This window comes from Mus musculus, chromosome 8 (genome assembly GCF_000001635.26).
Source record: "Mus musculus strain C57BL/6J chromosome 8, GRCm38.p6 C57BL/6J".
Classification (NCBI taxonomy): domain Eukaryota; kingdom Metazoa; phylum Chordata; class Mammalia; order Rodentia; family Muridae; genus Mus; species Mus musculus.
In genome coordinates this window covers 112258937-112331025 of record NC_000074.6, presented here as the reverse complement: position 1 = coordinate 112331025, position 72089 = coordinate 112258937, and the positions used below count along the sequence as shown (strand labels likewise).

General features: G+C 42.1%; 1 long non-coding RNA gene across 2 annotated transcripts; it reads left to right on the top strand.

Annotated features, from left to right (window-relative positions):
- The first annotated feature begins 33761 nt into the window (after positions 1-33761).
- Gm39253 lies at positions 33762-37178 on the top strand. Of its 2 annotated transcripts, none has more exons than XR_879202.2 (3): positions 33762-33929; positions 34399-34518; positions 36513-37178. It is a non-coding gene; the product is annotated as a predicted gene, 39253 (long non-coding RNA). The 2 variants fall into 2 exon arrangements; XR_879203.2 differs by having other exon boundaries at positions 33762-33986.
- Positions 37179-72089: the final 34911 nt, after the last annotated feature.

The following is a 72089-nucleotide window of genomic DNA, read 5'->3' as shown; positions in this document are numbered from 1 at the left end:
ATCCATGCATCTACCAAGAGACATCCAGCTGAGTTGTTTCTACATCTTGGTTATGCTGAATACTGCTGTAATGGACATGGCAGGGATACAACTCTTTTAAAAAGATTCATCTCCACTACTAAATTACATGTATCTTTGTATCTGTGCACATGCATGCATCTACTCATGGAGGCCTGAAGGGGGCATCAGATCCCCTGCCTGGAATTGTAAGCAGTCATGAATAGGTGCTGGGAAATAGAGTAATCTAATAGCAGAACCATCTCTCCGGCCCCTCCCTGCAAGGTCTTGATTTTGGACCACTTGGAACTTAGCGGATCATAATGCACTTCCAATGTTAACTTTACCGAAGAGAGAGCAAAAATGAACAAAAGTATTTCATTATAGAGAACGGAGGCTTTCAAAGTTAGCTAAAATGTGGGTGCTCATAAGCGCATAAATGTGAGGTGCACACACCACAGGTAATCACGTGATGCGAAACAGAAAGGGAACAACTGAGAGAATAAATATAAAAATGCCGAAGAGAACACCATGAGAGACTGACAGACGCCACGGGAAGACTGCTTTTGTTTTTCTTAATGGATAAAGAAGATTAAAAACCATCCCTCTGTAATGATATCCTGTAATTAAAAGTCACTTCCTGTCAAATGACATTAGGCAAAGAGGACTTGTGCAGTGTTGGTAGTGAATATATCTCATTTTCTGTTCTTATTGGACTGTCCACAAAGCAAGGAAGCATAATTTAGGAAACAATTTTTTAAATCTATCTGAACAAAATTGACAAGTGTTTTGGAAGAAAAAAAAAACCTACAAAATTTAGAAAACCAAGAAATCTTTTTCTGTATATTTTTTTCACCCACAGCCAACTTCCAAACTGTCCCAAACAAAACATGTTGGACTTCATCACTAAACCTCTTCAATCGTCAAAGAAAACAACCTCATATAAATCGCAGATGCCATCAGGTACAGGAGACAGACAAAGGATGTAAGTGTGGGGAAAAAAGAACCTGACCTGACTTTTTTTTTTTTACTGAATCTTTCTTCTTCAGGCTTTAAAAAATAAAAATTTGCAAAACAATGACAGCAAAGGCTACCTCTCGGAACTGTTCTGTAATGCCAAATCTGCCTGTCACCAGGAGACAAAGGAGAGGTGGACACAAAGGCTCTGCCAAGCAGTGACAGGACATGAATTAAAGCAGAGTCTACAAGGAGGGACTCTGAAGACTGGGCTGGCAATTTTGAAGAAACAATGCTTCAATTGTTCCTATGTTCTCAACTAAACTTATTGAAGGTAAGTTTCCTTGTGTCCGACAGCTATTCACAAAAAAAAAAAAAAAAAAAAAAAGAAACATTTTCTCTTCAAGAACATCCAAAACAAGATGCCGAAGTTTAGGCGAGGGTTTCAAACGTGACTATAATAGGCCTCAAAGAGAAAGATTCTATTACATAGTTTTCTCTCATTCAAACTCTTTATTATCCCAAATATGTCTTGAAGTCTGGCAAACCTTTTCAGCAATAACTGAACTTCTATATGACCAAGTAAACTTGAGCAGTCTTATGAAACCCAAGAAGAAAGGAATGAAGTTGATGCCTATATTCTTGTTCCTGGGACCATGTTTTTAATTATAATGACCAGTCTGGCAAGACATGTTCACTGATCCAGCAATGGTGTGAATGTCACAGAAGTAATTAACCACTTTGTAATTGGATGTAAGGCCTATTCTACAAGTTGCAACCCGTTACTGGTGCCATTATCGTGGCTTGAATCTGGGATAGACAGAACATAGCCCTAAGAGGAAATCAACTATCACTAGGTAGCATTAAAACAACTCATAGAGACTTATCATTAAACCCACAGATCAGTATAGCCCCATCCTCTTGCTGCTTCATGTATTAATATCACAACTGTTATTAAAAATAATGGCTGTGGGGCCTGGAGGGAGTGGGGCTGGGGCAAGTGGGGGAGTGGGTGCTGGAGCGAGCGGGGGGCCCAAAGGGAGAACGGGAAGGGGGAAAAAAGAATTTATTTAAAAATAAATAAGTAAATAATAATAATTGCTGTCATTGTGTTCTTCCTTTTTGTTTTTTTTTCCCTTAAAAGTATATTCATGAAATAGGAAAATAAATTGAAACCAACAAAATGAACTAAAAGTACAAACACCAAAATTGATTCAGTCTGTTTGTTTAATTTGTACATATAATCATTAAGTATTTTTAAAACTGTGATGGTATGTTAAGTTAGTGGGACATTCTTACTGCAATCATGGGCCTGGCTCCTTAAGATCCCAGTTACTCTAAGAGACCAGACCAGATGCCATAGCTTGATAAATGAGATCATGACCCTCTCCAGCTCACTCTCTCTGGAACAGAGAGTTAAGAACCTGAATGGTTCTTTGCAGCCCCTAATGTATAGCCTCATCTAATACCTGACACCCTGTGCTCCTTGTCACATGGGCTATCACAGACTAAATCACGTAGTGTGGAACTCCCAGGATTTAAAAGTCAAATGTTTTCCTTAGTTCAAAAGATTTCTCTTAGAAGCTGGGCCTGTGGGCTTTCCCCTGCTAACCAGTCCAGTTAGATCCTCTCTTTTAATTTAAACATTCCTTCTTACCAAACTCCTCTAGTAGCCTCTCCCTCCCTTTAAGGTCCTATCCTGTTGTCTCTGATAGGATAGACCACACCCTTTGTAATGCTCTCCCACCAAGGCCAGATGAGAGCTGTCATGGTTGGGAATGAACTCTCTCATAAAGCTCACTTCTGGAGGGTTATTTAACATCAGTTCCTTCCTAGAACTCTTCTATTCTTAACACTTGCTTTAATCGGATAAAACGGCTCTGACCACATTATGTCAGAAAAAATAGAAACGGCTCCACTTGGGGACCCCAAAATAAATTTTGCTCCTCAAGTCTGGATTCTGAGCTTACTTTCCGAAAACGTAATGAAATAACAAAGACCTTGAAGGACACAGAATTCCCTCTCCGGCCAACCTCTTTCTGGAGAACACATCTATTTCACTAAGTTATTTAAACTTGCTAGAAAGTATTCTGAATAATGACCATGTTACTAAGCAGTTTCGTAACCCCTTGTTACATGTATCATTGTTCACTTTTTAATCCTCTTTAACAATGCAATAGTTTCCTTGCTACCTGAACCAATCACCACACTTAGCAGCACAAAACAACATAAACTTATTGTCTTCAGTTCTAAGGTTCAAAGTTTGAAAAACAATGGTCTTAGCCTGTGTTCTGCCGCCATAATATTATGAATGCCTGAGTAGGGTAATGGATAAGCAACAGAAATGTACTTTCCCATAGTTCTGAAGGCAGAGGAGTTTTCAAACCAGTTGCCCTCATACTTCCAAGATGGGTAGCTTAAACCTGCATCCTTCCAAGAGAGGCCACATTGACTCACGTGGCCAAGGGGATGAAAGATAAAGGGGTACTCAAAGTCTTTCCACCAAACTCTCTTATAATACTGTTAGCCTCCCCAAAGGCCCTGCCTCCCAATACTGTTGCCGTGGAAATTAAATGGCTTCCAAAATCAGACCTAGATGCTCTCCCTGACTGGGCTGAAATCAAGGTGTTCACGGGTCTGTATTTCTGTCTGGAAATCTGCATGTCTTCCTGAGTGGGAATATCAAAATAAATATACAAGAACCAAGTGGAGCTGAGGGATAGAAATGAATGAAACCCTTACTGCTAGCAATGGAGGGGTGTGAAGGGGAGGAAAGCTGGAAGAAACTATAAGACTACAAAGAGGACTTTAACCCAAAGCACCAATTTGCAAGGACAACAAGCAGAAAGAACTCTTATGTCATCAGTAACTATGCAGGGCTAAGGGTAGAGACCAGGTTTTACATTTCCGGTTGACTTGGCTTTTGCTTCATCCTGAAGGAAGATCCGGGCATGCTGCTTCCGGTCCTACTCTTCTCCCTCCTATGACAACTCTTCTCTGTCAAGCATTTGCTATCCTACGCACACCTCCCGCCCAGGATTTTCAGGCTCGTACCGAGAGCATGGCCTGAAGCTTCAAGTCATGATTCTCAGCGTCATGGAGCTTGGAAAGCACAAGTATCCCAGCCCCACAGAGTGTTGGTGGAAATCTGAGAGAAGCCCCATCTGGCACGTCATAGGTTACTTGGTTTTCTAGCTTGTTTTGCTGTGACTTAGGAAAGGAACAAGTTTACTTTCAGTTTCCACTTCCAGGTAACAGTCCGTCGATCAAGGGAAGTCTGGACAGAAACTTAAGCAGCAACTGAAGCAGAAAGCATGGGAGAACACTGCTTACTGGCTCACTCTCCAGCTCCTGCTCATAAGCTTTCTTATACAACTGGAAGGCTCTCTGGCACCTATGGGGCCACCCTTGGTGAGCAAGCTCCTCCCACATCACACATCAATCAAGATAATCTCTCGTATACATAGCCCCAAGCTAATTTCATAGAAACCATTCTTTAATAAAGGTTCCCTCTTCCCAAGTGACCCTAGGTTATGTCAAGTTGACAAAAATACTAACCAGCTCACCGGGGAGATTCAGATGACATCTCGGGGTTCTTAGTCTCATTAGTAAAAGAATTTAAGAACGGACACCGAAGGAAGCTTGAGTACAAATTTAACTTAGGCTTAAGAAAAACACAACTGGGCAGGCATCTAGAGGAGGAAACTAGAGAAAAGAAAGTCATGTCGTTTGTGTTACTGGTCTAGATCTATCATCAAATGCCCATGAACACTCTTGTACATGTCTCTTAAAGAATAGAGACATTAAGGTCTCTATGGCGGGCTATGGCAACAACCCTGATGACCTGGATTCCGTTTCTGGAATATACACAGGAGAAAGTAGAAGGAGAAAACCAACTCCTGTAAATTGTTCCCTGACCTACACACACACACACACACACACACACACACATACACACACACACACACACATACATACACACACGCACGCACGCACGCACACACGCACGCACGCACGCACACACGCATGTGCACACACACACTATGGTATGCATACTCCACATGCGCAAAAATAAATGCTATATAAGAAAGACATTGATTTCCATTGAGTGTACATCCAGAAATGAAAATTCTGGTCTACAGTGAGTATATGCTTTGCTTAATAGATAATATCAATCAGGTTTTCAAAGCGGTTAAATCCTTTTACATAACAAGAAATAATATGAACATTTCATTTTTTTCTTATCTGTCAATACTTGAAACCTATAACCTTTTATTTACTAATTAAAATTAAATGTATTCAACTAATAGCATAGAAACTGTACGTTAATGAGGGATACATCTTTTGGTTCTTTAGTGCATGAATATATCATACCAAGACTAAAATCAGGCAAACTAGATCTTGGATTGTGGAAGTTGGGCTTTGTTTCTAGTTCCATTGACCATGAGTAAAATGGGAATTATCTACACCATTCTATTCCAAATTCTGAAAAAATAAAATGTATCTAGAATATTTTTGCCATAAAGAAACAATACAAGGTTGGCCTTGAAAACTACAGGGATTTTTTTAAAGCAGGGTGAAGAGACTAAGGTGGGCGAATTAAGAGTTCAAGGCCAAGGCTAATGAGAACACTTCAAAAAACAAACAACAAAATAATGTGAATGTTGTAAGTATCTGTAAAACTAAATCTCCTCCTGATTCAATTTTCTTTCTTTGGGTTATATCAGGCACCTTTTCCTGTGCCCATCAACAGTTGGAGCCTGCTTGCTTTCCTTTTGATTTATTAACAAATTTGTAGTTGGTAAAACCTCATCACCTGGTTTTGCATTCTTTTGATTTTCATATGTCTGAAAATATTTCTATTCATTCATTCCTGAAATCTGTTTTCCACTGGACCTAGAATTCTGTGTTGACAGGTTGTTTTTCCTCTGTCTTTCAATACCACAAAGGTGAGACTTTTCTCTTTGGTATTATTTCTGATGAGAAATCTGTCATTATATTTTATCTTTGTTAGATCTGGAGACATGGTTCAACAGTTTAGAGCACAGGCTGTTCTTACAGAGAACCCAGGTTCAAGTCCCAGCACCACACGGCAGCTCACAGCCATCAGTAATGCCAGGCCCAGAGAACCTGGCACTTCTGGCTTCAGCAGGCACTGTACACTTGTGGTGCCCAAACATCCATGAAGGATGAATACCCATACACATTTTAAAAATAAAATAAAGTATGTTTATTTTTGTCCCTTTGTGTCTTTTGATTTATACTAATGCTAATATATCTTCCTAAGTAGATACTGGCTCAGTAGTTAAGCCAATTGCTGCTTTCCCCAGGACCCAAGTTACATTCCCAGAACCACATTTTGTGCCTCACAACTGCCTTTAACACCAAATTCAGAGGATTCAACACCATCTTCTATCTTTCAAAAGCATAGATAGATAGATAGATAGATAGATAGATAGATAGATAGATAGATAGATATTCTCACACAGAGAGAGACATGTGCACACACACATAGACACAGACACATGTGCATATATACACACTTAACTTTCTAAAATTAATGTCTTTTAAACAGTCTCCTAATCTTGATTTTGAGAAATTCTATTGCATCTCAGTGTAGTTCTCTGAACTTCTTAGATATAAAGTCTTGTCATTTTCATTAGGTTTGAACCTAAATAACCTTTTCTTTATAAATATCCAGTGGGGGCTGAAGAGATGGCTCAGCTGTTAAAGGGTAGACTCACAACCAAAAATAGATTTCCAACCACTGTTATTTCATCACAGCAACAAAAAGGACAGATTAATAACTTTCTTATTGTCCTTAGAAATATGCAGGCATAAAAGTTATACATCAGTCCATTTACAGTAGCTAACATGAATAATAAGATGTAATGGTTATAATAATAAACTTGCATTGTCTTAATTATGATCAATATGCAGAATTATCAACTTATTGTGAAACCTTTGAGCTTTTATTAAAAATCCTAGGCAATGAAAGACTATTTATCTGATTCAAATGACTTTGCTGTATTAAGAAATTGAACCTTTATTCCACCCTCAAAGAAATCACACAAGAAATCTCAAAATCAATCTTTGGGGAAAAAAAAAAACCAATCCAGTCATTCTTATGCATTGATTTGAATTCCTGGTAGGCTTGTAGAAACACAAGGTGAGACCCACCTTTAGATGTTTGTGTCTGGTGTCTGGGGTGGGACTCAAAACTTGCCTTCCTATTTCCCAGGTGACCTGTTTCTGCTTCCCAAAACCACACTGAAAAATGCTGCATTAAATGGATGAATAGACCCACCTGCGGGTCAACCCATTTCCAGTATCCAAGTGATTATTTCTCCCTCTCTGAATCTCTAAATCAGGTCAATGCAGGTGATGGATTTCCACATGAAAAGCTCGCAAACAACTAATCGAATATTTTCTGTAAAATGTTTCTTAGTACCGATCCAGTATCCAGAAATCCACATTCTCCTTTATGTCTGCTTGGGGATCTGCTGTGCTTAAATACAATAGTGGCCCACAATCCTCCTTCAGAGTTCTAGAGAGTCCCAGAAGGTGAATTTTATTGTAGCATTCAGCCTTTCAGAGTTGCTCGCATCGTTGCCTTTTATACCAGCCCCTATTCCCAAGAACACCGAGTCTCATTAAGGCAGCAAAACATTGCAATTGAAACAAAGAAACCAAGGATATCCACAAGATGCTAATAGTTGTCTTCTCCTTTCTCCCGCCACCCCCACGATGTTTAGTTGTGTCAAACTTCCAACGGGGAATGGATACAAACAAAAATCTTATTAAGGTCAACAATAAGTGGGAAAGAAAATTGAGTGGGACATAAGACACGGTATCTTGACTTAGGTTGGCGTTCTGAGCAGCAGAAAGAAACGGGTCCCTCCTGAGATGCATCTGATTCGACATGTGCTATGCAAGAAAATGTACCAGACCATATCAGAAGTCAGTGGGAAGCATCAATAGTGTGGCTTTCAGACCTCTAGAGCGTTGCGAAGATAAATCAGGGCCAACTAAATAAAGGTCTAGAGATTCGCCATGTAATACCATGCCTAAAATCAACAATATTGTATTACACACTTAACTATTTCTCACTAGAAAGATAGCTCTATCTAAAGAGCTTGCTATGGAAGGAAGCATTAGGACCTGTGTTTGATTCTCCAGATCCACTTTAAAAGCTGGGTATGGCGGGGCACGCTTTAGTCCCAGCACTGAGAAGGCAGAGACAGGTATTTCCCTGGGCTGGTTAGCCAGTCAACCTAATCCGTTCAGAGAGTCCCCGGTCCCACTGAAGAAAACAGAACAAAACAAGGTAGGTAGTTCCTGAGGAACAACATTGGAGGTGAACCTCTGCCCTCTATAGGATAACACACACACACACAAAGTACAGATCTCTAGTTCAACGGTCTGGCCAGGATAGAATAAAACTTTAAAAATGCCAGTGGGAAAAAGACATTACAGTGCCTGCTTCCAAGCTGGCTCTCAGCAGGCTGAGCACTCTTTTCCCACGGTCGCAAGACAACCAAGGCGGGTGAGGAAGAAAGCCCTGGAGCTATGTGCATTGAGAGGAGCCCGTAGGGTAGACATGTGTGCTAAATGTTCATGTTTTATGTGGCTCCTCTCAGCCTTACAAAACATCACTCTTATAGCCAAGTTGCCTGCTACTCAACACATTCTAGATGCTTAAATATTGTCGATTGCCTCAGTTCCCCCAAATTCACGGAAGCTTTTCTTTTTCCGGACAATTGGTCACGTTCAACAACCTTGCACATGATTTATTAAGATGACAGTGACAGTGTTCTTGTATATGGACTTTCTGCGGCCTCTTGAACTAAACTGCATGCATCTATATATCCAATATTCAAATTAGGCGTTGGAAAAAAATGTTCTTAAATAAATAGGTATGTCAGAAACATCTAAATTGCCATTACAGCTTATTTAGATGAAGGAGGTTAAATAAATTATGTAGAGAAGTTCTTGTTTTTTTCCAGAGTCTGAGGATGTGACTCTGCTGAACAAGCATGAAGAACTCAGTTTGGATCTCTGGTACCCACATAAAAAGCTAGGCACACTCACACACATGCACACACACACACACACACACACACACACACACACGCGCGCGCGCGCACACACACACAAAGAAGTTACTATTTTTCCATTAAGAGGCTCACAACTTATTTGTAAATGGACGGCAATTTCTTTAAACATTTTTCAAGTCTAGACATTATTTGTACTGTACTCGAACAACACCTAAAATGTTACTATCAGCTCAAAAAGAACGCTCAGATTTGATCTGATGATGCGCTAGCTCTTGCGTAGTCACAAAATATAACTCTGTCACTATCCATTGGTTCCTCGCGGGACGCATATGTAGTCTTCCCAATGATGCACATTTCAAATGTAGCCAGAGCACACATTAATCGGTCCTATGCTCATCAACAGATCGCCACTGCTCAGTATTGTATTAACCTATGTCTTTTAGTGAGAAAACTCTACACAGAACAGCATCTCAACCATAAACACTTGGTCTTCTGTGTGTCCTCTGAGAAGACACCAATTCTTTCAAAGTCAAATAACCGATTCTTTCAAAGTCAATAATTTCCTAATAACATGAAAATATTTTACATACATTTATTTGAATCTGGATTCCCCCCCCCAAAGTCCACATAATGCATTAAGTCTCTTTTATCTTTGTAACTAATTTTGTTCCTAATTTATTTACTCCACTAATATATACAAATAAGCACCTTACTTTTGAAAGACCCACAACGTGAGGACTCCCCCACGTTCTGACTCAGGAGAGGTGACACCCCAAAATCACCCACGAGAAACAGTCTTGCTGCAAACTGCAAGAGAATTTTTATTCAAGAGCACTCTCGGGCCCACGGTCATACACCACGCAGGGGTAGAGGACCGTGGCGCCTGGAGTAGCTGGATAAGGGAGTATTTAAAGGAAGAAACCACAACTCAAGGAGGTGGGAAGGGCATTGTTGGAAAATACCAAAAATGCCAGGTAAGAGTCACAAGGAAGTGCAAAGTCACAAAAGTCACGAGGAATACTTGGTAATTGTGAGGGTTATTTCTCAAGACAGTTTCTAAGAGCCCCTAACAATAGCACCTTTGCATAGCAGGTTCCAGCAATGGTCAGGGTGGGTCAGGGTGACTTTCTTTGAAGAACACTCCTTGAACCCAGGAAGCGGGTGGGTGGAGGAATGTCGCTATCTGTTTTATGATTAGCATACCTTGGAGCACTGAGTTTACTACTCTTTCACTTTCTGTATTTGATTAATTATTTCTATAGGTTTATGTTAATTTCCCATTATCCCATGCATGTCCTATAAACTGGTAGGTTTTGAGGACTTTACATAACTAGGTCTCAGATTGTTTTAAATTTTCTTATATAGTGTATGTACACATGCATGTGTGTGAGATATAGATGTATATAGGGCATGCATGTGCCATGGTGCACATGTGGAGGCTGGAGAGCAACTTTGTGGAGTTGGTTTCTCCATCCTTATATGGGTTCCAGGGATCGAACTAAGGTGGTCAAGGTTTCACACAAGCACTTTTACCTGATGAGCCATCTTGCTGACCCAGGCTCAGACACTTTATAAATAAACTTCCTACACAGTCTTCTTCACTCCCAACTACTAAGCATCATCAAGAGCCAGCATCGTATCACCTCACATTTAATGATGTCGAGTCACCAGCAGTGGGTTCAGCCTGCTCCTCGCTGTAAAATTGCTCCTCACTGTTTCCTTTGCTTAAGGAGTCAGTGGTAACAGTTACCTAGAACCTTTATTTCCCTTGGAGCTGCCAATGTGTTTAAGAATTCTGTCTTCTTATCCAACAGACTTACTCATTAACCCTCAAGAAAAATGTCCCTTCCTGGTTCTTCCAACTAGCTATTGTGTTCCATGTTGAGATCTTTTCCAGTCTTCTAATGAGAGATATTTTCCTACCTATAGGAGTCTAAAATATGGCTCGGGTCTGTGTTTATATGTATAGCCACAGTCTAGGTAAGGGCCTGGGGAATGTTAAATAATGCTCATAATGAGCCTGATTGTCCCAATGCATAAATTATCCTCAGGCTCACATCCCCTGCTGTAGAAGCCTCATTAATTGTCTTAGCCACATTAACTTTTATAAGCCATTGGGGTTCCATTAAGTTACAGTTATCCTATGTTCCCATCTGAGTTGCTTGTCCCCAGGGAGCAGTTTGTGAGCTGAGAGAAGTTGGGTGACAACGGGGGAAAATGCATCACTTTTAGTTACAAGCTAACTTAGAACTCAGAAGTAAGTTTGACAAGAATCACATGAAAAATATTATTCCAAAAGTTCATTAAGTTTGATTGATGGAGAGAGGGGGAGAGGGAGAGAGAGAGAGAGAGATCACCTATGATGTAGAGGTGCCTGCCTGCAGGTATGTGGACACATCTGTAAACACGGATATGAAAGCCAGATGCCTATGACCAGCCTCAGCTAGGAGAGGGGATCTGAGGAAGGGGTGTGCAAAAGCTTCAAAAAGAATGACTTGAAGCCAAATCGCGAGTACAAGCTAACAGCCTGTGGTCTGCTCCAGGCAGCTTTCTGAAGATCACCAGGAAACTCAGCTCTCGAAGACCAAAGCCCAGGCTTTTATTTGCCTACCAATTCAATCATCCACCCCAGGTTCCCTTTCAATGATCCGACCAATCAGTAAGTTTTGACCTTAGCCCCTTGACTATTAAAAAAAGACTGCAAGCACATTTTTTCTTAACATTGCAAATGAATTCAGAGATCTGCCTACCTTTGTTATCTGCCTGCCTTTAGACCTTTTTGACAAGATGACTCATAGTGCAGATGCCTCTGTTCTTTTAGGTCCACGAAGCCCTTCCTATAATTGATATTGCATCCTTATATTTTACATAGTTAAGAAGTCTTATTTGTATATTTTTGAACTCATGATTTTAGAGTTCATTCCCACAGCCTTAAGGGTTGCCCTAAAGGTCACAGAGTTCGTCATTTTTGATAAGGACACAGGTACACTCCCGCCTCTCAGACTTATGCAGTCTCTGATTATCATGGAATCAATAACCTTGACAGAGAGGACATTCCCCAATAACCTTGGCAGGGAGAATATTTCCCAAAGGAAACACACACACACACACACACACACACACACACACACGCTTCATGCCCAACAACTATCAACACTTGTGGAGGCCAACACCCTGCTGGCTCTGTTCCAGGGGCAGGAACCATGTCACATCATCCGTTCCATGACCTTGCAGGACTCAGCAGCCAGAGGCCAAAGTTCCTCAGGAGCTGGCCATCTTGCCTTTTGAGACAAGGTCTCTCATTGGCCTGGGTTCACTAACTCAGCTGATTGTTTCCACCTCCCCATCGCTGAGATTACAAGCATGAGCTACATAAATTATGAGGTTCTGATTGGGGGTCTCATGGTTACACGGCAAGACCTTACCAACTGATCTATCTCCCAGGCCCATTAATACACTTTTAATAGGCTAACTGCAGCCTTTTTAATAGCATCTTTTTTTCAATCTAAGGAAGCCCAATGCTCATGGGCCTAGGCTCGTTGCCAGCAGAGAGACTAACTAGTTGGTATTGTGAAGACAACCAAAAACAAATTGGGAGCTCACCTTGATTCTTGTGGCTGCCTTAAGGGAGTCAAAAAGACACAATGGACAAAAGAGAGCATCTCCAGCAAATGGTGCTGGTCAAACTGGATGTCTGTCTATAGAAGAACATAAATAGATCAATGCTTATCACTCTACACAAAACTTAAGACTAAGTAGATCAAAGACGTCAACATAAAACCAGACACACTGAACCTGATAGAAGAGAAAGTGGAAAGCAGCCTTGAACACATTGGCACAGGAGACAAATTCCTGAAGAGAACGTTGATTGCAGAGACGCCAACATCAACAGCTAATAAAAGGGGCCTCATGACCCAGAAATGCTTCTGTAAGGCAATGCATACCGTCAATCAGACAGAGACAGCCTATGGGAGAGGAAAAGATTCTTACCAACCCCACATCCAATAGAGGTCTAATATCCAAAATATATAAAGAACTCAAGAAACCAAACACCAAAATATCAAATAATTGAAAAACGATCCAATTTAAAAATTAGGTTCCGATCTAAGCAGAGAATTTGCAATAGAAGAATCTCAAGTGGCTGCGAAACACTTAAGGAACTGCTCAACATCCTGAGCCACCAGGGAAGTGCAAATTAAAAGGACTTTGAGATCCCATCTTGAATACCTGTCAGAATGGCTAAGATCAATAACACAAGTGACTGCTCAGGTCGGCAAGGATGTGGAGCAAGGGGAATAGTCCTTCATTGCTGGTGGAAGTTCAAACTTACACAGCCACTATGGAAATCAATATGGCCATTCTTCATAAAATTGGGAATCAATCTACCTCAAGACTCAGTTGTTATATCACTCTTGGGCATATACCCAAAGAACACTCCGTGCTACCACAAGGACACTCGCTCAACTGTGTTCATCCACAATAGCCAGAAACTGAGGGCAACCTAGATGTCCCTCAACTAAAAAAATAAAGAAAATGTAGTGCATTTGCACAATGGAATATTATTCAGCCGTTAAAAAATAACATCATGAAATTTGTAGCAAAATGGTTGGAACTAGAAAAAAAATCATCCTGCACGAGGTAATAGAGACCCAGAAAGACAAATATAGCATATTCAGTTATAAGTGGATATTAGCTTTTAAGTAAATAATAATCAAGCCACAATCCATAGACCCAGAGATATTAGCTAAAGAGGAGGGCTATAGGGGGAACCATGGATCTCCCTGGGAAATAGAAATAAAACAGATTCTCTGGGTAAACTGCTATTGGGAAACCCTGCTACTTAAGTTCTCAGTCTACCAAGTCCAGATACCTCCTTTGATCTCAGTGCAAAATGGAGGACTCCCTTTTTCCAGCAGGGCTTTCCCTTCTCTGACCTTGTCTGGGGAGCCCAACACCCGCCTCCCACACACACCCAACCATCTACCTCAGGAAGGCTACATAGCCCTTGGCAAACCTTCAAGCTCAACTTCCTCCCTGGACCCCCATAAGAACCTGCCCAGCAAGTACCTGAGATTCCTGGAATGCCTCTCCATTCAAATGAGGCATCCTTGGTACTTTAAACACTAGCCATTGATTTTACATTCACCCTGAAAAGTCCTTCCCACTCTCCCAGGTTCATCTATAGACTTCTTTAGCCCAATAAAGTATATGCACTCTAGCTGTAACACTAAAATCCACAGAGATGAACCCCACTCTGACACCCAGCCTGACCTGGATCCTGCAGACCTTACCTGCTCAGGACTTGGCTTCACCCTTCCAGCTCAGTATGCAATGGCATCTGGATACCCTGAGAGGGAGGAAATGGAGGAGGAGGCACCACAGCTTGAGAATCCATCATGCATGCATAGGACAGACTGGGTATGGTAGGAGACCAGAATGGGAGCGATAAGTTGGGAGAGGGATGGAGGAAGTGCAAGGAAAGGCAGCTGAATTTGGGAACACTTGGAGAGCAGTGTGGAAGCCTAGTGTATACCATTAAACTTGACACACAGGGAACGATAGTGTACATTTCTAGTAAAATAACTGCTTGAGATAGATGTGACTTTCAGAGAAGAGGAATGCACGTATTTGAACACTGATAGCAGCAAAGATTTAATGCATGAGAGTAAGCAAAAGCCATGTACTGGAGCGGGACATGCCATTAGCACCCATGACACTTTACCTATGGCAGATTCATGATATTTCTTCAAAATGTGTCTCTAGACACTGTGCCTCTCTTTAAAGGGTACACCTTCCAAATTCACAGAATTCTTTTGGCATCATACCACCTCAAAAGGCAAATTCTGCCTCCCTTTTGTCATTTGTTAACCAGGCTTCTCAAAAGAATAATCTGGGGGTCTGCTTTGAAATGGCAAAGAGAAAAGGAGAAGAGAGGAGACAAAGAAAGATAAAAAAAAAAAAATCAAAGAGCACGTGCCTGGGTCTTAGAGGGATGAACTTAGCAAAGCAGAGAATCAGAAATAGAAGGAAAAAAAATTTTTTTAAGGCACAAAGAAGTCACGAGAGCAGAACAGGAACAGGGGAGATTCAGGGGGGCCTGCAAAGCATCATGGGAAGACTGCAGTTGGCTTTGAGGCCCCTGGGTGGTTGTGAAGAAGGAAATCCCAAGTAGGAAAGAGATGCTGCTTGAAATCTATGCCCAAGAGTAACTGTACCTCCTAGACAGACTCTCCTACGCAGCATAAGCCAAGGCTTCCTTCCTCCCCACTCCATGAAAATCTGAGATAGATAATATTCTCTGAAGAAAGGGAAGCTATGAGATCCCCTGGAATATTGTAGATCTTTCTAACATGGACTACAGCTATCCTCTGTAGAGTCTCTGTCTCTGTCTGCCTCTCTCTCTGTCTGTCTCTCTCTGTCTCTGTCTCTCTGTCTCTCTGTCTCTCTGTCTCTGTCTCTGTCTCTCTCTCTCTCTCTCTCTCTCTCTCTCTCTCTCTCTCTCTCTCTCTCTTTCTCGTACCCTTTAGGAGGCAGAGGAAGTGGGTCATTAGGGGCGGGGTTTGAAGTTGGACAGCCCATTTCTACTTCCTGTCCGCTCCGTCTCCAACATAACCAGACACTTCCCACTCCCGCTACCCTGTCTTCCCTGCCAGGGTGAACTGCAACCCCGTAAGTCATGAATTAAAATAGCCACTGTGTCCCTGAAGCTGCTTCTGGTCAGATATTTGGTCGCAGCAATAAAAGCACAAAACTGATACAGTAGTGGATATGTCCTAACACCTTGGAAGATGAGAAAAAGTGATCGACATGAAATAAGTGAAAGTTAGCTGTACCTATTTGAAGACCACCTAACAACTTGGTTGCCTCTGTGCCCTTCTAAGATTTAAATTGGCTTGGGGATATAAAAACAAAATAGAATTCTGTCACAGGATTTTGAGTACCAAATCAGAAGCAAAATTTTTCATGCACTGTCTTACTTGTTTTTTGCTATTGTTAATTCTTCTACTTCAAAGAGCTTTTTCCCTCCAGATGGACATAAAGGTTTTTTGTATCAAAGGATATCGATAAAAATTAACTGGAAAAACCTATGTAGCAGTAATCTGTATCTACTACTCAGTAGCTACCATATGTCAGGGTTCTTACTTTGGGACAGAAAGGATGGTCTTTTGTCTTGTCACTAGAAATTCCAAAGGTGGAACACTGAGGCAGACAGACACACAGACAGCATGGGTCCTCACGATTCCTGCAGACTCCCATTTCAGGAGCTGTATGCAAACATGTTTCCCCACTGGCATGCAGTCAAAAGTCCATCTTCAGTTTATAGTATGCAAATAAATGTTAGAGAGTGAGCTTAAGTCCCGCACAGACACTGAGCACTGCCAATAATAAAGTTAACTATTAAACCAATATTTGAAAAATGTCACTGCTAGTCAAAAACCCTGGACACTCCAGCTCAAATATGAATTAGAAGAATACAGCATTTGCCCAAAGCTTATCTTCTATTAACAACAGTCTGGCTTCCATTATGGGCTTGAGCAAGTCTGGCTTCGGGATACGATCACTGGAAACCTAGGAATCGCTATCTACCCCCCAAGTCCTAGTCTAAGCTCAGGAGACGGAGCTATGTGTTAGGAACAGTAATTCCTCCTCTCTGGAAAGCTGGTGCCTTTTAATGATCTGTGGGCTTAGATCTGACTGGTGAGCTGGACCTTGCTACTGTGTCTTGGAAGAAACAAAGTAGCTGACACGGCACAAAACTGTTGGTAATTAAAATGCTCACGATCGCCTTCCCAGAAGGACAGATAATGTTTGGTACAGATGCCACCCTGTGCTTGAGTGCTCGGTTTACATTTATCTGGTTATTCTCGCTCTTAAAGAAGGAAGGGGGAAATAACAAGAAATAAAAGAACTTCTTATTTCTCTACATGTTTGTTTCCAAAACTGAAGGATTTTTTTTTTGAAGTTGTATTTATTTTTATTTCATGCCTATGTCTATTTGCCTGCATGTATGTCTAGGCATCACATGCGTGCACAACCCGAGCAGGACAGAAGAGGGCGTTGGATCCCTGCCACTGGAGCTGCAAATGCTTGTGAGTCGCCACGTGGGTACTGGGAATTAAACCTGAGTCAAATGGAAAAGCAATCGGTATCCGTAACCACTGAGCCATCTCTCCAGCCTCTTCAAACCTGAAGTTTTAATATGACACGGGATATTGTAGTTCTAGAGACTGTTCCAAATATAACATTCTAAACCCACCCACTTCCCCAGTTCCCCCAACAGTCTCACCTATCCACCTTGAACAACAGGACCTGACCCGAGCTTCCAAACAAGGACCCTCATTACACATGCCACGTCCAACCCCGAATTGCCTGTGCTCTGAAGCTTCCCAAACTGCCTTGGCCTCCAACGGAGTGGGTGTTTATGGGTGAATATATTCTTTTCCCACTGAGAACCTAAATTGCATCTGAATAATTCTAGGTTATTGTCACCTTGTCTTCCTATCTTCCCTGACTGTGAACAACCCCCTCTATCTATATGGTTACCTTGAATATATTTATAGAGTGAGACCACTTCCCCTGAGCCTCCTTCTTTGTAGCCGATGATTGCCTTGCTGGAGGGAGGTGAATAGGGAGGAATCGTACATTCTTCCCCCTTTAAAGCAACTCAGATTTAAGGTGTCACACTGTTTTATTGGGAAGTATAAAAAGAACTGTTTTACGGTGTCATTACAATAGCACAGAGAAAGGGCTGGCTCTAAAGAATACTCCTGTCTTGGGAGACCAAATAACTTAAGACAGGCGCTATCAAGCAATCTTATACTAAACTGTTTACCCGTCAATAGAGAATACAATTGTTTTCTCTAAAGGAAGGTCTGCTTCTGCCTTTACTGAATATTGAAATCACCACTGTGGAAATTAGTAATGAAGGAAAGAAATGCATCTGATACTCCAGTCGAGGACACAAGTCCCAGATTGAAGGGATTTTAATCTCAACAGTCTGATAAAGACCAAAAAAAGAAAAAACCGTTCCTGGGAAGGTGTTATCTCTATCCTGGGGCTTAGCTGTATAAAATTAATAAAATATGTTTTGTTTATGTCTGTTTCCTTAATGAATACTGTCTTGGACTAAGCACCCCACATGTAAACAGATGAAACTTCATTCTCAATAACTGTTTATCTAGAGAAAAGACTGGTTTGTTTTTTTTTCATTTAACACTTATAGCATGGCTTGGTTTTTTTGTTATTATAAGATAATAGGTTACACTCTGAAAATCAGTTTAGCAATTCCTCAGAAAATTGGACATAGTGGTACCAAAAGATCCAGGAATACCTCTCCTGGGCATATACCCAGAAGATGGTCCAACTTGTAATAAGGACACATGCCCCACTATGTTCATAGCAGCCTTATTTATAATAGCCAGAAGTTGGAAAGAACCCAGATGTCCCTCAACAGAGGAATGGATACAGAAAATGTGGTACATTTACACAATGGAGTACTAGTCAGCTATTAAAAACACTGAATTTATGAAATTCTTAGGCAAATGGATGGCTCTAGAGGATATTATCCTGAGTGAGGTAACCCAATCACAAAAGAACACACATGATATGCACTCACTGATAAGTGGATATTAGCCCAGAAACTCAGAATACCCAAGATACAATTTGCAAAACACATGAAATTCAAGAAGAAGGAAGACCAAAGTGTGGATTCTTCGGTCCTTCTTAGAAGGTAGAACAAAATACCCATGGAAGGAGTTACAGAGACAAAGTTTGGAGCAGAGACTAAAGGAATGAACATCCAGAGACTGTCTTACCTGGGGATCCATCCCATAAACAACCACCAAACCCAGACACTATTGCAGATGCCAACAAGATTCTGCTCACAGGAGCCTGATATAGCTGTCTCCTGAGAGGCTCTACCAGTGCCTGGCAAATACAGAAGTGGATGTACACAGTCATCCATTGGACAGAGCACAGGGTCCCCAATGAAGGAGCTAGAGAAAGTACCCAAGGAGCTGAAGGGTTTTGCAGTCCTCTAGGAGGACCAACAATATGAACTAACCAGTACCCAAAAGAACTCCCTGGGACTAAACAACCAATCAAAGAGAACACATGGTGGAACTCATGTCTCTAGCTGCATATGTAGCAGAGGATGGCCTAGTCAGCCATCAATGGGAGGAGAGGCCCTTGGTCTTGTGAAGGTTCTATGCCCCAGTATAGGGGAATGCCAGGGTCAGGAAGTGGGAGTGGGTGGGTTGGGGAGCAGGGGGAGAGGATAGGGGATTTTCAGAGAGGAAACTAGGAAAGGGGACAACATTTGAAATGTAAATAAAGAAAATATATAATTAAAAAAGAAAGGAAAAAAGATAATAGATTATAGGAGCTTCATACATGTGTAAAATGTATTTTGAAGCCAGATATGGTGGCGCACTCCTTTAATACCAGTACTTAGGATGCAGAGGCAGAATCTCTGTGAGTTTGAGGCTATCCTGGTCTACTGTTCCAGGCCAGACAAGATTACGTAATGATCCTGTCTCAAAAAGAAAGAAAGACAAGGACCTCCATCATACTTAAACCCCACTACCTTTCCTTTTATCTCTCCCAGTACCTCCCAAATAGAAGATAATTTTAGCAATGTGCATAATTAAGATGTCTTCTTTCCCCCTTCCTATATTTCATGGGCAAAAATAAAAAATGTGATCCAAATTAGATCACTGTTCATAACTCTTCCATGATTGCTACTGCACTTAGAATAAAGTTCATGGGCAGTAGAGATGGCTCAAAGTCAATAGCTCTTTGCTGCTATTCAAGAGGGCCCAAACTTGTCACCAGCTCTAGAGAGGGTGGGACCTGGGAAATTGGAGCAGATAAATGGGCAGACTAGGGTCTCATACAATAGCCAACTTTAGCCAGAGCTCAGACAATTTATACTATGAGGGTTAAAAAAGGCCACATGAGTAAAGTTCTCATGAGTTCAAACTGTTTATTAATAGGTTTTCTAGGTTTTCTCTGCTGACAAAATAAGCAAATCCAAGTCAAATTAAAAGTAAAACAGGGCAGGTTTGTGTGGGGTAGCTTTTGGGAATGTTTACCAGTCCCTAGGTGTTGGAACTCGGGCATGGGGCAATAAAGGGAGTGAGAGAAAACCGGCATCCCGCCAGAGTTCTGGTGCTCTGGGCAAAAGGACTACCACAGGCTTTCCATGTGGCCCCTGGTGAGTGTCTGGCTGTAGGAAGCTAGGGACCCAACCAGCTGGGGTGTTCAAGGGGCAGTCCGAGGTCTCTGGGCTTCACGGAGGCCAGAGATAACAGGTTCCAAACAAAATGGGGGCCCCGGGTGGCACTTCAGCCAGCCTCAGAACTGAAGAGGAGAGAGGGCAAGCGGGGGGGGGGGGGGGGGGGTTCTGGGTGGTTCCCAAGCCGGCAAGAGTCCTTGTTCCAGTGGCTGGAGCACAAGAAGGCCACCTTCCGCGGGAGGTTAGATGTGACTCTTTAAGGGAAAGCCTATCCCATCATTCAAGCACAGTGGGCCTTGATGAGCAGAGGCAGTCTATGGTTTCAGAGCTTTATTGTAGAAAGACAGGGGGAAGAGAGAAGGTAAAAGAAAGAGAGAGGCCTGCCATGGCCACATGGAGAGAAGGGAGGAAGGGAGGGGGGAAGGAGGGCTAGAGATGAGAGTAAGAAAGATGAGAGCTTAGAGAGAGAGAGGAGGGGCCAAGCAGCCCCTTTTATAGTGGGCTGGGCTACCTTACTGTTGCCAAGTACCTGTGGGGAGGAGCATACCTGGCTAGTGTCAGGTAACTGTGGGGGTGGAGCCTAGTCAGAATGTCAAGAGCTTGGGACATTGTCTACATGATTTATAGTCACAGGATTATGTAGTTGTGGGTACTGTGGTGTCAGGCACCTGTCTCTGGGAGTGTGGCTCACTGTTCCTTCCCTTGTAGAGTTTTCTACTCGGTCTCTGGAGCAAGTCTCGCTCAACCAAAACAGGCTGCCTTTCTTGGCCCAACACCAAGGAACAGAGCCAGGGAAGCCGTCATGTAGACAGGGATACTAGTGGGGGGGGGGGAGAGAGAGAGAGAGAGAGAGAGAGAGAGAGAGAGAGAGAGAGAGAGAGAGAGAGAGAGAGAGAGAGAGAGAGCATGTGCACACAGGGAAAGAGAAATGAGACAGAGACAGAGAGAGACAGAGAGACAAACCGAGAGAACCAAAATGTCTGGATTGTATAGGGATGAACCTCTTGGAGAAGGGAAGGCCACTGGGCTAGAAAGCTCAAGGATGACCCAGCCATAGGTGGCAAAGAAAAGAAACAAAACACAAATGAACAAACAAAGATATGCTTTTCCATAGAAGAGTATGAAGGATGATTAAAACATTTAACTGGGAAACACCAGCAAGCGATATTGAGTAGTCTGAAGTTAACTTACTCCTGTCTGCTACATCTCACAAGAGCAGGAAGACACATTCCAAGAACAATTCTGTGTTAGAGGAAACGGAGATCACAAGACTCTTGTCTTCTTGGAGTGTTCTTCCAAGCACTCAGAATTCTCTTCACATGGCTCCACTCCGGGACCATGTTCCAACACAAGTTCTATTCGCAACACCCCACACTGGGAAGCTCAAAACTGCCCATAACTGCTCCATCTCCAGGAGACCCAACCCCCTCTACTGGCCTCCCTGGGCATCTGCACACAGGTAGTATACACACAGACACCCATAAATAAAAAGTAAAACAAAGCCTAGATTGAAATTGCTCTTTGCCTCTTTGAACGTCGTGGACCCATATCAGGTTCCCGCCCACTCTCCCTAGGGCATTTGCACACTACTGTTCCCAGTGTCTGTAAGGCTCCTCTCCCCTACTCTTCTCTGAGATTGGCATTTTTCTTTCTCTGAAGTCTCTATCCAAAGTCTGATGAATTTATTCATAGCTTTTAAACTTCACACTCATTTTATGTTACATTTACTTTCTATGTCAGTCTATGACCCAGAATTTAAGAGGCATTCAACATGCCCCCTCATTTCTGCATGACTTGGGACAATGCCTGTTCTTAAGATATGCCGGAGGAATAAAAGAGTGAATGAGATCTCGGGAGACCTTTTAAAGGCATGCCTTATTCTTCTCCTTAGTGTGCAAAGTCTGTGCAGGTAGGTAAGAGTCTGTGTTCAGATTAACAGTCAGTCCCTGTCTGCAGGAATCAAAGACCAAGTATTAATTTCCACAAAATGAAAACGCAAGTCCACTCCTCCAGTCCTTCTCCCCTGCTTCCTCCTCTTTCCCTTTGAGCATCATGAAAATCCTAACCCCATGCAGGGAAAGGACTTCTGCATGATTGGTGCATCCACATATGCACTTCTTTCCAGAGATAAGCCTTTTTCCTAGACCATCCCATAATAAGAGGTTGTGTCTAATGCTCAGTATCTGCATCTCGATTCGACAAAGGGAACCAGATAAGAGTGGCAGGGGACTGAGCGAATCAATCTTCGGTGTGAGCACTACAAAGGAGGGTGTTTCCTTATTGATTGGACAGAGAGCCAAGAATTATCCTAAAGCTTGTCAGACTCGTAATTAGAAAATTTATCAAGAAATCAACCCTCCAGTCTCTTTAACTTCAAGTGGCACTGTACCTCAGCAAGCCGCCTCACAAAGGGAGCTTTTACATCCCTCAAAGGGGGGGGGCACCCTACCTCACCTCCCCAGCTCTGAACTAGACACTTCAGTAGGATTTACTTGAAGAATAAATGTTTGATGCCACTGCCGATTTTTAAATAAATTGTGCAATATTTAAATAAAGAAAAAACAATGATATATGGGAGGGCCTTGAATATATTTACCATAAAGAAATAAGAGTTCAAGGTGACAGATGGGCTAATTACCAGAGTCAGTCATTTTGCCTTATAAATACATGCAAATACTATCTGCCAATCAAGAAAACACAATGTTTAAAAAGACATGAAAATAGGAGGGTGACTTATTTAGAAGAAAACATTCATTGAGAAAGAAAGAAGGGTAAGAGAGTTTGGGGGTGTGAATATGGTCAGAGTACTTTATGTGCATGTGAGTGTATATGTAGTTGTGAAAGAACCGTTGTTTTAAAAGCAAATAAATCAGTTGAGTTCTTTCCCATCAACTTGTACTCCCAGACCCTGCCTAGAGAGCCATGGTTGACCAGGATGTCCTTCTCAGACACCCTGAGGCATTTATAAATGCACATGACTTTCTATGCTAATATTTTTTATTTTAATGTAATACTCTCTATTTCAGCTTGCTCTTGGCATATCATAGCATGCCTTGCAAATTACTCTGTGACAGGGCATCATATCTGTAATTCTTCCAAAAATGACATAAAATTGGTCCTTACTTTCTCATTCTCCACTGCTGATCACAGAGGTTGGCACCTTAAGGAAGGATGGCAAAAATCATAAAGCACACATAACGAAAGCTTACTGCATGCCACCAAATTCCCCTCCACAGTGCCAGTGGCTGAATATCCCCCACTAGAACTCAAAGTGCATAGCTGTTGCCCACACTTACAAATGACAAGCTCTGTAAATAACCGTTCTGTTCCACAAAAAAGCACTCAATGAAAAAGCCTGCCAATGAGTTCTTAGGATAGAAATACATGTGAAGGTTCAATGGGGCCATAGGGTGCCCAATTAGCTGGTTAAACATTATCTCAGGATGTCTGTAAGAGTGTTTCTAGACAAGATTTGGATCTGAAATCTTAGATGGTGCAATGGCCAATCTTGGTTGCCAGTCCAGCCACATCTGGAATCAACTGACTGAAGCCCACGCAGCTGTGCACACCTGTGAAGTCTTGATTGGATCATTTGAGCTGGAAAGACCCACCCTAAATCTGAGTCACGACTTCTGGTGGCAGACCCCATGAAAGGTCATGGAAAAAGGAGGCTTTGCTTCGTGCCTGCCCGTTCTCACTCTCGTTGGCAAGTTCATCTACCCTGCTGTTGAAGCATTCATTCCTTTGCCAGTATTGAAAGCTACTTCTTTAAAATTCCAGCATAGATTAAAGACCAGCAGCTCTCTAGGAGACATCTGGGACTAGAGTATCAGATGAGGGCTGTTGAACTCAGTCTCATAAGCTGAGCAACTACCAGATTCTTGGCCTGTACATTGGAAGATAGTCATTGTTGGAGTAGCCAAACCTGTAAGCCACTATAATAAATCCCATATGTATGTATGCATATATATGTATATATACACACATATAATATATACATACATGTGTATATGTATATATATATATATATACATATACACACACATACACACACACACACAAACACACACACACACATTTTATATGTTCTGTTTCTTTAAGAGTCCTGAAGTAAAGCAGATTGCCCTCTCCCTCTCACTGTCTGAGCTGTGTGACCTTGGTCTTCTCTTGGGCAGGCACTGAGACTTACACTGTTTGTGACTGTGGTTCAGGCCTTCAACTCAAATTAAAATGGGTAGCAACAGCTTTTCTGCATCCAGCTTGCATACAACAGACTACTCTCAGCCTCAACAGCATGTGAGTTGATTGCTTATAATGAATCATATACAGATATACACATATGCATATAGGCACATAGAGAGACACGCACACATATACGTAGAAAGAGGGAAGGAGATGAACAGAACCAATAGGAGGTGTGGATTGAATACAGTTGGCCCAGGGAGTTGCACTGTTTGGAAATGTAGCTTTGTTGGAGGAAGTGTGTCACTGTGGGGCTGGGCTTTAAGACCCTTTTCCTAGCTGCCTCTGTTTACATTCAGAACAAGATGCTGAATTCTCAGCTCCTCCTGCACCATGCCTGCCTGGATGCTGCCCTGCTCCTGCCTTGATGATAATGGACTGATCCTTTGAACCTGTAAGCCAGTCTCAATTAAATGTTGTCCTTATAAGAGTTGCCTTGGTCATGATATCTGTTCACAGCAGTAAAACCCTAAGACCAGAGGGGTGTGTGTGTGTGTGTGTGTGTGTGTGTGTGTGTGTGTGTGTGTGTGTGTGTGTGAGAGAGAGAGAGAGAGAGAGAGAGAGAGAGAGAGAGAGAGAGAGAGAGAGAATTTTCAATTGGTTCTGTTTCTTTAGAGAACCCTGGCTAACACAATATGCAATTGATGCTGGTATATATATTTATTGAACATCAATGTTTCATTTTTGTATGAATTGTCATTTCTGACCCTTTCTCTGTTTTGGAGGAGTTATTAATATTCTTAAATATTTCAAATGTTTCTCTTTGAAAGTCCTAGGTATTGCTTCTTTGCCTGGAACACAGTAAGAAATATTTTTCCTGTGTTATCACTTATATTTAACTCTGTTGGACTGCGTTCCACATATTGTTTATCTTAATGGAATCAAATTTACCAGTGGTTCTTCTCCTGAAGAACCAGCATGGCAGGTGCTGCCTGAAATCCATTAGATTCTTTATTGGAACCACACCAAATTTATACATGAACTCAGAGATGGAATATATATTTAAAATATTGAGTTTTCCATCCAGGCAAATGGCATCTATTTTGTTTTCTTAGACTGTTCTTATGTCCTCAAAAAAAAAATTTAATCACAAAAAATATTTATGTGACTTTGTGAAATGCACAAAAATTAAATGTAATATATCAAAATGGCTAAGTATGGGTTGGACACATCTGTTTTCTTCAAGAGGCTGTGGTTCTCATTTGCATCAGAAATAAACCAGACCCTCACAGATAGAAAACCAGCAGCTTAGGCGTTAGATTCACAACGCTATCCCAAATGACCCATAGTTGTACTTTTCTTTAACCTTCTGTACAGTCCACAAGGCAAGCAAAGCAAAGCCCCAGCCTCCTGCTAATAATGAGAATCTTCTGCTTACAGGGTTTTCTACACGTGGGTTATACGTTTTTAGAAATTTAAAATGACAAAAAATATATAGTGCTATAAAAATATCTAGGTAAAGTTTATGTCTATAAAATTTTTTAGTCAATTAAGACCTGAAAAATCGAGGCAGTAGCTTCAGACTAAGTAGTGTTGTATGTGCTACGTTAAGTGGAATATTTGAATGGCAGTTATCCTATTGAACATCAGGTTATATAAAAGTAAGAAAATGTCTCTTGAATCAGAATCTCCAATGAATCCTGTTTTGGAAGAAAATCTCACAAACTATCAAACACCAAAATATAAATATGAATGAAAATAAATATAAATCTGAACAAGCAAATGTAAAATATGCATTGGTACAAAATTCAAGGTATGTGCCTACTTTTAAAAAAATGAAAAGGATGTGAATATAAGAAAGATTTAGAGAATTCTTCTTCACCATTTCATAACAATTACAAAATTAACGGTGCCTGAATCCCTGTAATAATAGTAAGAAAAGCCGTAATTATTCTTCTGGTCCTGCAATTATGTCCATCATCGTGGATACAATTGCTACAAATTGGGAAAGCTGACCCTGATGCCCAGGACGGTACAGTGACATTTAATAGGTAATAATGAGAGTTGAGAGTGGCCTTTCAAAATCTCCGGCCTACCATTTTGTTATTTTTGGGGTGTGTGAAATATTTCAATGACTTCAAATATGATGCTAAACTTTCTCTCTTTCCTTCTCTCTCATCCGGACCACTTTATCAACATTAAACTGATGGTGTTTCCTCCCTTTCTCTGTAATAAACATCCAAACTCTTTCTCCTTTACTCGTGAGTTCTGTTGGAGCTCGGCTTCCGAGTCGGGATTTTATCATCTCGCCTCTCCCATTTTCGTACCCCCCAACTCTCCTTCCACATGCTCCCCTCTTTCTTCTGCTCTTCTTTGACAGACAGTTTAGCAATTCCTCCTTTGGTTTTCTCTCTCTGTCTGTCTGTCTGTCTATCTGTCTCTCTCTCTCTCTCTCTCTCTCTCTCTCTCTCTCTCTCTCTCTCTCGTTTCCATTTGCTTTTACAAGTGTCAGCTTTCTTGGCAGCATTCTCTATGAATAACACCTTTCAAGTCCTACCACGTGTGTGCTCATCAGCTGACATTACGATTATAAAGATCAGACTATGATTTTTTTTTCAACTTCAATGGTACTTTGAGAACACAGTCATTCAACAACAGCTGGTAAACTTATTATATCAACCACATGGTGCAAGAGGAACAGGTCCTTAAGTTGAGCCGAGAACACAACTGCCAATCATCTGGAAGACCCTCCCACAAGATCTCTCTTGCTGTTCTCAGTGGTCTCTTCTTGTTTGAGAACTTTCAGCACTTCGACCTAGCAGGTTCAGGCGTAGTGTTCTATTATTATTGTTGTTGTTATTGTTATTTTTCTTTCTTTCTTTTTAAACTCCATATTTTATTCCCCTCCCTCTCTACCCTCTGACAGTTCTACATCCCATACCTCCTCTCCATGCCCCTCCCAACCCCCAACTCCACAAGGATACTCCACCCCTGCCCAAACCCACCAAACCTCTAAACTCCCTGGGGCCTTCAGTCTCTTGAGGGTTAGGTGCATCTTCTCTGACTGAACCCAGACCTGGCAGTCCTCTGCTGTATATGTGTTGGGGGCCTCATATCAGCTGGTGTGTATGCTGCCTGGATGGTGATCCAGTGTCTGAAAGATCTCAGGAGTCCAGGTTAATTGAGACTGCTGGTCCTCCTACAGAGTTGCCCTCCTCCTCAACTTCTTCCAGCTTTTCCCTAATTCAACCACAGGGGTGCAAATATCTGCATCTGACTCTTCCAGCTGCTTGTTGGGTCTTTTGGAGGGCAGTCATGATAGGTCCCTTTTTTGTGAATGCCCCATAGCCTCTGTAATAGTGTCAGATCTTGGGGCCTCCCCTTGACCTGGATCCCACTTTGGGCCTGTCGCTGGACCTTCTTTTCCTCATGCTCCTCTCCATTTTCATCCCTGGAGTTCTTTCAGACAGGAACAATTATGGGTCAGAGTTTTGACTGTGGGATAGCAACCCCATCCCTCACTTGATGTCCTGTCTTTCTGCTGGAGGTGGGCTCTACAAGTTCCCTCTCCCCACTGTAGGGCATTTCACCTAGGATCTCTCCCTTTGAGTCCTGAGAGTCTCTCACCTCCCAGGTCTCTGGTACATTCTGGAGGATCCCCCCCAACCTCCTATCTCCCAAGGTTGCCTGTTTCCATTCTTTCTGCTGATGGTGGAGGAGGAGAGGAGAACATGATCTGGTATTGAGTGGGGAAAAAAGGACTGAAGCCCCGAGCTCTAGTCTTAATAAGATCTTACCTTTCAAGTGTGCAATGAAGACATTTATGAAAACACTAGCTTTGTGAGGAGACTGTCAGCAGGAAGATGTCAGCCCAGGAAGCCCCAGACCATGCTCTTCATAGAAGCAATGACATCATGACAGCGTGAATCCAAAAAAGCCTTTAGTAAGACTTCAGACATCAGCAAAGGCATCACACTGAACCCTGGCAACCTCAAAGTCAAGGAGAGCTACCGTGGAACAGATCCCAAGAACAGTTTCGTTTCATGCACAAGTGTCCTTGCTGCAACCCATTCCAGTTCAGCAGAATCCAAAGCCAACAGCTAACTTACAGTCTCACCTTGAGAAGGTGAAGAGAAGTACGGAGTATGTGTCCAACATTACTCTCTTCTCAGAGAGTTGTATAGGAAACTGGTTCTGACTCGCATGACTCGGAATCCTAACAGAACTGGATTGCTTTGAATATCTGAGAGGCTCTGGGAATGAAGAGTCTGGCATTTCCCGTGATACCAGGGAACATGAAAACCTTTCTAAATGGAGAGCTACATACATAAAACCATACACAGAATACGGTGGTCTGGATAGGTGTGGCCCCCATAGGATGCTTGGCCCATAGGGAGTGGCACTATTAGGAGGTATGGCCTTATTGGAGTGGGTGTGGCCTTGTTGGAGGAAATGCGTCACTGTTGGGGTGGGCTTTGAGGTCTCACATATGCTCAAGCTACACCCAGTGTTAAGATAGTCTGCCTTGCCTCCTGTGAATCGAAATGTTGAACTCTCAGCTTCTCCTCTAGCAACGTGTCTAATCTGGATGCTTCCATGCCTCCCACACTGATGATAATGGACTGAATCTCTGAAACTACAAGTTGGCCCCAATTAAATGTTTTCCTTTATAAGAGTTGCCTTGATCATGGTGTCTCTTCACAGCAATAAAACCTTATCGGGGACACATAATATCAGAAAAGATACATACCTAGAAGATGTTTGTGCAGCATCCATAAACAATAGCTGGACTTATTGGTGAAAGTTGGGCACTTATTGAAACTGGTTGCTTCAACAAGCTGAGTCTCTAGAAACCAATTTAAAAAAAGAAATAAAGATGAATTGCCTGACAAATAATTTGAAATAATCACCATGAAGAATCCCAGTAAGCTTCAAGAGAACAAGGATAGACTAAGTATGGAAATCAGCAGATGAACAAAATGAGAACATCAACGAAGAAATAGAAACTGCTTCTGAAACTAAACGGAGGTTCTGGGGTGCAGAATGTAGTAACTGGACTGTGAAATTCGTTAGGGAGTCTCAGCTGCAGACTTGTCCAAGCAGAAGAAAGAACTGGGAGCATTGAAGGCAAGTCTTCAAATTCATAGAGTGAGACTAATAGAAAAGAAAACAGTATCAAAGAAAAGTAAAGACAAGATCAGGTATTGATGAGAAAACATCAAGAAAAACAAAATATGACATATGAAGAAGACCGCGGAAGGGAAGCCAAGAGCTTAAGAAATTATGACTAAGTCAACATTCAAGCATGCAGTGGGAATTGTGATCCTCACCTGTCGCTGCATGAACCATTTAGGGGGAGTTAAGGTGTCCAACCAGTAGCTGCAGAGTTATCAACAATTTATGGCTTCTGTGTGGAGGTAGAATCAGTTCTCTTTAAGGGTATGGCCCCTAGCAGGTCAACTATGCTCCTGTGGATGGCGCCATGTTCATGAGTCCATGGGCAGCATAAATTAGGCTTGTTGAGGTATTTGGGAAAAGTGGGTATGAAGTTGAGAAGGGGTGGGGACGCATGATTAGTCTTCAGCATCCACAAGGAAGCTTACAACCGATGTTTATAACTCTCAGTTTCAAAAGGCCCGATTCTGGCCTCTGCAGTCAACAGGCACAGGGGTGGCACACACACACACACACACACACACACACACACACACACACACACACACACAAAATGCTCAAATGCATAAAAAGATTAAAAATTTTTTTGAATAAAAAATAGAAAGACTGGGCTGGAGAGATGGCTCAGTAGTTAAGCATACTAGCTGCTCTTCCAGAGGACAAGGGTTCAATTTCTGGCACCCTCATGGCAGTTCACAACCATCTGTAACTCCAGTTCCACGGGACCCAACACCCTCAATACATATGTACATGCAGGCAAACCATCAGGGTACATAGAATAAATAAATTCTCTTTAAAAACAGAAAGAGTTTTAAGAAAAATCTTATTTTAAGTAGAATGATGATATATCTGAGAATGAAATGATGGCGAAATGGGCTCCATCCAAAAGATAAACAGGGGAGAAAGGTAATATTTATATGAGGCTCGTAGACCAAGTCAAAACTGCCATTCTAGGGTGATAAAGGGGTAAATTTACCAGGGAGGTATAAATAGTATAAACACACTGCAGCATGAGTTTTATCATTTGCATGATTGTGAGGACTGTGCTCAATCTGAAAAAAGAGCCTTTTAATTGGACAAAAGGGGGGAACTGTTGTGTGTTGCCCTGGTGCTGTTTGCATCTTGATGTTAATTCCGCTTCCTCAAGAGGGGCTGCCCTCCCCCTCCTCACCTCCCTCACCTCCTGATAAGGAGTAGATCACCTACTCGGGTGATCCTTCTCACTGAACCTTCTCCCCACTCTGACTGGTCAAATAAAGGCTAGAGCCGATGTGGGACTGGAAGTCTGAGAGAGGAAGAACTGAGGGAGAGGAAGTGGAAGGAAGATGGAGCAGGACCTCATGGCCTGGAGAAGCCACAAGTACCAAGGGGTCTCATAGCTGGGGAGTAGATTAGTATAGTGATAGATCTGCCCAACCTAGGCATATATCTTATAAATATAATAACTGGTTGTGTGTTTTTATATGGGTTTATTAGGGTAAGAAACTACCATTACAACATATATGTACCTAATGTCAGAAGTCCCAAATACATGAGGTACACATTCACTGAACTGAAAGAAATGAACAGCAACACAGTAACCATTAAATTCCTATCCATTTTCAATAACAGAAAGATCAACCAGACTAAAGACAAGTTAGGGCATGTACCATGCAAACTGGGGACTTGTGTTAGGATCCCCAGCACCCATAAAGAAAGTCTGGGTATGTCCGTGTGTCTGTAATCCTAACACAAGGGGAGCAGAGACAGACGGATCTTTGGAGCTTGCTGGCCAGTCTAGCCAGTCTGAGAATGAGCAGGCATGTCTCAAAAGATAGGATGTAGAGATCGAGAAAGACACTCATTTAATTGGAACTGACTTACAGGTTTATAGGTTCAGTCCATTATCATCAAGGCAGGGACACGGCAGCGTCCAGGCAGGCATGGTGCAGGAGGAGCTGAGAGTTCTACATCTTCATCTGAAGGCTGCTAGTGGAAGACTGACTTCCAGGCAGCTAGGGTAAGGGTCTTAAGCCTACGCCCATAGTTACACGACTACTCCAACAAGACCACAACTCCCAAAAGGGCCACTCCAAGCATATACAAACCATCAGAACAAGTAAAGTCAGAAAAGCACTTGGCTAGAAAAATAAAGTCAGGAGTTCAGGCATGCAAAGTAATCTATGTTCTTTTTTCCACTGAGTACCACACCTGCTGGCTGTTACTACCAAGCAGAAACCAGTTACCACCACCATTGTCATCTACAATGGTCTTCTGGACCATGGATCCAAGTAATACTAAAGAGCTCACGTTTAAACCTCACTATATATAACTCAATGTAAAAATCTGTGTTTTAGGGCTCTGTGAAATGGAATTTAAAGCAGAAAAGGTGAAGGAGCAGGCTTTATTATGGTGTGTGATCTTCCCTACAATCTGTAGGTTTTAATCCTGATTACTACTTTGATGGCGTGGAGAGGGTGCTAAGACCGTCCTGGGAGACCTCTGAAGTTCTCAAGCATTTACCATGAAGGTCTGGCATACTACAAAAAAAAATGGAAAATGACAACATACTTTTCCTTTTCAGTTTTACTTCTCTGTGTATGGGTGCTCTGTCTGCATGTGTGTCTGTGCACCACATGAGTGCAGTGCCCACCAAGACAGAAGAGGGCATCAGATCTCTTAGAACTGAAGTCACAGACAGTGGTGAGCTGCTGTGTAGAAACTGGGCATCAAACCCACGTCCTCTGGAAGGGCACTTAACCAGTACTCTTAACCACTGAGCTATCCTGTCTTTCTACTCTCAACCAACCAGCAAGGGAATTTGTGTTATGTGAGCCTTCTGACCATTATGCCCTGAAAAAAAAAAGAAAGAAAGAATAAAAAAGCACATCTTCCTAAATTTTTGCTAAATTCAATCATGTTGGTAAATGCCAAATTATTTCCATAACACACGTTGTCTTGTGCTAATTTTGCACACATTTAAGTCATTAAATAGAAATATTAGAAACTAGAAAAGTCACTAGAAATATTTTATTTTGTCAAAATCACATTAAAAAAAATAGCATCACTCATTTTTCCCCTCCCCGACCACAGGTTCCTTCCCCCAAGTCACAGCAACTATGACATTCCGGGTGGTTTTGCTCCAAGAAGACAATTTACAGACTCACATAATCAGAAGTTGATGGGAAGGGTAGAGAACAAGGCTGGGGTTCCTTGATTCCATTTCTCCAGAGTTCTCTTGGTTGACTTCTCCATGTGTTGGCTCCTTACCAACATTGATTTTCTTCGCGGTATCCTCTGCAACCTGTGTACCAAGCCATTTAGAAAAATGCCCCTGGACAAGAAGTTCAAAAATGAATTCTGAGAGTCACTAGGATTAGACTGCCATGGGACATATTTTTATTTCTTTATCAAATTCTCTGTCCAAAGGATAAAATAGATAGCGAATTCAGCTTCCCAAAAAGAGATAAAATATGTGATACCTTTGGGGCAGGGGAGGTGTCCTTGAACTGATACTCAGAGATACACACATTATGAGTATAATTGAAGAGACAATGAAACCACCAAGCTGGAACACTCCATGGGTGGAAAGAAGAAAGGTTTGTTGTAAATATAGAAGAGAGGATAGCCGGAGACATCTTGGGGAATCCAAAACTGCCATGGCTGCCTCTCCAGGTCAGAGAGCAAAGCAAGCTGGTGATAGCCAGGGTCATCTCTCTGGAGCAGAGAGAAGAGCAGTGGCTTGGGTGGGGACAGGAGTTAGGGATAGAAAGGAGAAGGTAGCTGAATAGCCTGGAAGCTAGTCATAGTGAAGAAGGAGTTGGGAAGGTGAAAATAACCAGTGGGCTAGAGAGCTGGACTTTGGTTGGGGCAACAGGTACATGTTAATGGGAAAGAAAAAGCCTGGTGGTTATTGTGGGCTTTGGTATGTAAGCACAGATAAATGGCAGTAAAGGACCCATTGTCCCAAGGTAGGAAGAAATAAGGGAAGTGACTCTTCCTGACAGACAGAAACCAGTTTCACACTCACGTGGTGTTTTGCTGAGGCAAGACTGGTGACAGGACACGTGATATTTGAAGAGAGTGTAAGTGTGACTCAACAGACAGTGACAAGGGCACTTGTATAGCCAGCTCAGCATCTTCACTGGTCTCTTGTATTCACTGACCTTCACTTCATTGAGAGGCACTGCAGAGAACTCCTGGCCTTGCAGCTGGTCCTGGTCACTCCTACTGACTCATGGGAATGACTTGTGCGGATGACTCATCCCGGAAGTAGAGGCCGGAAGTCTCTGCTGGATCGTGCTGCCCTTGCTGACTCCTGTTTGGTGACACCTTTGAACTGGACGGTTGGTATCCTGACAAACGGAGACTGGAATCAACCCCAAAGAACTACTTCTAAACAGGTCCACATCCCCTTGTCCTATTTACCCTCTTTTCTCCCCTACCTTTGAATGGTGGGCTAGAAAAGGGGTCAAAGCATTTGAGAACCCTTGTTAAAAGGTAGGTTTTGAAAAATATAAGCGAGCATTCTTTTCTACTGAGGCTAGACAAGATAGCCTAGTTAGGGGAAAGGGATCCAAAGACAGACAGTGTAGTCAGAGACAGCCCCTGCTCCCACTTTAGTCGTCCCACTTAAGACCCAGCTGCACAACTGTTACATCTGTGCAGAGGGCTTAAGTCCATCCCAGTCATGGTCTCTGGTTGGCAGTTCAGTTTCATGAGCTCCATGGGCCCAGGTTAGTTGATTCTGTAGGTTTTCTTGTGTGGTCTTTAACCTGTCTGGCTCCTTCAATCCTTCCTCCACCTCTTCCACAGGAATCCCTACGCTCCACTCGATGTTTGGCTGTGGGTCTCTGCATCAGCTTCAAACAGGTGCTGAGTGGAACAGGTGCTAGGCTCCTGTCTGCAAGTAAGCAGAATAGCATCTGCTAACAGGTAGGCGTCCTCTCATGGCAGGGACATGTAGGCTTTTATCTATCCTCCAATTATCCTTCCATAGTCCAGCCTGAGCTGAGCCGAGACCATCATTTTGGACAATGTCAGTGCCACTCTTGTTTTGGTGGATTTGGCTTTTGAGACCGAATAATGAGATACGGGAGAGGAAAAAGGACATTATAAAAGACGGAGCATCCAAGGCGATGGTTCCGTAAGTAAAGGCACCCTCCATGCGAGCCCGACAACCTGAGTTTGATGCCTGGAACACATTCCTGTAAAGGTGGAAGGAGAGAACAGGCTCCACACTGTTGTCCTCCGAGCTTCCCACATGTGCTGTGGCATGTGTGTACCTTCACTTGCACACACATCATACATACAGTAATAATAACAACAATAGTGACAAAGTGAATGAAATGTTTTAATAGAGGTAGGATCCAGAGAGAAGGCCTGAATTCTTGTAGAAAAGAGGGGTGTCCATATAGACATACACATAATCACACTCAGTGGCTCTTGAAGAAGCTGTCTTAGTTAGGGTTTTACTGCTGTGAACAGACACCATGACCAAGGCAAGTCTTACAAGGACCACATTTAATTGGGGCTGGCTTACAGGTTCAGATGTTCTGTCCATTATCATCAAGGTGGCAACATGGCAGCATCCAGGCAGGCATGGTGCAGGGGAAGCTGAGAGTTCTCCATCTTCATCTAAAGGCTGCTAGCAGAATACTGACTTCTAGGCAGCTAGAATGAGGGTCTTAAAGCCCAAGGCCACAGTGACACACCTACTCCAACAGGGAGACACCCTCTAATAGTGACACTTCCTAGGCTAAGCATATACAAACCATCACAAAAGCAATAACAGTTACTGCTTGTACTAACTCTGAGCCCTGGAGTCCAGCAAGATCTTCCCACAGTTCAATGCGGTGATCTGTGTGCAGAATGGATGATGAGAAAGGGCAATTGCCTGTATTGAGCGGTTCCTTCCTGTCTGGAAACTTGACATACATTTAAAAGAGAAAAAAAAAACTTTTAAAACTCCATGTGATTTTTAAACTCCTTTCAAACTATTGCTGATTGAGAAGCAAACTTCTGAGCACTAGCCTAAGATCACATGATTTGTTGAGGACAAAGCTAAGATTTAAACGTAGGCCATTTGGTACCTGGAGGATAGTGGATTAAAAGGTAAACAGAATCTAATGGCTCTTGGCTGCTTTGTAAAAACAGAATCAGTGCTAGACATGTACAGATTTTATCTTGTGCTGGGGCTGAGGAGAAGGCTTTGGTCAGTAAAGAGTTTGCTGCATAAGTATGAAAACTTGAGGTCAGATGCCCAGAATACACACACACACACACACACACACACACACACACACACACACACACACCTGGCATGATGGCCCAAGCCTGTACTCTTGGCAGTTGTGAGTTAGAGACAGGAGAATACCCAGGGCTCCCTGCAAAGCTGGTCTTGTACAAATGCTGAGCCCCAGATTGAAGGAACAGAAATAGAGAACATTGAAGAAAACATCCAGTACCAACCTAGCATCTCCACAGTACTGTGAATTGTAAGCAGCCTAGATATTATTAAAGAAGATATTCTTAGATAGTGTTGACACCTGCAGTTGCGGGAGATCAGCCCTGATTGAGAACTACTCCTCCGTGGATACTGAGGGTCAGAGCAAGCCTCCACGGATGCTATCCCAGTAGTTCTTTCTCCCTCTTAATGGCTAATGTTGCTACTCCAAACATCACCATGCAGCCCACCTTGTAATGGAAGACTAGAAAGATGGTCTGATAAACTTGCTGACCTAGCACATAAGCCGGAACCTGGAAGGCCCAGTCACTACCCAAGCTCCATTTATTACCTCGTTCTGCTCCCAAAAGCATACAGCCACATGTCAGTTTTTCCATTTGATACTGAGCCACTTGGGAGGGGATGGGGAACAAAGAACGAATTAGTGAGAAAATTGGCTGTTGGAATTTTTCTCTCCTCCTAGGCCAAGATGAGAGAGGTTCAGAATTGGTACCTAGGGCATCAACCCCAGGAGACTCTCACCAGATGTAAATGGATGAGCGACAGGATGAAAACACTGTTCCTGTCTCACCTGTAGATCTGAGAGAGATGAAGGAGGGCTCCCTCAGAAAAGAACTTGAAATAGGCATTCTCAGACAAACATCCTTGAGTTTGCTTCTTATGCCCCTCTCTCTATTTTGTACCCCTCCTTCCTATCTGTGCCATTCCCTCACATCTGTGCCACTCCCTCCCACCTGGCTCCTCCCTCCTACCTATGCCCCTCCCTCCCACTTGGGCCTCTCCCTCCAGTCTGGGTTCCTCCCTCCCATCTGGGACCCTCTCTCCCTCCTTTTAGTTTTATGAGTCCTGCCCCTGACTTCACTGGCTTTCCCTCCGGTTTCCTTTCTGAAAATCATACTCCATCAGCATCATTCACTGAAAAAACGACATGTCTGTAGCTGGAAGCGCTGGATGGTGGATCTCAGCCCTGGAGGCTCAGCCTCTGCCCTGAGGAGCCCCCTGGAAGTCATGCTACACAGGGGAACACCCCACCTCCAATGTGCACTGATTCTCGCTGGCAAGTACATAAAGCTGTCTCCAACACGTTGTTCTAATTTTTGCGTTCTCTAAAGAGAATTGTACCCAAAAAAGCGACCTTTAAAAAAAATTTTTTTTGAATGAGAAAGAAGTATACAGCAATTGCAGAAAACCAATCCACTCTCCTAGACCTTAATAAAGACATAAAATAAAACTGAACGTCTCAACCCCTGTGTGAGAAGGAAAAGCTAAACCTGCCACAAAGGGGCTGTTAAAATGGGCTCATTATTTTGCCTAGGACAAGCTTTAGTGTCTAAGCATCTCAGTATTTCAGCTTTTTCCCCACTAGATTATTTCAAGCATCATTTATAGAGAACTTATTAAATGCAAAGACACCTCAGCATGCGAGTGGACCAGCTCATCACAGCCACGTTCAGCTCCATGGTGGGCGGCACCCCCGACTCACTGAGGACTATTCCAAAACAGACATGGAGGGCAGAAAACACTCCACAAAACGCCAGCCATGCCTCCATCATCACAATTATCACTCTCGAGTTTGCTCTTGGTCTTCGCTTCCCAGACTTTGTACTTTAGCAGTGTTCGACACCAGAGGTTATAAAATACTAACGTGTGAGTACTAAATATTAGGATCATTTCAAGTACAAGGTATTTCTGAGAATTTTAGATCACTCCATAAACACAGGATAAACATTTATACACCAGATCCATGCTTTCTGTAGACAAAAAAAAAAAAAACCATGAAATTTATCCATAAATATGACCTAATTTAAGTTAGTAGGACTTGTGTGTGGCTTGTGTTCTTTTTTGCTACATCCTGAACTATTCTTTTGTTCATTCAATCGCCCGTATTCTCTATGGTTCATTTCAATTTTGTTATGGTTGGAATATGAAATGTCCTCCATAGGCTCAAGTCTTTGACCCCTTCCCCTGCTGATGCTGTCTGAGGGCGTGGAGGGTCCCTGGAGGAAGTGCGTCACTGGGGGGCGGGCCTTGATCTTTGACAGCCCAACCCTACTTCCCGTCCTGTGAAACTAAGATAGAAGCAAGCAGCTACCACTGGATGCTGCTACCATAGAGCCCACTGCCCTTCTTTCTCCACCATGATGGATTGTGCCTTCAAAGCACGAGTCCAAATAAACCCTCCCTCCCTCAGGTTACTTCTTGGCTGGCAGGTACTGGGCTCAGCAATGAGAAAAGCAACAAAGACGAAGTTCTGGTAAACATGGTTTTCAGCCTACCACCAAAATTACACCCAATTTTGCTTGCAGTATTACAGGCACCCTCTCTTTGCCTCCACCCCCGTCCCTGCACCCAACAGCCGACCTGGATCCTTGCTTTGCATTGTTCTCTGTAGCTCACAGACAACAAAGCATTGTTTTTCAGACTGCAGATTGTGACATGAAACCAACCCAGCCTATTATAAAACCAGAATTCCATTTGTTATGGGAATAAAGAGAACAGCACAGAAAATGTCAGAGAACAACACATAATGTTACAATTTGTGATGGTGTGTTGCAACTGCATATACAGTGTGTCTCTGGGGGGTAGGGGTTACAAACAAATATGTTTCTTATGGTATAGTCAAAACACAGATCTAAATACTGCTGTGTATGCAACGATCTTTCCTTTTCCTTTAAGGCTTCACTGCGGAAGCAAGGTTTTGTTTCTCATAACCGATGGTAAGTGATGCCTGACTTCTCCATGATCCATCATGACATGAGCTTTATGTTAGGATGTACATAACTTGCCTTGGCCACTCCACACCACATCCCATTTCTCTAAAGAGGAACCATGTTCCAGGCTGGTCAGTCTCAAGCTTTGACTATAGACTCAAATGTGGGGTTTTCACTCTTCTGGGGGGGAAAAAGATCATGATTCGCCCTCCAAACAAAGGAGGTGTTTCTACTGAAAGAGCACAGGATACAATTATAGCTGCGCCAAAACCCTTGCGTTAAAAGTTATTTGATGAAGGGAAACCTGCTTTCTTTAATGCTTATGACAATTTCGATGAAGTTATTTTTCTGTTCTTGTATTCTTATTTGGATTACTGCAAAACTAATTTATTTTAAGTCACTAATGATAGTTCATCAGATCACAATGTTTTCCCTGACATACTAAGATTTTTATCTTTACTTCCCCCCCCCATTTTTATGTGAGCATGGTAGACATGTGCCTGTGCATGTTTTCGTGTATGTGGGTGCAAATTCAAGCACAATTGCATGTTTTGATGCCTGCATGTGGAGGCCTGAGGTTGATGTCAGGAACCAGATTTGACCAGTCTCTCCTACACTAGGCACAAGTCAGGTCTCTCACCAAGAGGTCACCAACATGGCTAGTCTCACTCTCTAGCTTACTCTGGAGACCTCCCGTTTCAACCTTCCAAGGCTGGAATTACAAACCCGTGTGGCATTTACACGAGATCTAGGGATCTAAATTCTGTTCCTCTGGGCTTGTACAGTAAACACGTTAGTCATCACCCCAGCAAAGTTTTAAAAAACATATGAGATGAGAAAATGTGGTCCCCCAGTCAATAGTCCTGGAGAGTGACTGAGCAATGAAATGGTCAGGAGCTGAAGAGAGATGAACCTGAGGGAGTTTACCGTGTATGATGAGAAGACGCCGTCTTAATTAGACTTTCTATTGCTGTGAAGAGACACCATTTATAAAGAAAAATATAAGTTTTTCTTATAAAGGAAGCTCTTATAAAGGAAAACATTTAATGGGGCTGGTTTACAGCTCAGAGGGTTAGCTCATCATCATGACAGGAAGCATGGCAGTGTCCAGGCAGACACAGTGCCGGAGAAGGAAGTAAGAGTTCTACATCCGCTGGGTGTGGTGGCACACGCCTTTAATCCCAGCACTCGGGAGGCAGAGGCAGGCGGATTTCTGAGTTCGAGGCCAGCCTGGTCTACAAAGTGAGTTCCAGGACAGCCAGAGCTATACAGAGTAACCCTGTCTCGAAAAACCACAAAGAAGAAGAAGAAGAAGAAGGAGAAGGAGAAGGAGAAGGAGAAGGAGAAGGAGAAGGAGAAGGAGAAAAGAGTTCTACATCCAGGTCCACAGGCAGCAAAAGGAGATTGAATGCCATGGGGCCTAGCTTGAGCATAGGAGACCTCAAAGTCCGCCTCCACAATGACATACTTCCTCCAAGGAGGCCACACCTACTCCAACAAGGCCACCCCTCCTAATAGTGCCACCTTATAGGCCAAGCACTAAAACATCAATCTATGGGGGCCATTCTTATTCAAATCACCACAATCACACTTTTGCTGACAAGAATAATGGGGATGAAAGAAAAATGGCAAATGATGCAGAAAGATAAAGAGATGGGCAAAGGAAGAAACGATCTTGGAGACATTCCAGGGGATGCAATCCAAGAGAGAGAGAGAGAGAGAGAGAGAGAGAGAGAGAGAGAGAGAGAGAGAGAAGCCGGTAACAAAACATCCCACGGATTTGTAAGTCTCCTGTCCTTAAGAATTCAAAAATCAATCCATACTGAGGAGCTACCCACGGGCCGCATAGCTAATCAGTGGTGAAGGGATGAGTCTGATTGCAGAGTTCAGAAGCAAAAGCGCTGTACTGTGGGGAGCAAGGTGGGAGAGGACAAAGCTCATCTGACAGTGATCTGGTCGTCTGGGGGCTGAGGCCCCCTTCTGATAGCTGAGGACCCTGTCTGACAGTGATCTGGTCGTCTGGGGGCTGAGGACCCTGTCTGACAGTGATCTGGTCGTCTGGGGGCTGAGGACCCTGTCTGACAGTGATCTGGTCGTCTGGGGGCTGAGGACCTCCTTTTCAGACTCAGCTTTAACACTCATCTTACTGTTTTGTGAGGCATTTGTTTAATGTATGGCTTTCCCCACCAGATCGTGGTTGTTCCTGTAGCGCGGAACACGAGATACGGTGCGGTTATGTATTATTTGGCAAATGGATGGAAAAAGAAGGAGAGAGTGGGAAGGAAGGGAGGGAGAGAGGGAGGGAGGGAGAAGGAAAACCAGAGAAATGAATGAAATGTGCACACAAATGGATATGCACTCTTGATTCTGCCATGGACTACCGTATAACCAGGGCCATGTTAACGACACTGAATACTGTCTCCTGGAACACCATTCTTTGATTCTATCTTTCTTTAGAAACTTTGTATGACTAATATCTTACTCAGACTGGAATGAGCAAATAAACTACTTACATGTACCACAGTTTGATGAGGTACGAGGAGAGTCTAGCCTCTCCCCCCACCCCCACCTTCCCATGGAGAGACCCTGAGGAGCTGAGTGCTCCTTCACATTCCAACCTGAAAATGGAAAGCAGCCTGGGATGAGATGGCTCCCGTCTTTAAAGAATGATCATTGGTCAGATGTGAACTTCGCCACGCCCAGAAAACGGGAAGAAGGGTGGCAATCTGTTGCCTTAAACAGCTGGCCTCTCGGAAATCAACACCCGAAACCCTTATCTGAATAACAAGCTATTCAGAACCTCAATAAAAAGTGTTGGGTGTGAGCTGGTGAGATGGCTCAGTGGGTAAGAGCACCCGACTGCTCTTCCGAAGGTCCAGAGTTCAAATCCCAGCAACCACATGGTGGCTCACAACCATCCGTAACAAGATCTGACTTCCTCTTCTGGTGTGTCTGAAGACAGCTACAGTGTACTTACATATAATAATAAATAAATCTTTTTTAAAAAAGAAAAAAATGTGTTGGGTGTGACTTGAATTTTTGATTTCACGTTAGTAAACACCGGTAGTTTTATTATAGTCATCTATAAATTAATATTTTCTACCTCTTATCAAACCTACTCCCAAGGTATAGTTTGCATAATCATTGATATCCCAAGGATAAGCATGAATAAAATTGCTTAAATTGCTTTTAAAGCCCCTGAGCCTAACTCAGGCTGGGAGGCACACAAGCAATCCCAGCACTGGGGAGGTGGAGCCAAGAAGAAGCAAGATCATCATCAGTTACATAGGGAGTTAAGGCCAGTGTAGAATAAATGAGACCATCTCAAAAAAGTAAATAAAAGTCATAAGCCAAAAGATGAACCTTTTCAGGCCACATAAGACTATATTATGTCTGAATCTTATTAGTTTTTTTTCTTTTGTTTATTTCCATATTCCTATATGTATTGGATACACAGATAACCACCGTAAGAGTAGGTCAATCTTATCATTTTGTACTCTGTAAAATATGAGGAAATTAACAGCAATTGTTCATTATCTTTTCTTTTCTCTGTTATCGCTTTTCTGCTCTATTAAGAGTTTTGAGGATTACCTTCTTGTAGAAAGCATCAAATCAAGTTAATTATTCGGAGACAGTTTAAAGTTCAAGATGAACAGAACAATTCCAAAGATAAAGGCACAGCCTGGTCCTCCTGAGGAACGCCTGTTGATCAGCTCGGCACCGGCTGTTAACGGTAACAAAACAGGGTCTCAAAAAAAACAACAGGGAAGAATACAGATGAGAGCTTGCATTCATCGAAGGCTCTCCTCAGAGACTCCCCCTAAATTTACCTCTGAAGCTCTGGGCAGCAATAGCCCTCTGTCTCCCCAGCTTTGCCGTAAAGCTAACTCTGCCACAATAGAATTGTGTTTGAACTCTAAATTGTTTTTATTAGAAAGCTTCGGCTTACCCCTGAGGTAGAGCATGCATAAACTCAGTTCTCAGTCCTCTCTCCTGCAAGGTTTAGCCCAGGCTCCAAGGTTTTTTCTTGGATTCATAGCTCTATATACACACAATCATACTTGGTTTCTCTGGTCATTCCCTCGGGTCAGGCTAGGTTGGTGAAGTGATTGCCTCAAAAACATGAGAATCATCTGAGTTCAAACCTCCAGCACCTATGTTCAAAGCTTCCCCCGGGGATATGCACTTGTAACCTTAGTGTTAGAGAGTAAGGGACATGAAGATCCTTGGGTCTCCCTAGCCAGCCTTCCTAGCTTGATTGACAATCCAAATCTTAGTGAAAGACTGTCTAAACAAAACAAACAAACAAAAAACAAACAAACAAACAAAAAGGAACAGCTCATTTACCTAACATAGGTGCACATGTATACATACATACACACACCAACAAAAATGCAATTTCAAGTTTAAATCATGCTCATCAATACTTACAGATGAGCCACAAGACCATGATGGAGCCTAAATGGTACTGAATGGCATGCTTTGGGCACAAGGGAATAGGGCATTCTCTATCTACCACTGGACTCCTAACATAACATTTGAAATGATTAAGAATCCTTGCTTCAGCTGTGGCAGAGAGGGCTGGAAGAATGTATTAGCCAACAAATAGAGAGAAGGGCTGTAAAGTCTGATAGTCTGGGTATCCCGAGGCCATTCCCATCAGGGCCTCCCTCAGTCCCCATTGCCTTCATGGATCTTATACAAAACTGAGCCTGTCACCAGGCAAGGAGGAGAGAGGCTCTGAAGCCCATATCCAACATACACACACACACACATACACACACACACACACACACACACACACACACACACACACACTGCTAAACCATCGCCCTCCTGATGGAGTCTAGAGGGAAGGCAGACATTGTCTTAAGTCCTGTACCCACAAGTGAGCCAACGGGATCCAAACAAATGTCCCTGGTTAACTTCAGTGGGTCCCTAGACAGAAAAGAACAAACAAATAAAAAAACAAAAAAGCAAAAACAAAAACAAAAAGCAAAGCCATGAATCTAAGAAGGGAAGGTAAAGGGGAGGACAGAGGTATGAAAGACTCAAAGAAGAAAGTTAATTAAAGAAAACGTTTAAAAGTTATGGCTTCATTGGGAAGATGATGACGAAAAGAAGGGTGAGACAAACATTGAGTAGCAGCTGTGTCTTCGGTGCATGGTGAGGAAAGGCAATGATCTCACGGGTGTGTCTCCGGCTCAAATGAAGGGCGTGAAAAACCATCTTCATCTCGCACACTGTGTTCTCCCAACCATGGGTTTTGATTTCAAATGGGTTTATATTTAGACATGAAATTGTAGGGGCTTCTCTCAAATATTTATCTCCCCCTCAGAAAGGCCTTTGTGATCTTGTATCGCTGATAGACTCAAATTATTACATTATGGTTTTACCGAAAATAACAAAAATTAAACCGTATGCGGGCCCTTTTTGTCTTTGTTTTATGCGTGTGAGTGTTTGCCTGCGTGTATGTCTATTTGCCGCTTGCATGTCTCTTGCCATTGGAGGACAGACGAGATGGTAAGATTCCCCTGGACCTGGAGTCACGAATGAGTGTGAGCTGCCACGTGGGTGCTGGGAATCAAACTCAGGTCCTCTGGAAGAGCAGCTGGAGACCTTAAGTGCTGAGCCAGCTCTTCAGTCCCAGATCCTTTTGTTTTTAATGACTGTTTTCATGTTAAATGCTACGTTTTTAATTTTATAATGTCCAGTTTAGTGCAGATGGGAGGACGCACGCTGCAGCTACATCTGTGTAGGTCTATGCGTACCCGGACACCATTCATAGAAGCAGGGCAGCCCAGGCCCTGCACACACAGCCCACAGGAGTTAACGAATAGCTGCCAAGATCAGACAAGAAGAAAGAAGAAGCTCCTGCAGAAAGAGCTGCATTCAAGGCGTGATTGAAACCTGTCACAGAGGCAGAAACATTTTTAGGCAGCGTTTATAATACCAATGTATAGAGATATAGAATTGTATAAACGACTGTAAGATATACAAACTGAGGCAGAAGGCTTTGTCTAGTTTGCCCATAGTGTCTAATTTATGAATTGTGACTATAAGCAAATCAATCAACTGGTTTTTTTTAACAAAATCTCATTGTATAACCTGAGCTGGCTTTGTAAGCAAAGCTAAATGCACAATCCTCCTGCCTCTGCCTCACAAATTCCTGGGTTACAGTTATGAATTTCTATGCCCATCATTCAAATAACAACTACTTACTTTTTAAATGCAATTTATTTCATCTTACATAATACAGAGAAAGAAATTTGAAAAAAATATTAAAAATCTTATGTATTTTTTTTTTTGCAAAATACATATCCATTTACCCTAAATAAAGGTGGCCTTTGTCCTTTAGATCTATGGTGCAAAACACTTTCTCTAATGCAAATAAACTATAAGTAATACAAAGGCATTAGAGCCAGTAAGATGGTCCAGTGGATATTCTAGTTTGGTTTTCCGTTGCCATGATAAACATGTCTGCCTCAAGAGGAGATACACCCAGTCCTACTACAACTTGATATGCCAAGGCGGGTTGATATCCATGGGTGAGCTCCCCTTCTCTGAGGAGAAAGGAAGGGAACCATACATGGAGGAAAGGAGAGAGGGACGAACTGGGAAGAGACAAGGAAGCTCTGATCAGGATGTAAAGCAAATAAATTATGGCCAAAATTGACATGGGGGGGGGGGGGTCTACTTCAGCTTACAGGTTAGAAACCAGCATCAATGACCACCAAAGCAGGAAGTCAGGGCAGAAGTTCAAGAAGAACCATGTAGGAGTGCTTCTTCCTGGCTTGTTCCCAGGCTGGCTTCCTTATACGGGGTAGGCCCATCTGCCTAGGGGATGGTGCCGCCCACAGTGAGACGAGTCCTCCGACATCAGCTAGCAATCAAGAAAATGTGTCTACATACTTTCCCATGGGCCTATATAGTAAAGGCAATTCTGCAGTGGAGGGTCCCTCTTCTATGGTGTGCCAAGTTGCCAACCAAGACCCGCCACCACAGTGAGTAGGTCTGCGTGAGCCTGACAGCCTGAGTTCTGTCCCGGAACCCATGGTCATAGAAGGCAACCAACTCCTAAAGTTGTTCCCTGGCCTCCACATGGGAGCCCTCACTCACACACACACATGCATCATGTACACACAACAACAACAATAAAATTATATTAAGTTAAATTTTTTATTGACATCATTTTTTAAATGCCTCTCTCTGCTTTATATGCCTATCTGATCATTTTTCCTTGCTTGACATGGTACAGGTACTAATTCCCTTTCTCGGGTTATATTAGAAACTTATGGGGGGTGGTAAAGAGTGAAAGCTAAATTTTAATCAATATACTTAGTTTTTGCTTTAACTACCCCTACTTGGTGTTTAAGACACACAGTATGAACACAGGATGGTATGTGGCCATAGCTACTGACTAAATAAAATGCTAAAAACAAAACATGATAGGAGGCTAACATAGCGGTCATCAGAAAGGCCCCACCCAGCAGCTGAGGGAAACAGAATGCAGAGACCCACAGCCAAACATTAGGCAAACTCCAAGGAATCTTGTAGAAGAAGAGGAAGAAAGGATTGAAAGAGCCAGAGAGGACACCACAAGAAAACCTACAGAATCAACTAACCTGGGTCCATAGGGGCTCACAGAGACTGAACCACCAACCAAAGAGCACGCATAAAACAGACCTAATCCCCCTACACATATGTAACAAGATATACAGCTTGGTCCTCACGTGGGACCTCTAACAGCAGGAACAGGGGCTGTGTCTGACTCTGTTGCCTGCCTTTGGATCCCTTTCCCCTAACTGGACAGCCTTGTCTGTCTCAATAGAAGATGCACCCAGATCTACTACAACTTGATATGCCAAGTCAGACTGTTATCCACGGGAGGCCTCCGCTTCTCTGAGAAGAAAGGCAAGGGATACATATGGTGAGGAGGGGAACAGAGGGAGGGGAGGGGAGGGGAGGGGAGGGGGACAGAGGGAGGGGCTGGGAACAGAGGGAGGGGAGGGGAGGGGGACAGAGGGAGGGGCTGGGAACAGAGGACGGAGGGGAAGCTCAGAGCAGGAGGTAAAGTAAATAATTAAATGAATGACAAAAAGAAAGAAAATTAAAACTGAGCCTTTACTACTCTGTTCATTTCAAAAACAAAACAAATTTTAAAAAAATAATAAGTTCCAGCACTTTGTTTCCCCCAAAAGGAACAGAATTACAGCGTTAATTAAACATTAATGCCGATTTAAGCAGTTAAATGCATTTTTATGGCAAATATGGCTACATAGACCTTCTTTGGGTACCGTCTTAACTTGAGTTCATCAACAAACACCATAATCACCGGGATTTCATCCCCCATCCCCCAACACCTGTTATTTCTCATGAGGACCTTGTCACTTTTGAAGACTTCTACCTCCCTGATATGTCCTCGCATGGTAAAGGGAGAACTAGCCAACTATCTGGCCTCCTTTTAGAGGAGAACAAATCCATCCATGAGGGCCCTGACCTCACATCTAAGGGAAATCTTCTTACATCAATCAAACTTAATAATGTTTGCCTGGTCAAAGCAAAATCAAGCCAAATGCAATTCACACATCAAGCAGTTCCCAGAACCGCAGCACGGTCGGAGAGCCCCAGCCAGCATGATGGGTATTTTCAGACACGTGGGAGTTAAATGTGGGAATAACTTCAGCAGCTACAACTGTTGTCAATCAGCCAGTTGGTTACAGCTTAACTAGTTCATTGATTTGAAGTTCTCTGGTTACCAAAGCTCATCTACTGCATTTAAATTCTGTATTGGTTCGGTCTGTTGGGGTCAGGGCAGGTGTCCAGTCTAAATCTATGACCGCCTACAAATTTGATCTCATTCCCATTACCTGCTTGCCTCTGAACAGCCCATCTCCTACCACCACCACTCCAGAGGTCAAGGATTTCAATATGTGAACTTGATAGAGACACAGACACTCGGTCTGTGCAGCGACTCTGCCCATCCTGTTATTCTCCACAGTATCGATTCTGCTTGTGGTCCATGAATCCTTGTGATGCCATCTGCCCCCGAGTTGATAAAAAAGAAAAAGAAACGAAGAGAAGAGAAAAGAAAAGAAAAGAAAAGAAAAGAAAAGAAAAGAAAAGAAAAGAAAAGAAAAGATGTTCCAGACTGGAATTCCTTTCCAATTACGGAAACTGACGCGACGTGCAAGGCTGGAGATAGCTCTGTGCAGTATTTAGAGCCTCTTAGCTGCCTCTTAGCGGATGTTCATTCTTTACAGAAGTTGTTAGTCTCACTAGGCAGTGGCAGTTCTCCTAGGTATGTTTCCCAGGAATGGGTGGGGGGAGGGATGGATTTCCCTAACAGAATTATCAGAACAGAGATTATTATTGAACAAACATTTACCCCCAACTTCCTACAAAGGAGCCAGAGTCCGGTATAGAGATTGGCACTCGCATTTGCTCAACAAGCACCTCGCTAAACTCGGTGTTTTGTTTGCCCCTAAGTGGACAAGGACCAAGGAGAGAGACTAGAACATACTCACCTTGCTCCAGCCTGATTCCTAGTTAAGCTTTTTCTGCCTAACTGCCCCACATGTGATCCGCACCCCCTCCCGACCCCGCACCCACTCAGTGATTTGTGAAATGTTTTCCTTTCCTGAAACCCATTCTCTCCCAGGGCTTCTTTGCAGCCTTCCTTACTGACAGCTGTTACGACACTCAAGACATCTGCCTAGGGGAGTCAGAAGTCCTCTTGGCTGTCTAAGCCTTCTCCACTTCACATTTCCCTTTGCTCTGATCTGATTCCCAGAACTCATTCTTTCTTGCTATCTATCCCCACTCCCATCTCTCTTCCTTGATAACCTTCTGGATAATCCTCATTTATTAAACCCACAGAATACACCCAGAAAGTATGTCACTACACCAGCTGAGCATCCCTTAGCTCAGTCAAGTCGGTACATTTAATTAAGCATCCAAGCCATAAAAACAGTATCTGGAAGAGGAGTCTAACCACCAGGCTCTTGTCGAATATCCATGTTGCTCACATAACCAATTAGAGTTGAAGAATAAATGGAAATTAATGTCCTAAAGAAGTTAAGTTTCAGATTGAACCTGGCTTGCAACAAGCGCGCTGCCGGGAAAGTTCCTCATGCCTTAGCTGCCAAGTGAGCCACCCAAAGTGATCCACCAAACAGTAACGATCCAAGGGAGCAAATTAGTAGTTAACCCGGAGCAGAGTGGAGACAGAAGGAGCTCGGATCCAGACAAGGAAACAGGAGGCTGGAAGCCCATTGTGAATGCAAATATAAGACCTGAGCCGAAGGCAGAAATATATGATCAAGAAGGAGCAGAGTGGGCCAGAGACAGGCAGGATTTTCAATAAGAAAACTAAGTTAAGAGAGAGCAAGATGGCTCAGCAGGTAAAGGCGCCTGCTGCCAAGTCTGATAGCCTCAGTCTGATTCCTGGGATGCACATGGTGGAAGGAGAGAACTAACTCTTTATTGACCTTCACATGTCTACCATGGCATGCACGCACCTACCCCTAACATATAGACACACTAGATTAATTAATTGATTGATTAATTAATTTTAGGAAACTCAGTCCATTGACTTATTACAGAGAGTCCAGGGGCACAATTGGACAAAGACATTGAAGGGCACTCACCCTAATGACATGCTTCGGATTACACATACCTGGGGTTTTTTGACCTTTTAAAAAGATAAAAATCTTAATTTGTCAATTCTTTTGGAATGATTACTTAAACGTATATATGTCATATGCTACTTTTATAGCAATGTTTATTTTTTTCTAATGTGCACACAAATCAGGCTCTTGTAATCGTAGCTGAAAAATGAACTTTACTGCACCTGTGCGTATCTCCATATAAATGGGATGTTTTAGGTAAATAAATACGGTTCTCTATTACTGCTTTTAAAAATGCAGGCTTCTCTACATTGCACCATTCTGTTTCATGTCAGGCCCATCTGTTTCAATTATTCCAATGACTATTTTTATTATTCAATTTCCCAATAGCACATGTCTGCCTCCCTGGCCTGTTACATCTCTGCTCTTTTGTGTGCCTCCTATACAACAATCAGCTCTATTCATCACACCCTACCACTGAAACATATTGTAGGGAAGCCCAGGGTGTAGATGAAGGACAGCCTGAGGTAGCCACTGGTGCTTATCATGGTGTGAGATAAAACAACTGCGGTTTATCCTTTAAGTAAGAGTTCTTGGGCAGGATCATCTTTTTATAGCTCTGGAAGAGGAAAGGGAGTAAGCTTATCAAAACTTATCACAAGGCCAGTGAATTCTACCTCCAGGACAAGCATGATGGAAGGAGAAATGACCGTGCAAGTTATCCCCTGACCTTCACTTGCATGCCATGGTATGAACACCCATGGAGAGAGAGACACACAGAGACAAAGACAGAGAGACAGAGACAAGTGACAGAAACAATACATAAAGGCAGAGAATGACAGAGACAGATCTAGACAAAGACACACAGAGAGAAAAAGAAAGAAAAACAGTAAGAGAAATATCTGAATTTTTAAAAATTTACTGTGTGAGTTGATAGTTTATTAACTACATTTAGTCACTAAACCATGTACATGTACCTCAGACCAGCATGAAATGACAACTAATACTACACATTTTATCTATCAACTGAAATAATAAAGCTTATAGAAAAAATACTCCTCCATGTTCTTGACTATATCAAGAATATTTTTTCCTTAATTTATATTAGCTCTAAGGTCAAAGAGTTTACACACAATAGTGTGACGTCACAGGAAGATGAAATGGCAGCTGCTTCCAGTCCAGAAGTGCTCGGCTGTAGTTCCTCTTTCTTCTTCCTTAGGGAATACACCTACCTAACTTCAGTGGTTAGAAATGTACTAACTCACCGTCTACTGTCGGATCCAATGCCCTTTGTCTGAGAAGACATGGGGGTTTGTGGAACTATGAGGTTCTATACAGTGTTATCACATCTCATAAGATCTTGAGCCTAGACGTAAGGTGATGTGCTAGGTGACAGCAGGTGAGGGGAAGAGACATGTTCTGTGAATCCTTTCAGCCACACATCGCCCATACATAACATCCTTTACACCTTAAAACCCCCATCTACCAAGCTGCTTGTTCATTCTCTAATACCTCAAAACTCTTCCTCCATGGGAGCGGGAATATGGTTTTAGGGGCCCTCTTAGCTTTTCTTGAAACAGCACTTTTCAAAATCTACAGAAAAGATGTCATGATGTCACTCTTAAGGGCCAGGTATCCTCAAGCTAAGATCAAGACCCTTTCTCCAACGATGAAGAAATACTTTCACAAAAGAAGGCTTCTCATAAGGTAAATGGAAGAATTTAGTGCCGGCTCGGGTTACGGGTAAGAAAATATTAATAAGCAGGCAGCGCGAAGGTTGTGTCGTTGCTCTGGGGAACAAACATATCCTTCCAAGACCTGTTTACAAGCCATCTGTTTGGTTCATTTTCTTGGCTCCAACATCAAAGGTGATCTGATAACCTAAGAAAATCGTTATTCTATGACACATCTTGGATCTCAGGTCATTCCCTGCTCTTTCATCCTACAATGGTACAGCTGAGAAAAGAAACGTGCACAGTAGGTTGTAAAGGGATGTCTCTCCACTCCTCCCAAATGTATTTTGATGTCAATTCCTCAAGTACTTTGCATAATAACTGAGGAATTCCAAAATAATTCTCTTCACATTAGCAGCTAAGGGTCCAAAAGCAAGATAGAAATCCCCTAGATTTTGGTGACACAGAGACAGCCCAGAGTAATAGCCCTTGCTTGGGGAGACAACACTGGTGGTATTGGGAACAAATACTTTCTAAAACACAAGCAAGAATTATTTCAAGGAAAAATATAAACAAATACGCAATAACCTACAATCCATGGAGGTCATTTACATATCTATTACATAGATCTTCTCTCTCTTTTTTTTTCATTTATGTAGAACATTGCAAGGGTTGAAAATACCACAATTCAATTTTCTGTCTGCTCCACAATTGATAAACATGTGGGCTGTATCTACCTCCAGCTATTTGGGTCAAATGTTCCAGTGCAGGAGTATCTATGCTTGACACATATAAAAACATTTTCGCTGAATTTTTAACTACCGTGGAATGTTCAGGTAGTTGGGTATGGTTGAATTTAATATGAAAGTCTGAATGCTTCATAGGTCAATCTGTCTCTGCTTCTGCATGTCTATGGGTCTATGTCCATGTGAGTTTGTACAGGTACTCATGTCTGTGTCTGCTGAAGATAGATACTATGTGTATCTTCCTAGTCTCTTTCTACCACTGTTTTTTGAGAAAGAGCCTCTCACTGAACCTGGAATGTCACAGTTTTGGTTAGACTGGCAGGTTAGCAAGTCCCTGAGATCTGCCTGTCTCAGCCATGCTAGCTTAGGGTTTACAGAGACACACCACTGTGCCCTGCTTCTTGTCTCATCCTTCTCTCCTTCTCTTTCTTCTTTTCCTCCTTTCAACATGGGTTAGAAATCCAAACTTAGGTCTTCCTATTTGTACATTAAGCATTTTTCCCTACTGAATCATCTCCCCAGCCCCACACACATCTGCAAAGTCATGATGCCCATCAGAAGCCAAATTTACACACTTCATCTTAAATATGGGGCATCATCCCAGTCAGTTCCATTTGAAGTTCCCTGGTCACTAACAAAACAGAGATGTTTATGTTAATAGTCATCGAGATGCTTTTTTTAAAACTCTTATCCACACGATTGTTGCTGCATCTGTCTTTATGTTGCTTCAAAGAAAGTCACTTATTCTAAGTGTGAAACTCATCAAAATTGTGTATGGTACAAATATGCCCAGCCACTCTGCGACTTGACTTTCATTATTTTATAGTACCGCTAGTCGTGTTACTTTCCTTACCATGATGAAATACCTGACAGAAGAAATGTAAGGAGAGAAGAGTTTATTTGGGCTCATGGTTGACTACCATGATGGCAGGGACATCATTGTGGGAGGAGCTTGAGGATGGGGGTCACATTGCATCTGCAGTCAGGAGGCAGAGGAAGATGAACCCGGGTACTCAGCTCACTTGTTCTTTTTATTCAGTCCAGCATCCTAGCCCACAGAATGGTACCATCCCCATTCAGAGTCTTCCCTTTTCATTTAAGTCTCTCTGGATGTATTGCCACACATAGGCCCAGATGTGTGGTTCCTGGGTGATTCTAACACCCATCAAGTTGACAGCAAAGATTAACCATCACATTGTCTAAGCATCATAATTTAATTTAGTGGTTAGCAAAATATCCTTTGTGTACTTGGTGGTTGATGCTTTTGAGTTATCATAAAGAAAATGTTTCTTTGGGATTTAATATATATTTTTATACTTTTAACCTAATATTCAATGAAAAACTTTTAAAGGGATATGGAAATGGAATTGGTTATCAAGTTATAAGGTTTGGGGTTTTGGTTGTTTGTTTGTTTGTATTTATTTGTGTGTGTATTGTTTTGATATTAAAAAAGAAAAGGAAAAAAAAAACATGTTTCTCAAGCCTCTAAGTCCTCCTTAGAAGTAGTTCTCTCCATGGTAACATTTTTAAAAAGATCTCTATCTCTCTCTCTCTCGTGTGTGTGTGTGTGTGTGTGTGTGTGTGTGTGTGTGTGTGTGTGTGAGAGAGAGAGAGAGAGAGAGAGAGAGAGAGAGATGGAGGGAGGGAGAGAGGGGAGGAGGGAGGAAGGGAGGGAGAGAGAGAGAGGGAGAGGGAGGGAGGGAGGGAGAGAGAGAGAGACAGAGAGAGAGAGAGACAGAGAGAGAGTATGTGCTTATGAATATAGACCCCAGAAAAATCAGAAGGGGGTCACCAGATCCCTTTGAGCTGGAGTTAGAGGTAGTTGTACGCCAACTCATGAGAGTGTTGTGACTTGAACCCTGGTCCTCTGCAAAGGCAATACACACTTTTAGCTGCTGAACTGTCTCTCCAGCCCCACAGTGACATTTTAATGTAAAACTCACTTTCCACTTTCTTTGCTGAAAATGCAAGCTTGCTTATGTCATCCTGATGTCTACAGTTCTGTCCTTCATGTATTCAGGGAAGTGAGATGGGAAATGAGGGTCGTTAGTATCATTCTCTATGATTCGCCAAAGATAGATCTGTCCCAGGACACCGTGCGACTGTCAAGTAATACACAAAAGTGAATAATTACCCCCAGTGATTGATAATATTTTTGCAATAACTGACACTCTGCTAAGCACTCAGTTGGTTCCAACTGGTTCCGCTATGTAGCCCTGACAAGGGCTCTCCTGTTCTTGTCTGGCCACACTTCACAAAATCACTGGGCTCTGATAGCCTTTGAGAGATCCTGTCAGATGTTTCTATGATGTCCAAAAAGCCATCATTGTTTTTCCTGTATCTCTAGGTGTAGAAGTTTTGCCACTGTCCCTAAGAAGAATTTAACTTGGTGATAAGGTTTTTCTTAATTATATTTTTCCCCTGGCAGTACTGAGGACTGAACCTAGGGCCTTTTACATGCTGAGCAGGAACACTATGACTGAGCTATAGACATGGCCTTTACATTGCATCTTGTTAATTTTTTGTTTCATATTTTATAATATAATTTTATTTTAAAAATAAAAGTCCATATTTTATTTGGATAAATGCAGTTGCCTATTTTAACTTATATCCTAAAGGATGTAAATAAATTACCTATGCTTCATATTTAGGAATTGTAATCTATGTACATATATTTCTATTAAAATTATGTTAATTAATTTTAAGTGAACATACAAGTATATAAAATAATGGGTTTCATGGTGACATTTTTATACATGTACCTGTATATTTTTCTTACTTTTTCCCTTTGACTCCCATTCCTTTCTCCTTTCCTGGCCAAAACAATGCCCTTTCTATCTCCGTGTCACATATATTTATTAATCCACTACCATTTTGGCTTGAACTATGTCTTTTCAAAGTGCGACTATATGCTGGGGCTAGAAAGATGCCTCAGTAGTTAGGAGTACTTGCTACTACTACAGAGGACCTGGGTTGGCTCCCAAAACCCATATGAAGGGTTAGAATTCTCCATAACTCCAGTTCCAGAGAATCTAGTCCCCTCTTCTGGCCTCCTCAGGCACCAAGCACATATGTAGTGCATTTACATACACACAGACAAGCCAGTCAGACACATTAAAATATAAACAAATGAAAAAATATTCTTAACAAAGAAGTAGTGCATGCAGTAACCAAAAGTAATCTATTATAATATCTATCATCACACTCAATCCATGGACTTCTAACTCATTGTTACATAGTCATTTCTATCTCTATCTTATATTAAGAGGTCTCCTGCTGTCGGGTAACAGACCTCAGAGATAAAACCTTCCAACTCATAGTGACACTCAGCAAAATGTAGAATGTTGGAAAGAAGGTTAAAAAAACAAAAAACAAAAACAAAAAACAAAAACAAAAAAAGAAAACAGGGTGTTCTAAGAGGAAGTGAAACACCCACCTTGCCAGGAAGCTCCTTAAGCTCAGATAGTGAACAAGAAAGGCTTCAGGAAGTCCCTGAAACTGACCAGATTCCCTAAGATATTCGTTCCTCACGCTTAGATAAGCAGTAAAGACTGTCGAGCGACTCTTAGACAGCCCCGATTACAAGGAACAGACACAGACAAGATGAGCTATCTGCAAAAAGATCAGACCCCTCAGCTGCCTCAGCTGCCTGAAGGAGACACCTTTTAACCTGTTGAGTTGCCTGTGTGCTGTGCAGTGCTGTCACCCATGTTGGGCGGAATGTAATGATGCAACTGTCTTTGGGTCATTTTTGCTTCTGTAAATAACCCTTTATCCATATTAATGTAAGCAACTCAATAACCATCATTGGGTCACCAAGTTGGACTTGGTAATGTCCTTACTTTGACCTGTCATCAGTTCCCTGTCTGAGGTGATTAGACATTTGTTCACACAAATGAGAATAGTGTCATATGGCACATGTTTATGAAAATTCTAAGAAATACAAACAACAATTATCATATCTTTCCCTATTCCTAAATTTTAGTTATGTTTTTCCTCAGCCTTTGTAAACTCAGAGTTTTCCTTTATACTCGGTTTAGAAACTTACACTGTGAATGTATGTGTGACCTGTTTCAAAGTTCCCTCTATCAGTACAAGCCTGCTGTCAATCTTCCTGTTTCCACACTTCTCTAGAGCAGTGGTTCTCAGCCTTCCTAGTGCTGTGACCCTTCTATACAGTTTCTCGTGTTGTGGTGACCCAAACATAAAATTATTTTTGTCACTACTTCATGACTGTAAGTTTGCTATTGTTATGAATTTTAATATAAATAAATGATATTCAGGATAGTTAATATGGAGCCCTTGTGAAAGAGGTTACTCCCTCAGGTTGAAAACCTCTGCTCTAGAATATGACTCTACAGATTTCTGACTAGAGCCCAGGGACAGCCAAGCTACGTGGCCAATGAACTAACTAATCTTTCCCAGAGCCAGAAGCATATTCATCCAGATAATAAGTTGCAGCTGATTCTAAAAATTACTTTTAAATCTTTGACCAACTTCTAAAATCTTTGATGTTCATAAATTCTAAGACATTTTCAACCCCTTTCACTCTCCTTTTTGCGGTATGTGACAGTTGGATCCATAAATCATAAAATAATCAGAGGGGAAAAAAAACCCTCTATGACATGAGACCCCAATCAGAAGCTTTAAGAACTGAAGGACAGCTCAGCTTCTCAGAGAAACACCCTAAAAGAGTGGTCATCACCCCTCTTTAGAACTCTCCTAATCTCACACCTGTATCCCACACATATCCTCCACTAGCCCCTTGTTAGAGTTTCTTCCTACTTCACAGATGATCTGGCCCACGGAGAGTCCTTTGGTGGTTTACAGTGTTGGTAGTTGAGTATGCTATTAAATCCGGTTTGGGGAATTCAGTATTAAGAAACACAAGCTCATCACTGCAAGGTCCAATACCAATATCAGTTTGTCAGAAATGAAGGCAGCACCATAGCCTCCACCCGCAGCCATATTTTACTTAGTTTCAAGTCTGTTCAGAATTTGAGGAGGAAATAGAGGTCCTGTTTCAGATCCCTTAAGATTGACCAATCTCTCCATGTGTGGACTCTGTAGCTCTTTGGAGGAACACCAGAAAGGCACTATTTACACCCTCACAGGTATAGCAGCCACAGAATTGAGGAGAATGATGAAAAACTGTGGCATGTTGTTGGAGAAATAAGCTGCCTATATTCCACATAAAAGGGAAATCAAACCACTGATTTTATGATGATCAACTGACCTCCCTACCCACTCATAGACACAGTTAATTTTATTTTTATTTTGTGTTTGTGTGTGTGTGTGTGTGTGTGTGTGTGTGTGTGTGTGTGTGTGAGTGCAAACGCTCACAGAAACAAGAAAGGAGCATCAGAACTCCTAAAACAGGAGTTCCAGGTTCCCAACATGGACACTGGGAACTACGATCCAGTCCTCTACAAGAGCAGCAAGTGAGATTTATCCTCTCTAAGACAGCTAATGGGTCCATTAGCATCTCTCCCCTATCCACTCTACTCCAGCTCTAGGCAACTGCCAATATATTTTCTAGCTGTATATACCTGTCTTTTGTAGAAATTTCATATGTAAGATTATATATAGTATCCGATTCTTTCATGACAGGCTCCTTTAACTTATTATAATGGCATTTTTAGGTTTAATTGAGTTGTAAAATATACCCGTACGTTTTTCATGATTTATTTATTTTAATGCTGAAATTCTCATCTCCTAGATATGCCCAGTTTTACTTATGCCAACTTCAGTGGATGAGTTGTTTCCATTTTAAAAGGGAACTAGGCGGCAGGTTGTGCACAGACAGGTATCTTCATTTCTCTTGAATAGCCAGACACGTGGGAGTTAAATTGTTGGGTCATATGGCAACTTTAAAGAATTGTAAAACTATTTTCTTAACCAGGCACGTCATTCTATATTCTCACCAGCAATGTATGTTGGTCCACATTCTTGCCGGCACCTCTTATAACTCGTCCTGAGGTATAACCCTTTGGGTTGAAGGCTGTGAAGTAGTCTGTCATTTGGCTTTCTCCATGTTTCTCTGTCAATGACACCGAGCATTTTTTCCTGGGACCATCAACCCCTGGCATTTTCTTTGCAGAAATGCTTACCTACTTCTATAGTGAATTTTCACAGTTGTTTATTTTTAATTATTTATTATTTATTTAGTATTTCAATTTAAAGATATTCATTGATTCAGTGTATGATTCTCATGTATTTTTGACATTTTTTCAGTTCTTTCTTTTTCTTTTTTTTTTTTGTTTGTTTTTTTTTTGTTTTTGTTTTTGTTTTTGTTTTTTTTTGAGACAGAGTTTCTCCGTATAGCCCTGGCTGTCCTGGAACTCACTCGGTAGACAAGGCTAGCCTCGAACTCAGAAATCCGCCTGCCTCTGCCTTCCAAGTGCTGAGATTAAAGGTGTACGCCACTACTGCCCAGCCAGTTCATCTTTCCTGATTGTGCCCTTGAAACACAAAAGTGTCATTTTGAAGAGGTTCAACTTCTCTTGCCTATGTTTTTAGTATCATTATTAAGGTTATTGCTTAATCCAAAGTCAGGAAGACTTCTAATTTTTTTTGTTCTAAGTATGTTATAGTCTCAACTCCTACATTTAGTTTTAGGACCCATTTTATGATTTGTGTATGCTATGATTCAAATTAATTATTTCACATATGAACATACAGCTGTCTAACCATTTATTAAATATATTATCCTTTCTCCACTGAGCTTTCTTGACTTCATCAAAAAACATCGAGATGGCTTGGTGGGTAAAGCACTTACTGTGTCAGCCTGAGGACTGGGTTCAGATTCTCAGAACACACATAATGATATAGGCATGGACACCTTCTCACAACCCCAGTCCAAGGGAAAGGGAAACAGCACCCCTACCCCTCCAAGAGCAAACTTGCTAGCCAGACTGGCTAAAATAACCAGCTCTGGGTTCAGCAAGAGGCTCTGCCTCAAAGTGGAAAGCAATTGATTAAAAACAAGAGACATTAACCTCAGGCCTCCATACACATGTGTGTGTCCACACTCAGGGGAATCCACATGTGTGCATGCACACGCACCACATATACACATGCAAAAAATAAAGTCATAAAGATTTTTTTAAACATTTTAGAAAATTAGACAGGCTTATTTCGGGTCTCTTTATTTCCTTCATTGTTCTAGGTGTCTGGGCCAAAACTGTCACTTCTTAGCTTCTGACTAAGTCCACACGTGGTCGCATGGTGCCAGGACCCCTGGTTGCTCACTGGTAAGCTTTCAAGAAGATGTGTGACTTTTCTATCTTTGCTGTGTTTTGTTTTTGTTTTTTTCCAAAGATGTTTTTAGCTTCCTGGACTCACCTACATTTCCATATGAATTTTAGAATTCTACAAAAAAAAAAAATCAACTGGAAGTTGGGTGGCCATTCATGTGTGTGTGTGTGTGTGTGTGTGTGTGTGTGTGTGTTTATGATATGGCTGGATCATAGTTTTAATAATAGTAAATCTTCTAAGCAATAAACATGGATAAACTTTATCTGGATTCTCTTTAATTTCTTTTAGCAATATCTTATACATTTTATTTGATTTTTTAATTGGTTGGGGACTTTGAAAGGAGTTGGTGTGTGTGTGTGTGTGTGTGTGTGTGTGTGTGTGTGTGTGTGTGTGTGTGTCTACACACTAGTAATCAGACCCAGACCCTTACATATGCTAGCCAGGCACTCTAGCATTGACCTATCTCCCCACCCTGGACTTCAAGCAGAAATCTTTTTACACTTTCTTTTTTATCAATTTATTCTGAAGTATTTATTCTTTTAACATTATAATTGTATTTTATTGTACTAAATTTTTTCCAATATATAGAACACAGTATTGCTCCTGTTCAAATGCATAAATACGTGCCTTTCTCATAGACCTTACATTCTGCAACCTGGATGATTTTGTACACACCACTACCTGCTTTATAATTTTATCACTAGTTTTCACAAAAATGGAGCACAGACAAAATTGCTCCAGCATTCTTATAGAGGGTGCTAGAAACAGGAGAGAAGAATTCTGACATGTGCAGGAATGGAGAGAAAAATTTATAAGCAGACCAGTGGTGGAGAAGAAACAGATAACTCGGGTTCTGATCTAGCGTGCATCCTTCCGTAGCCTTTCTCTCCCCACCCCTTAACAGACTATCCCTAGCATCACCTAGCAGCAAGTAACAGTTTTATCTATTCAGGCATCAAATGTCATATCTGTCTGTTTCACTGTATCAGTCAGCAAAATGCATGTCATTCAAGTAGTCCTAAAATTATTAAGTGCTTAATAAGACCCTATGCAATTCACTTTTCTTTCTTTCTGTTTTTCCTTTTTTTTTTTTTTTTTTTTTTTTAGTTTGTTTGTTTGTTAAGACAGGGTTTCTCTGTGTAGTCCTAGCTGTCCTGGAACTCACTCTGTAGACCAGGCTGGCCTTAAACTCAGAGCTCCACCTGCCTCGGCCTCCTGAGTGCTGGGATTAAAGGCGTGTGCCTCCACTGCATGGCAAAAGATTTGTAATTTGTTTGTTTGTTTGGGGGTGTTGTTTGTTTTGTTGCTTTTGCTTTTGCTATTCCTGCCCCCAGGACAGAGTCTCACTATATGGCTCTGGCTGTCCTGGAACTCATGATGTAGACCAGGCTGGCTTCAAACTCACAGAGCTCCACCTGCCTCTGCCTCCCAAGTGCTGGGATGAAAGGTGGTGTGCCACCATACCCAGCTGCAATTCACTTTTCAAAAGCAAAAACTACAGGGTTAGGAATCTGGTTTCGTAGGTAAAGGGCTTGCTGCACAAACATGAAGTCCTAAGTTCAGATCCCTGGTCAAATAAATAAATAAATAAATAAATAAATAAATAAATAAATGGCATGAGGCATGGTAGCACGTGCCTATAATCACAAGATGACAAGACTCCCTGGCAAGCCAGTCTAGCCAATCAGTTAATGTCTAGGTTCAGCAGCATCAGTTGCTTCCAAAATTAAGGTAAAGAGCAATAGAGGAAGTCACTAGACACAGATCTCTGGCCTGCACATGCGTGTGCATGGGTGTGCATACCTTCATGTGTACACATGTATAAGAGTAAAAACCACTTTTATCATAAGAAAAAAATTCTTTTAACTCTCTCTGAAAGGTCAACTCTTAAAAGACACCTGAGGTGAGGTGAAATTCGAGAAAGTATTAAACAGTTACATAGGGTCTTACCAACTTCTTTTAAAAATCTCATTATGTGCCTGTGAATGGCTGTGTGCACAAGTGTGCAGGTGCCTGTGTGTGCCTGTGAATGGCTGTGTGCACAAGTGTGCAGGTGCCTGTGTGTGCCTGTGAATGGCTGTGTGCACATGTGTGCAGGTGCCTGTGTGTGCCTGTGAATGGCTGTGTGCACAAGTGTACAGGTGCCCCCAGAGGCCAGAAGAGGAAGCCTGATCCCCCGGAGCTGGAGTTGCAGGCAGGGAAGAGCTGTCTGCTGCCTGTGCCCTGAACTGTGTGCCTGCGTGTGCTCAGCATCTCTCCAGCCCTTCACTTTTACTCAATTCAGAATAAGTGGGATTTTGCATATCAGAGGCAGTCGGCGGGACTGTGGGATATGCATGGCATAAGAGAAACGCTGACAATTAATGGAAGGTCAGAGAGTAGTATCCAGGATGAGAATTCAATAAAACTTTCATTCTCGTGGATTTTACTTCAGGAATCTCGTTATTTCCTCCCCCACCCCTCAGTTCAAAACTCTACAGTAGGGAGCTGTGCACAGTCGTAGTGACATCAAATCCAAGCAATATCGAACTGAATTTCAACTGTCCCTTCGAGCAGCTTTAAGCCCCAGAATGCCGGGATAGACAGTATAACCTCCACTCGGAATAACAAACAAATCCCCCCGGCTGTATCCACTTCCACCCTGTGCACTGACTTGAATCCCTGGGAAAAGGGAAGCAGGCTACATGACAATTTCAAAAATAGCCAGAGATTGGAAAATTAATGCATCAAAGAGCATGTTGTTTGGGCCTTTTGTCTAAAGGGCAAGTGCAGATAAATGGGAATTTGAAACTGCCTGTGCCATATATAGGGATTTGTTTCCTGCACAAAACTCCAAAGAAAACAGGGCATTCAGATGGTAATGAAGAGAGGGCCTGGGTGTAGATAATAGTGTGTTAAACTTGGATAGGCTAATTGTGCGTTTTCATGTGAATCAGCCTCCTGCTAAGACTCATTAGGAATGCACATTAAAGATATAGACAAGTGCGCCGCCTTTTAATCAAGTGTCTTATTTCTCACAACTATTAGGATTGTGAGCATTTCTGGCTAAGTGCAATTTTTGGCTGAAAGCTTAATGGTGCAGCCTGGAAATCTGATTCTATTTCAAAGCTGCAGGAATATCACCACACGAGGGTGAATGGGGAGGAAACTGGAGGCTGGGGGGAGTGGGCTAGAATAGGAATTGATCAATTTCTTTCTTTTCTCTTAACTAAATAAGCCGAATTCTCACTTGGAATCCATACAAATCCCTTGGCAGAATATCAGTCTACAGATGGTGCCAGGGAAATGACAGGCAGCGACCACAGCAGCAGTGCTTAGGAGACATGTAAGGGGACGTGATGGCGAGAGAAAGCGTATGGAGCCCAGATCTCCAGCCACTGCCTCAAATAGAGTGAATTCATATACAGGGTGATTGGCATTTAGAACAGCAAAGAAAGACCTATAGGATTTTGATCAAGGATACAACAGGAGAGCCACACATAATTAAGATCATTGAGAAGTTAAAATTGTGCTGGAGAGATGGTCCCGTGGTTAGAGCACTTGCTGCTTTTGAGGACAGGAGTACAATTCCCACATGAAGTGACTCACAATCATGGGTAACTCCAGCTCCTGGGGATCCATCGCCCTCTTCTGGCCTCCAGGGTTACTCACACTCACATGCCTATATCCACACAAAAAAACACCCCTCCCAAACTAAAACCAATCTTGAAACAAAATAAAGTAAATCTAAGTAGTTAAGCCTTTGAATTCTAAACTTTCTTGCAAAAGAATTGTCTCTTTGTCCCCCTAATTTATATTATATACATTTCTAAGAAGCAAACACTTAAATTTGGCTGCGTTAGCTTCCACAGTATATTCAAAGGTAAATTTTTGTTAAGACTGCCAAAAATGTTCTATCTTAATACCTAAACACTTAAATCATATCTATAGGACTGCAGGATGCTGGCACAGCCAACTCTCATTCCCAGAGTCCTATCTAGAGTAGATGATGGACCACAAGAAGGATACTACTGGTGAAGTGGTAAAGAGCCATCCATCAAGGCTAAAATCCTGATTTCAAGGGAAAAATCAAGACAGGCTTCCTTGTCAGGGAACCTAGAGTAAAAGATAAGGACTGGCTCTCTGCCACCTGGAGCAACGTTCACGATCAGAGCAGAGTGGCTGAAGCATCAGAGTCATCAGAGGAGGGACAGGTCATGTCCATGTACTTACTGTGGCCTTTAGATCATCTTTATTCTCCCAAGACTCTGGCGATACATCTTGCACTAGCAGTTAGTAAGGGAGTCCGCTAAATACAGAATAATAGATGAGCAAGCAAGAACTAAGACAATCGTCCCAACTTAAAAGGTTCCAGGCCAAGAGAAAAGACCAACACGTAAATGCAGTTAACTACTGCCCACCGTGCAAGAGAATACAGATTCCAGGTGTCGGGACCCAATTAAATCCCCTAGTCCCAATAGGAGGTATAGCTTTATAGATTTTAGTTTAGGCTTTCTTGAAGAATTCTATCTTTTGTTTTTTGTTTTTTTCAATGAGATGTACTAAAAAGAAGCTTAGCCACGTGTCTGAGTCTGTGGGTCTTCATTTTATATCACTCAGAACTATGAGAGTGGGCCTAGAGAGATGGCTTAGTGATTAAGAGCACTTCCAGAGAACCCAAGTTCAGCATCCACTTAGTACAGCTCACAACCATCTGTCACTCTAGCTCCAAGGGATCTGATGCCCTATTCTGGCCTTGGGGGCACTTCAACTCATTTATTTTACACACACACACACACACACACACACACACACACACACACACACACACAATGATTTTTTTTTTTATTAAGAACTACAAATGTGACAGCCCATTTCCTACATCTAGGTATATCTTTCGGTTCTTTTTCACGTTGCCTACCACATTGTTGGAACTTTTACAACTATTTTTCTTGATTCTCCCCCAAATTTTACTCACACTCTAATAGGAAATGTGACCAGGAATAGCTGGTATTCATGGTCCTGAAGAACACCTTTCCCATGGAGCTTATTCACACCGCTCTGCAAAGGCAAGGTAGAGCGTCTCCTTTGCTTACTCTCTAACACCACTTAAGAGCATGGTCCTCACTCTTCCTAATGCTGAGACCCTTGGATACAGTTCCCGGTGTGTGGTGACCCCTACCAAAAAATCATTTTCATTGCTACATCATAACTATAATTTTGCTACAGTTATAAATCATAATGTAAATATCTGTGTTTTCTAATGGTCTTAGGCAGCCCCTGTGAAAGGGCCATTCAACTCTCAAAGGGTCGTCGTGACCCACAGGTTGAAAACCACTAATTTAGAGCACCATGTGGAGACTCACATTATGAGACACTAAGGGTTGAAGGATCTGCTTCATCTCACTGATTTGTCCACTTAGAAATTCTGTTCTTGTCTTGTTTTGGCTCTTGGTCAGTTACTTGTTTACTTACTGGTTTGTTTTTTTATAGGGTTTTACTACATAGCATGGGTAGTCGGAAATTCATTATATAGAAAAGGCTATCCTTATACTGGCAGCCCTCCTCCTGCCTCAGCCTCCTTGTGCCGAGGTTAAAGGTGTGCACCATCATGCCTGGCCTAGAGCTCTCTGTGTGAAGTAGTCAACACACTGGACCCTGAGGACAGTCTGGTTAATAAAAACATAATTCCAATTCAAGAAGTGAAACTAATTATGCTTTATCATCAAAATTGTTCCCAAACTTCTCTGAAGTCAAGAAAGAAGTTCCCATTTTAAAACTGAGAAACCGCAGACGCTCCTTAATGAGATTTTTATCTTGTTAACAAAATTTTAGTGAAAGTGCCTACATAAGAGCTAAACAGATTAGCAGATGAATAATAACCTTCCCACCATTATCCTCAATGGCAGACTCATAATAACCATTGTAGCTTTGTAACAAATCACATCTTTTTCCTCTTGGCCTCTATTCACTTATTTATGTTTAATTTGACTTCCAGCTGCAATGTTCCTCTTCCTCAAATGAGGAAAATTCACACAGGAGAATCTTTTCTTCAGTGAACAAAAGGATGTGGGCAGAGTACATAAAATGTAGCAATTATGCAAGCCAGACCTACCAGGAGGGAAAAGCCTGTTTGTGTTTGGCTTCATTACAATTTTTATAAAACCATTCTTTAGTAAGAAATGGAATAGAAGAACAAAGCGGTGGGTTTTAATAACTGCTCTATCTAGTCTACGGGATTATAATTTGTAGAAAATACCACCATCACAGAAATTAAGACCCAGTGGTGATGGGGAAAAGGGAGTAGATTGTGAACGTAGCCTTAGCTCATCTTTTAAAATAGCTGCTTGCTGCCACTAATAATAAGGGAAATCCTCGTCTTCCCATATGCAAATACAACCAACAGCAATTCACTTCTCTAAGTAGGCAAAACCTTGCTAGAGAAGAATTTGTGTCTCATACATCCTTTGAGAGACTTGCATAGAATTTATGGTTCAGGGAATCTACATGGATTTGTGCGAATGTCTGGCTCCTCATTGGGAAGTTAATGGCTCATCAAAATAGCCACAGTAGTGGACACCCAGTAGGTACCCAGTGCACGCAGTGTTTTTCTCAAGTGAATGAATGAATGAATGAATGAGCGATGTGCACTCTTCAACTTCTACCACCATGTTCCTTTCTTCTCTGCCTTTTCTTTTTTTTTTAATTAGATGTTTTCTTTATTTACATTTCAAATGTTATCCCCTTTCCTGGTTTCCCCTCTGAAAACCCCCTCTCCCACCCCCCTCCTCCTGCTCACCAACCCACCCACTCCCATTTCCTCCTGGCATTCCCCTACACTGGGACATAGAGCCTTCACAGGACTCTCCCCCATTGATGTCCAACAAGACCATCCTCTGCTACATATGCAGCTGGAACCATGAGTTCCTCCATGTGTACTCCTCCATGGTGGTTTAATCCCTGGGAGCTCTGGGGGTACTGGTTGGTTCATGTTGTTGTTCCTCCTATGGGGCTGCAAACCCCTTCAGCTCCTTCAGCGCCTTCAGTCCTTTCTCTAGCTCCTCCATTGGGGACCCTGTGCTCAGTCCAATAGTTGGCTGAGATCATCCACCTCTGTATTTGTCAGGCACTGGCAGAGCGTCTCAAGAGACAGCTATATCAGACACATGGTATATATTCACTGATAAGTGGATATTAGCCCAGAAGCTCAGAATACCCAAGATACAATTCACAGACCACATGAAGCTCAAGAATAAGAAAGATCAAAGCGTGGATACGTCTGTCCTTCTTAGAAGAGGGAACAAAATATCCATGGGAGGAGATACAGAGATAAAATGTGGAGCAGAGATTGAAGGATTGAAGGATACAGAGACTGCCCCACCTGGGGATCCATCCCATATACAGTCACCAAACCCAGACACTGTTGTGGATGCCAACAAGTGCTTGCTGACAGGAGCCTTTTCTGGTTTTATAACGTCTAAGAAACTTCATTTCCACATCCCTTAAGCTACCAGGGAGGCCTTCCGAAAGCACACTGTACAAGTGTCACAGCATGAAGGCTGTAGTAGAGGCCAGAGTCTGAAAACATCAAGATTGAAGAAGCCAGATGGCCGAAGGCCGAGACTCTTCTCCACCTGGACATCGTCTAAAAATCAGAGATGGTGCAAGAAAAGCCAGGCTACACCATCATGAAACCAGGTGCTGCTAGGTCAAGGCCCTCCAAGGGGCTATCCACCGAAAAGTGAAGCTGCTTCTACTTCACCTGTCAGGCTGTGACACTGATACAATTGTGTTGGAGGATGACCTAACTGGTAGCTTAAGAAATGTGGTGTTAACATTTATTTGATGTCATAAAAGTAGAAAAAGCACTGGAGGCAGGAACATGGTAACAGAGGTGTATCTTAGGGAGGAGGGTTTCCGGGGCTCATTCTCTGCTCACTGGTCCTCCGCCATTTTGGGGAGTGCTTTTCCTTTCTGTTATTTTATGTATTATGTGTATTTTATGGCTGATGGTAAGGTACATAATACCCTGGCTCATGTAGGAGGAGGTCCAAGGGCAATCTGTAAGAGCCCTGGCATTATCTTCACTAGCAGATTGAGAATGAATCATCATTTATACTTAACAAAGGATGCTTGTGTTTAAGCAGGCCTCCAGATATACTGACGCTTCTTCTTCAAACAAGGAAAGCTCACCAAGGAGAATCTTTTCTCTGGTGAACAGAAGGATCTAGAACAGTGGTTCTCGACCCTCCCGGAGTTACCACCCTTTAATACAGTTCTTCATGCTGTGGTGACCCCCTCCACACTGAAATTATTTCATTACTACCTCATAACTGTAATTTTGCTACTGCTATGAATTGTAATATAAATATCTGATATGCAGGATAACTGATATGTCTCACACACACACACACACACACACACCAAAGGGGTCATGACCCACAGGTTGAGAACACTGATCTAGATGGTGTAGCCTAAATATGGCAGTTACACAACTATGACCTTCCTCTATGTAAGTTCCAAAGTCTGGCTCAGGTTCTCAGGCTCAGAGGTGGCAACCTTCACCGATTTCACCCTACCCATGCTTGCTTGCCTGCCTGCTTGCTTGCTTGCTTGCTTGCTTGCTTGCTTGCTTGCTTGCTTGCTTGCTTGCTACCTAGTAGAAATAGAAGTGTTTGTATTTCTAACCACGGGTCCCTGGTGTAATCCTTTGTCCTAGGACACAAGATCCTGGAAACAGGTGCCCTCTGAACTCAAATCCATAGCCTGGCATGAAGCCTGTTTTCTTTTCTCTTCTCGTTACTCTTTTGTAGATGCTGACCTAAAGTCTAAGGATGATCTCTCTGACACTTGGAGCTCTCTAGCTGTTTCTCTGCCAGACACTTCTGCTTTTTTCTCTATCCCCATCCTCCTGGCAGCTGCCGGAGTCTTCAGCTTGCTTGACCTGTTGTTTTGGTTTGGGGTTTGGTTTGCTCCTTTTTTGTTTTATTTGATTTTTTGTTTTGTTTTGTTTTGTTTTCCCTCAAACTTTAAATGAAATTGTCCTCAGGCTTCCCTTGGAGTCTGCTTTTTTAAATTATGTTGTTAATGAGATCTCATATTTCTGGAAGAAACAACACTCACTTCAACTCAAACCTTTTCTCCTCTTCTTTGCCTTCTTGGGTACAGCCCTCCCTTTCTCAGGTGAGGTCCCCAAAAGAGAATGGAGACAGCCCTAGTCAAACACTGTACCAGGCAAGCTCACCCTCTCCTGTGCATCTAGATTAAGAATAGCAACATACCAACTTGGCAAGGACCGGGAAACTATCCCATTTGCTTCATATAATGGCAAATTCTCTTGAGGAGGCTCAGTGGAAGAAGGCTAGGTTAGGTCAGTGACGTGGAGCTACCTGCTTGGTCCTCCTAGAACGCCTCTTCACATCCTTGAATATTAACCAAGTTGGGATCTCTGCAGCTACCCCATTAGTACTCCCGTTTCTCAGCATATCTTCTGTCCATCCCTTTACATAAAATCTTCCCTCAGCCCCTCAGAGAATCACAAATACTCTGTAAAGATTTTCTTTTTTTGCTGAGCCAGGAGAAATTTCACCTAGACGTGGTTTCACTTGATTGCACTTAGCTTGCTATTGTGGATATTTCTGTATGTGTTTTAACTTCTCCTGTGAGTCTCTTGAAGGCTGAGTCTTTGTCCACAGAATTGAGTATTGTGTCTGTCACACAGTAGAGGCTAGATGCAGAGGGTAAACCTTGATGGTTATCGAGGAAAAGGTCCGTATAGCACTGTGTAGTCAGGCAGAGATGGAGGAGGAGATGCACTCGCCATCTGATGCGGGAGGGCATCTTCTTACCTCTGCCTGGCTTACATAACCAACATAGTAAGCAGTTGTCATGGCAAGACATGGAACAAAATGCCAAGGGACTGTTACTTACATTTTCATGGCCAATATGTATTCTTAATTAAAATATAGGGCTGTAGGAGAGGTAGCTAGGCAGTTAAGAGTGCTTACTGCTCTTCCAGAGGACCTGAGTTTGGTTCCCAGCAGCTGTAACTCGGTGGCTCACAACTAACTAACTACCTGTAACTCCAGCTTCAGGATCCAAAGATCCAACGCCCTCATCGGGCTTCCAGAGGCACCCATATATATGTGTATACACACACACATGCACACACACACACACATCTTCTATGTCATGGATTACATTCCTCACTTACTGCTTCTTCTCCAGAGAAAGTGATTGGCATAATTTCCAAAAGGATAAGACACTTTCTTTCAAGATTAGATTAGAACACTGTCCTTCAAAATACAGAATGTTTCCTCTGACTTTGGTTGAGTCTCGACTTTGGTTGAGTGTCTGTCCATTTGCTGTGCAACTGATACATTTTTTTAAACAACTCTTCATTATTATACAGCTAGATGAGACGCATATGTTCTGTCTCCACATACAAATGTATGAAAATACATGTGTAAATATATACCAATGTATACATGTCAGTGTAGATTTGAATATATAAGTAGATTTTAATGGTGTGTGTTTGTGTGTGTGTGTGTGTGTGTGTGTGTGTGTGTGTGTACATGAGTTTATGTGCACCACATGTGTTCAGGAGCATGTGGAAGCGAGAAGAGGCCACTAAACCCCTTAGAACTGGAGTTACAAGCGTTCATGTGCCACCATGTAGACACTAGGAACTGAAAGTCCCTCAAGGTCATTTTCTACAAGATTGGTAAGTGCTTTTAACCACTGGGCCACCTTTCCAGCCCCCAGTTTCTATCTTACAAGTGGTGTAAATGCTCATGAAGTTCACTGTAACACACTTCTCATGTCTGCAAAGCTGCGTGTGGTGCTGTTTTAGGATAGACTGCCCTCCTGAAACATCCCCATACCTGATATTTAGTAAGCAATTGCTGTGAAGTGTTAAATGTCCCCCTGATGGCTATAAAGAAAGGGGAGCATGCATTTTTAGGTACTTAAAGAATCCGAGTGTAAATCAATCACCATAAGCCCATGGTTTTATACAAAATTCTGCTGTTGACTGGAGGCTGCTCACTAACCACATTTAGAAACTAGTTTTTAAATTTTTTTCTTTACTCTTGAGAATTCATGCATTTATACAATAAAATGTAATACTATACAATCTTTTCCCCATAAATCTCAAAACAGTCTTAATTCCATGCATATTCATATATATGATCATATATTCATATTCATAAAATTATCTGTATATGTATAGATGTATACATATATATGAGCATATCTGTATATATGTATCTGTATATATACATATATGTATATATATATATGTGTATTGTATATATGTGTTATATATATATATATATATATATATATATATATATATATATATATGTATATGTATATCACTAAGTCCATTTAGTGCTGCTTATATGTGCATTGATGTGGCGTATCTTCTGAAGCATGGAAAACCTACCAGTGGCCACATCATTAAACAAGAATGATTGTTTCCCTCCCAGCAACTCTCCACTGCACATAGCTTCTTAGTAAAGCCTAGGGCCTGCAGACCATCTACTCTACTCCATCTATACTGGGACCTTGGCTAACAGCTGCCTTGAGTTCATGAGTGACACAGCAGTCATGTCCAGAAGACAGCACAGCATCACGGTTCTCTCCCCTAGCCCCTAGCTCCTGCATCCTTTCCTCCCCTTCCTCTGTGATGCTTGCTAAGCCTTGATGGGGGTTAATAGAGATGTCTCATTGAGGGGAGAGCAACCTGTCTCTGTTCCTTGGCACTCTGACCTCTCCATTGGTTGCTGCCCCCTGGAAAGGAATCCTCAGCACAAGGTTGAAGGTAGCCTGGGCCTCTATGTACCAGCACAAATACTAAAATACCACTTTTTAAATGTGTTTATTATTTTCATAACTGAAAATGGTTTACCTTTGAGACTGAGTGCAATAGAAGTCAATTAATTCAGTAAATTTTTAAGTGTGTGTATTAAAGAGGTCATGAAAGTTTATTCCAAGCTGGGGACAGTAACCTGTCTTCTTTGTTGCTGTGATAAACATCATTACCAAAAGCAACTTGGAAGAGAAAAGGGGGGTATTTCAGTTTACAGGTTACAGTCCAATATATATATATATGACAGGAACTCATAGCAGGTGCTTAAAGCAGAAAACACACAGAAGAATGCTGCTTGCTTACTGGCTTGCCCTGCTAACTATCTTATACAGCACACACACACACACACACACACACACCAGCCTAGGAATTGTAACCCCCAAGGTGGGCTGGGTCCTTCTACATCAATCAGCAGTTAAGAAAATACCCCTCAGGCTAATCTGATCTGGACAACTTATTTAGTTGAGGTTCCATCTCCCCATGTGACTCTAAGCCAGTGCCTGTAATAGCTGCATTTGGAAGACAGAGGCAAAAAGATCATAAGTTTGAGGCTATTCAGGGCTACATAGTGAGAGAGAAAGAAAAACAGAGAGAGAGAGAGAGAGAGAGAGAGAGAGAGAGAGAGAGAGAGAGAGAGAGAGAGAGAGATTATTCATTTATTCAATTGCTGGTACAGAGTACCCATTAGTGAATTGATTAGCACACCAAAGCATATTTACCTATAAAACTGATAAACTAGAAATTCCCATGTGATATCTGCCAGTAATTTCTTTTCATTTAGAGATAGGCTAAGGATCAGTAAATAAATATGCTGATAATAGGTTTCTTAGTGTGCATGGTCATAGCATAACAGTTGATCCTAAAATATATATTCTTTAAATATTAAAAGTTTTATGAACATATGGACAAAGAAAACAAAAACAATAAGAACATTATATCAAACAAAGAAATATTGAAATAAAAATTACACAGAGAGTATATACATTATCCATACACATACCTATGCCCATACACATGAACACCAGCACACGCATGTACCTGTGTATCCATGAACATGCATACATGCCCACAGGAAATAGAACTAATAATGTGGACCTCAGAGTTGCTATGCATAAAAACATAAAAGGCATGATTTTTGTGCCTTGAACATTTAGTAAGATGTTTTGCTAAATCA